The following is a 72,089-nucleotide window of genomic DNA, read 5'->3' as shown; positions in this document are numbered from 1 at the left end:
AAAAAGGCACAGAACTGGGAGATGGGATGTTGTATACGAGGAACAGTAAGTGGAATCACTTTAGGAATATAGTTTGGGGGCAGCTAGGTAGCGCAGTGAATAGAGCACCAGCCCTGGAGTCAGGAGGACCTAAATTCAAATCTGGCCTCAGACACTTAACACTCACTAGCTGTGTGACTCTGGGCAAGTCACTTAACCCCATTGTCTAGCAATTAAAAAAAAAAAACCAGGAAGGAATATAGTTTGGAACCAGACAATGAACTTGAAATGTTAAATGGAGGAATTTACATTTTAGTCTAAAGGCCATAGAGAGCCACTGAATTTTTTTGAGTAGGAGAGTGACATGATTTAGACCCATTCCATAGAAATATCAATTGGGCATGTGTGTGCTCAATCCCAATTGGATTGGATGGGATTTTTGGTTAAGATGATGACATGATAGGTCGTAGAGGAGCTCAATTCTCTCATAGCTGCCTGAGCAAATACCTAAAAGGGTATAAGAAAAATCAATGATGAAAAAAATAAAAGGGAAATAGCAATATGTTCTTTCATCCAACTGAGCGAAAAGATAGCCAGAGGCTGTGGGTGCTTAGAGAGGAATTGCCAGCATGAACTCTGGGAAACGACCTGAAGTTTGTGGGGAGTCTGAACAGTAATTCCCAGGGAGGCCTGAACACAGCATGATCTCACAGGGCTGGAAGCCAGTGGATTTTCTGAGTGGGGAAGTTTCAAGGGAGCTGGAAGTCAGCATAGCATCCAGTCATCAGAGCCTGATGCTGGCCTACTGGAGAAGTAACTAGGCAAAGAACTAGACAAAGGGCCAGGCTGCCCAGGCTGGACTAGATGACCCCTGTGATTCCTCCAGCCTGAGGTCTACCATCCTCTGATTGTTCTTCATGAATGTGAGCTGTGGGTCAGGACCATCTGCCAGAGCAGGGCTTCGAAACTTCTTGGTGTGTGTTATGGACCCCTGTGAGTCCAGTGAAACCCTTCTCAGAATAACGTTTTTAAATGCATTCAACAAAATACATAGGATTACCAAGGACAACAAAAGTTAGTGAACATATGGATGTAAATTTTTTCCCCATCCAAGTTCACAGACTTCTTGAAATCTATGCATGGAGTCCATGGACCCAAAGTGAAGAGCCCCTAGAAGTAAAATGAGTAAGAAGAGCTTTAGCCCAGATTTTCATGATATAGTTTATTCCCCCAACCTGGCAATTACAGCACAGTTACATTTCCAGGTGCAACCTTCTGTCTGTGGTTTCTTTGATTACTTAGCATGGGACTGTTATCTACCCCTGCCTCCTGTGATTGAGTTTCCTGCCTTTATTTCCTCATTTTCTACTGTTGCTTGTCTCCTTATGGCATTACCTAATTTTCCTTTTGCTGCCTGATGACCAGGCCACACTAAGGTTCTTTTGGAAGCCAAAGACATACCAGGCAGCTCCCAGAAAGTTTAGCGGGTCAAACTAAAGACTGTATTAGAATTCAGTGTAATTCTAGCCCAATATGAGAGCCAGAGTGAAGTCATGGACTTGTTGAATGGGACAGAGACCAGCAAACGGAAAGTACGATGGACCTACTCCAGAAGGGTCTGATTTCCTCTCTTCTAAGAACCACCTACACACTTTCAGACACTTGAGTGAAGAAAGGTCTTTCCTCATCACCTGGGGTGTACAGCACAGCAGAAATTGTAACTAAGCAATTCTTCAGAGGCAGAGAAGTATAATGCCCACCGACTTGAATAATCTGAAAGGACTCAGGGTTGGGTGAATGGACTGGAGAAGGAGCCTCAATGGCTCAGGAGGCCCTATTAGTGTATTTGTAAAGCTGGAGGAGGAAGGGATAATTTTCAGTATAAATGAAATAGGGATAGGTACCAGACCTATGATTTTATTGATAAAATGAACTCCCAGATGAGGGAATTCCTTATGTACCAATGCAGGTTAGTATTTTCCCTGCGGTTTATAATCTTAGAGCATCTAGAGGGTAAGTGACTTGCCCAGGGTCATGAAGCGAGATGTCGTCAGGGGCAGGATTGAGCTGAGGTCTTCTTGGTTCTTATGCCACTTCTCTCTCCACTATGGCACAATGCCTCTCACATTACAAATGAACTATTATCATAATTTTAACTAACATTTGCATGTTGCTTTAACATTTACAAAGCACTTTTATGCATTACTTCATTTAAACCTCACAACAATCCTGTGAAGTCAGTACCACCATTATTATTTTTGTTGTTGTTGTTGTTCAGCTTTTCAGTCACATCTGACTCTTTGTGACCTTGTTTGTAGTTTTCTTGGCAAAGATAATGGAGTGGTTTGCCATTTCCTTTTCCAGCTCATTTTACAGTTGAAAAATTGAGGCAAACAGATGACTTGCCCAGGGCCACACAGCTAGTAAGTATCTGAGGCTAGATTTGAACTCAAGTCCTCTTGACTTCAGGGCTAGCACTCTGTCTGCTGCACCACAGAGCTGCCAACTGTTATTTTTACTTACATTTAATAGATGAGCACATTGAAGCTCAGATGGGCTGTGATTCACTCATAATCACACAGATGGCAACTATTGGAGGTAGGAGATAATTAACCATAATTCAGTCTACTAATTCTAGTAGCTAGTAGCTTTCACCACATTTATTTGGGCTAATTTTATTTGGTAGTCATATGAACAATTAATGACAATGGGACTGTGTCAACCATGAAGAGATGACTTATTTAGGTATTTATTTTTGTTTCAAAACACTAATTAGACAGAAATAGCTAATGCTGAACAGGAAGTGACATTCTATACTTATGAAAATACATTTTGGTGAGGAACAGGCTGGACACTGAGAACAGTAATTTCCCAAAATAAACTTTATCAGGCAAGTTTTTATTCAGATGGAGTCTCCTAATCTGCTTATCTAAAAAGTGCTTAATAGTAGATCCATTTTAAAAAATCAACATCCCAAAGGAAGAGTGGAAATCATCTTTTTACTACTAATTTTAGAAATTAGTGCAAATTTTCAGTTTCAAAATAAACAAAAAGATTTTGCCTTTTTTTGACAGAAAGCTTGCTCAAATGGAGAAAACTGGGTAAATTTGGCTTTTTTCTTTTGGAATCTCAAATCCCTTTCTAATGGAAGTGTGAGTGTGTGATTGTTTATATCAAAGGGAAAAAATAATAGAATGAATAAAAGAAAGCAAAAACTTTCACAACTATGGCTAAGTGCAGGGTTCTTAGCAAAGCAAGGGATAAAGATGGTCATTAAAGAAAAAAGTAAATTATTTTGAATATCTAAAATTGAAAAGCTTCTGACCAAGCAACATAAATGCAACTAAAATTAGAAGGAAAAGAATTAATTTGAAAAAAAATCTTCACTGCAATTTTCAACTGAAGAAATATTAGCTATCAACAACCTTATGAAAAAATGCCCCAAGATGTTAATAATGAGATAACTGCACATTAAAACACCACCGAGATTCTACTTCACAACCATGGATAAATGATTAAAGAGGAATACATTAATTGTTGGAGGGGCTATGGGTAGAGAGGTATATTAGTGTGCTTTTGGTGGGGTTGTAAATTGATTCAACTATTCTAGAAAACAATTTGAAGCTATACCCCAAAAGTTACTAACTGTATATACACATTGATCTGATTTACATGATGATAAGACAATAATGTGAGGGGAAACAAATCTAAAAGACTTTAGAACTGACCAAAGTATCAACCAAATATAACTCTAAAAGACTGAGAAAGAAATTTATCTTCCAACTCTTGGGAGAGAAGTAATGAACTAGAAGGGCCAAATCAGATGCATATGGCCAGTATGATGGTTTGCTTTGCCTGGCTGTGCATCATTGTTCTTAGAAAGCGTTGCTGCTGAAAGTGAGGGTAGGGGAAAAGATGGGTTGGTGGATAATAGACGTGGAAAAAATTATGGTATTCTATTCATTGAAATTCATTAACCTGTAAATGGTTATTGAACAAATATAAGTGATTGTGTTGATATTAAATGTTCAGTAAAACATTAAAAACCAAGAATAAAGAAAACATCAAAGCTTTATAATCAAGATGACTGATACGCAGTGCAATATTCTGAAGTCAGGACATGTATGTTTCTCACTTCTAAGGAAAATAAACCATTATGGTCGGACTCCAGGAACACATAGGAATGGGTTTTGATGGAGCTCAAAAGGTGAAATTCTTGTTTAGGATCTTTAATTGTGTGTTCTAGAATGATGACTCCTTGTTCCATTCGCTCCTTTTCCCAATTTATCCTTCATATAGCTGCTAAAATGATCCTCTGACCATTCTATTTCCCATGTCAAGAACTTTCAGTGGTTCTCTATTGGCTTTAGGATAAAATAGAAATTCCTTGGATTGGCACTTAAAAGTATTTCATAATCTGGCTCCAGTCTGTCTTTCTTTTTAATTAAACATTTTTTAAATTGATGTTATTCGTTACTGATTAAAATATTTTATTGGTGCTCTTTTAAAAACACTATTGTCACTTCCCAATGACTTCTTCCCTACATCTCCATATACCACTCTTTTGTACATTTAAACAAACTGGTGACTTGTGTAATATGACACAGGTGTCAGCTGTCTGGAGCTGGATTTGAATTCAAGTCTTCTGACTTCAGTGTCAGTAGTCTTTCCATTGTACTATGTTAGGTTTGGGGAAATTTCCACTACCCCCACAAGGTCTTTCTGATCCAGAATTGCAATTGTGGTCATTGTAGAGGCAGAGGGGAGAGCAGCATTTATTTTAATTAGTAATTGTATCTTTTTATGTCTCTTATTGTAAATAAGTTAATTTTATTTAATTATGTTGTCCATGAATGTTCATTGAATTCTAATCCTGACCCTGAGCTGTTGGACTGTGTAATCTAAGCCTGACCCAGAGTAGGTATTTTTCTCTTTATTTAATTTCTTTGGGACATATGCTTAGTGGTGGTATTTTGAGGTCAAAAGATATGAATACTTTAAAATACATTAAATTTAATAATAATAATTTAAAATTTAAATATATTAAATATTTTTAAAAAGTGATTTGTGAGATATATTTCCAGATTGCCTTCCAGTATCCGCTCCCCGTCCCCATCTCCTCTCTTATTATTAGTGATTTGAAACATTTTCCTCGATGTGATTGTTGATAGTTTACCTTTATTTTGAGATGTTTGTTTATATATCTTGACCATTTGTTTAGTGAAGAGTGGTTCTTGTAATTATGTTTTTGCATCAGTTTCCCATATATTTTTCGTATCAGATTTTTATTAAAGAAATTTGGTGCAATGGTTGTGTCCTGGTAAACTATTTCCCTTCGAATTTTAATAGAACTGTTTTTATTTTTACAATGACTTTTCTATTTTATGGACTCAAAATTGCCCATTTTATTTCCTGTTGTCATCTCTAACTCTTGTTTGATTAAGAACTCTTCATTTATGTGCAGTTGTGAAAAGTATCTTGCTCCATGGTCCTTTAATTTATTTACAATGTGATTTTTAATGTCTAAGTTCTGTATATTTGGATCTTATTGTAGTATATGGTGTGAGGTGTTAACTTAAATCTAATTTCTGCCAGGCTGCTTTCCAATTTTGTTAGCAGATTATGTCAAAAGATGAGTTCTTTCTATTTCTAATATCTGTCTTAAACTCTTCTCTCCATTTTCCCTGTCCCTGCCTGTTTCTGTGTTACTATGTTTCTACAGTATATTCTTTTATCTTTCCGTGTTTTCAATCCTCATTTATCTGCCTCAGATGAAAAATGAAGTTCATGAGAAACCCACTTCTCTCACCTCTTCTTCCATGTTTGTGTAAGAAATTCTGCCCTCTTCCTCATTTCTTCCATTGTGTATTGTTTTTTCTCCTCTCTTTTTTTTCCTCTCCTAAAATTAGTAAAAGAGAACAAAATCACCCCCATACCTTGTCTTTGTCTTACCTAACTCTGTGACTTTTGAAGTAATAGATCTGGAGGAACACATCTCTTTTTTCCGTATTAGAATACCAGGACTTCATCTTAATTTAACCCCAGTGAAATTTCTCAAAAGTATTTACCTGTTTAGGTTTCTCTTGATCTTATGTTTTAACATCTATGTTTCTTCTCAGCCCTGGTCTTTTCCTCAAGAATACTTGAAATTCTCCCATTTCTACATCATTCGCCTCCCACAATAAGAATATACTAATTTTTTCAGGTTATGCTATTCTTAGTTGTAAGTCTTTATATTTTCCCTTCTGGAATATTATAATCCAAGATTTTCTGTCCTTTATATAGTTGCAGCATAGTATTGTGTGATCCTAACCATGATCCCTTGGTATTTGAACTATTTGTTTTTGACTGCTTACATCATTTTTCTTTGAATTTAAAGCCCTAGTTTATGGCTATGATATTCTTGGGTATTTTCACTGGATTTTCTTTCAGTAGATAATCAGTGGGCATTTTCAATTTTCACTTTGCACTCTGGATTTAATAGATATGAGCAGTTTTCTTTTGTGATATTTCAAAATATGGTATCATATTTCATATTATATTGTTACTAATTATTAATATTATATATTATATTGTTTTTGTTTGCTTATGGTTTTCAGGGAGTCCTACTGCCCCTCTTTTTTTCTGGGTCAGTTGTTTGTGATAGTGTATACCTTATATTGTTTCTATTCAAAAAAGTCATTAGACTTTTTTCTACTATTCCTTGTTTTCCCTGGAATCATTGATTCCTATTTGATTCATTATATTTTTCAGGGAGCCACTAATTAGGTAAGGCTTTCTACTTCCTATTCTAAGTTACTTATTCTACTTCTAATTTTTTCCTCTAGAACTCTATTTTTATTTCTAATTTCATTTTTATGTCTTTATTTTTTCAGTCACGCTTATAGTCCTTGTAGCTAGCTTTTTCCCCCCCTCTGGGCTCTGCTTCTACTTCTTATGGAGCTATTTTATTTTCTCTTCTGGATTTATCTCTTGTGCTTCTCTTAACCCATAACATTTCTTCCTTGTATTCTGTATTTTCTTCTGCTTATTCTTATTTCAGCCTCCCTTCTTAGAATGAGATTTTGTGCTTGGGCTAATTCCCTTGAATGAATTGGGTACATCCTGTTTGGTCCTGCCTTCTCTGCAGTTTGGATGCCGCAGTCACAGCAATCCTGGACTAGGTAGTTTAGGACGAGGCCCCAGCCTTTGCCTCAATCTCTGGCTTTTTTTCTCAGCCTCCAGGTAATCCATTATGAGTTCCTTCGTCTTGCACAGTCCTCAGCAGGGAGTGGATCTGTCCTTTGTGTGCCCCTCATAAGCCCTGTTCAGATGTAGGAGATCCCTGTGGTCTCAGTCGTTCAGCAAGGCCTTCCGGTTCAGATACCTCGGAACTGAGTTGACCCTTTCTCCTGTTGCATTTCAGAAAAGCACTTGGCCAGAGACTGTCTCAGTGGCCCGTGTGGGCTGGCTCTCTATCTTGCTTCTACTCTGACAGGCCAGGTCTGGGATCTGGCTTCAGGCTTTTCAAGAGCTTGTGCTGGCTTGTGATCCCTCCTGTTCAGAGTGCCATCTGACTTTATTACAAGAGCTCATTCGGGTTTCCGGGAGTGTCCCCTCTCTTAGACTTCTGAGCTTCTAGCCCATCTACTAGGGTCTACACTGGCTTCCCTAGTATGATCTCTGATCTAGCCTCTGCTGGCTTCTGGCCATCTTTTTTGTGAAGTTTTAGGTTAGATAGAGGAGTTTACTTCTATTTCTCTTCTGTTTCTTTATTATTACTCTATCTGGGTCCTTTTCAGATATTTGCTGGAGTTTGTGTGGGAGAAGTGGGATCGTCTATTACTACTCAGATCTCATTCTCAGCAGGCAACCAATCAATCTACAAGTATTTATTAAGCACTTACTACATGCCAGACATTTTATTAAATTCTGAGAACAGAAAGAAAAAACACATTATTCATTCTCAAAGAGCTTATGGTCTTAAAATTTTTGAGGGTGCTTTTAAATTAAATTTAAAAATGGAGACTACATATACAGATCAATACATATAAAACAAATATAGGCTAGACTAAAGGTAGTTTTAGAAGAGAAAGTGCTAGTGGTATAGGGAAAGACCTCCTGGAGAAGGTGTCATTTGATCTGAGTCTTAAAAGAGTTGGAGGTGAGGAATTCTAGGCATGGGAGATAGCTAATACAAAGTTACTGATGTGGAGAATTGTGTGTGAGTAAGAGTAAATAGGCCAGTATGGCTGTACCATAGTATGCATCAAGGGGAAATGAATTTTAGAAGACCAGATTATGAGGAGCTTTAAATGCCAAAGAGGAATTTGTATTTAGTCTTAGAGGTAATAGGAAGCCATTGGAGTTTACTGAGTAGAGAGTAACATGGTCAAATTGCACTTTAGGAATTTAATTTGGTAACTGTGGGTTGAAGCGTAGTTGGAGAGGGTGAGTTGACTTGAGACAGGGAGTCCAATTAGGTGATTATTTCAATAGTTAGGAGGTGGTAAGGATTTGAACTAGAGTGCTGGTGATGTGAGCGGAGAGAAGGATGCATATATGAGAGTTCTAGAGAAAGAAATGTCAAGATGTGATAACTGATTAGATATGTCGGGTGAGAACAATTGAGGCTGATACAGAGCTTGCAAACCTGGGTGACCAGAAGGAAGCCAGTGCCCTTGTTAGCAACAGAGAAATATTGGAGAAGCATTAGTTTAGGATGAAAGACAAATTCTTGGATTATTTTTGTCATTCTATTCTGTACCTTCTCTAATTCGTCTTAGGGAAGCAAAGAAAATTATAATTGGCAACAATGAATGTAGCTTTGAGAAATGATCTTTGCTCATCACATTTGGTCTATTATAAAAAAAAACTCTACTCTTCCCAATACCTGTTTTAGGTAACAATAAGATATAAAATATGCAGTATCAAAGAGGCAACAAAGTTTAATAATATAACTAAAAGAAAGAAAAATGAAAAATTGAGTTTAAGATGGTGTCTGACTCATTGTATCATTTAGGCACTTAATTTGTCAGGGTCATACATGTTGAACAAATGACATTATCATAAAGTTTTAGAGTAAGAGATTTTAGAGATTACTGATCATTCCTGTTTCTCTCTTGCCTTGAATCTCTCCTTAATATCTATTGATTTTTCCCCACTGCCTACATGGTCAGATCTCGACTATATCTTTTCCTTCTTTACCTGCTAACCATCATGCAATCTGGATTCCAATTTCATCACTCCACTGAAATGGATCTCTATGAAGCTACCACTGACTTTAATTGCTAAATCCAATGGACTTTAAAATGTTTTGCTGATGCTTTTTAAAATGTTAAGTTGCATTTTCTTCCAAGTTAACTCTATCCCAATAGAATACTTTCTTGAAATAAAGATGTGCAGCTAGGGAAGACACAATGATACAGTGATCATGTCTAACATTGCCTTTCTAATATCAGAAGGCAGGTATGTTTTATCATCAGTTCTCTGTAGTCAAGATTGGTCGTTGGGTTCTGATGTCTTTGGGTATTGTTTTCCTTTAAATCATTGTAGCCAGCATGTATATTTTACATCTGGTTCCTTTTACTTTACTCTGCGTTGTTTCATATAAGTCTTCCTAAGTTTCTCTGAATTATTATTTGCCTTTTCTTAGTGCATAATAATATTCTAGTACGTATCCCACAATTTTCTAAGCCGTCCTTTTAGTTGATGAATACCCACTTTGTTTCAAGTTTATCATACAACCATAGAAATGTTGCTAAGAATATTTTGGTATGTAAGGGATCTTTCCCTACCATTTATGACCTTTTTTTCAGAGTATATACCCAGTTATGGTATCATTGGGTCAGTGGGTATAAATAGTTATTTTTTTCTGGCACAGGTCCAAAACACTTTCCAGAATGGTTGCACCAATTCACAGAGCTATCAACAATTTATAAGTTTGACTGTTTGCGTATAGTCTCACTAACATTGACTTCCCACTTTTTAGTTGTCAGTCAGTTTGCAGGGTATGAGGTAAAAATTCAGACTTTTAAAAATGTGCATTTCTCTTATATTTAGTGATTTGGAGCATCTTTTGTATCATTTTATAACTCTTCTCCCTGGATACTCATTCTTTTCTGCATTGATATCTGTGATACTCTTGGTTTTCCAAATATTTGACCCGAGTAGATGGTTTTGTGAGTTGCTACTCTGCCAAAAGGAAAAAAAAAGTCTCACCCAGTGACAAACCTAGTGCTGAGCCCTTCAAGTTTTGTTCTCAGATGTGTAAGGATTAGACTTATGATTTTATTGGTTTAGGGAGCTCCCTGGTGAGGACTCTTCCTCTACCAGTGCAGATCTATACCTTCTCTACAACTTAGAGTCTCAGTTGCCTATAACACTGAGATGTTAAATGACTTGTCCACAGTCACATAGCCAAGATATGTCACAATGGGGACATGCATCCAGATCTTCCTGGCTTTGAGGCCAGCTCTGTAGACACTCTTCCATTCTGCCTATGGATCTCAAACACATACTCTAGAAGTACACTTGAAGCCCTCAAGCAGCTTACACTCTATTAGGATAATAAGATCATATATATATATATATATACACACACACACACATATATATATATATATATATATACATATCTTGACTTGAGACAGGAAGTCCAATTAGGTGATTATTTCAATAGTTAGGAGTTTATATACATATATATAAACAATGAAAAAGCCAAGTGGACTGTGATAAGGCTGAAGGAAAGACCCAGTTGCCAAATCCTGTTTAACCTCTCTCCACCTTATCTTTCATAGCCATGCACCTTTTCCATCAGATGTTTTCCAGATTAGTTGAGGCGTCCAGCTCTTATTTCCTGAACTATAGCAATAGCTTCCAAGTAGATCTCCTTGCCCCTACTCTCTCCATTCTCTTTCTCATCCTTTACAGTCACCAAAATAATCTTCCTAATGCATGAGTCCCATCATGTCATCCTTCTGCTGAAAGATCTTCAGCGGCTCCTCATTGCCCACAGGATAAAAGAAAACCTCCTGCTCCTCCTACGGCCCACAACAATCTGTCTCTAAACTTCCTGTCCAGTTTATTTCACATTACCCCCTTTTGTTCACCTTATATTTTAACCAGACTAGACTATTAGTTGTTTCCTATGGTGGAATAGTCACCTATGCCATTTTTAGGAGTAACTATGTGGATGAAATCACTGATTTTGTTTTGGGAAATTCAAGTATGGAAAATTTAAATGAAAAAAAAATCTTAGTGAGTCAGTCATTTAGGACTAATAGTCTTTAAACAGACTCACAGCTATAATTGGTGCTGACTTCATTCTAGAAGAAGGTCTCTGGTTTGTAAATACCAGGAGAATTGAATTCAGTGACATGACACCTCCTCTATAAATTTCTGTGCATCTCTGCTCTTTTTTTGCAGGTGTCATCATCACACACTAGAAGAAATAGGATTTCTGCAAAGATTAAGTAAAATAATAGCTGAAAAGGCAATTTGAAGAAAAAAGAAACCCATTGCCCAAATGCAAGATCCTTATTATTAATTATTAGCATTATTGTTGAATGGAAGAGGGAAAAACTCTCCTTTCTGGTCAGGACGTGACAGTCAGGAGCAAATCCAGATGCATATCTAGGAGATAATTTCTTTGTTGGAGTGCTGACTATGTTTACAGAAGCAAATGTCAAGGTAAGGTTGGCAGAGAACAAAAGAGATGAGTCATATTGCTCCAACTGTGTTCCAGAGATGCTATCTTTTACCTTTCTGAGCATGCACAAATTTGACACTGGGTTTCTGCTTCTTTATGGCAAACAGTTTACAAGGGTTCCATAAAGCCAGGAAAGCCATTTTCCACATGCCCCTTGTTTTCATGGTCAGAACTGGGAAGTTCCCATAGATGCTGACATCAATGCATAATTACTCTGCTCGTAAAGTTTTTGCTTGCACTTAAGACTTCTTGGATGGGGAGTGAAAGCTCTGAATCAAAGTCTCTTTTTCCAGTGGATTGATTTACTGTAAAAATGCCAAACCAAACCAAACTCCGAGTTCATTTGGGAAGAACAGAACGCTGTGGGCAAGGCTGCATAGTCATATAGGCTTCTGAAGAACCAAATATATGGCAGTACTTAAGAGATTGGACCTGGGTTTGAAACTTGTCTGCCATAACCCTGGCAGCCAGCAGTAAGGGGTAAGAAAGGGTGCCAGCCCATTCTAGAAGACATCACCTTAAAGTGTGAAAATGCTGACTCACTAGGAGTTGTAAAATAGTGTTTGCTTTGTGGAGCTTAATGGTAGTTTATTGGTTAGTGTGAAGGAACCTTTGTTACACCATCCTATCTTTTACCACTGTCCTGTATATTTATTCACCAAAGGATTTTTTTAAAGTCGCTGCTATTTTCTCAGGACTCACACCATCTTTCAGCCTTATGATTTGGTTTCTGTGCCTGTACCATTGGAATTGAATTTTTAGACGATACCAGTGGCCCCTTATTACAAAGCAATACAAAGAACAGTTTTTAAAAATCATCATTCTCTTTGACCTAATACTGTTGATCACTCTTTTTATCTCGTAAAAATAGTTAATTATTTTTATTTTTTCAACTAATATGTTTTTAATTGATCTGTTTTTCCCCCATCCACCAATAAACAAAATAAAAATCAACAAATCCCCCAAAACAAATCCCTCATTACATACCTAAATAGTAGAGATAAACACATTTCCACACCATGTCTAACGATGTATATCTCTTTCTGCATTTTAATTTTTACCATTTTTCTGTCAGGAAGTGAGTATATCTTTAATCTTCATTCTTCTAGATTCCTGATTTATCATTGTATCAATCAGAGTGCTAGTCTATTAAAATATTATTTATTGCATTAAATATCCCCCAATTACATGTAAAAAAATTTAAACAACCATTTAACAAAAATTTAGACTTCAAATTTTCTCCCTTCCTCCTATCCCGCACCTCTCCTTGAGAAGGCAAGCACTTTGATTTCAATTATACATTGAATTATACATTGATAATGCTAAATATTTTGCCGTGTTGCAAAAGAAAGCTCAAAATTAAACAAGAAAAATAAAATAAAAGTAAGTATGCTTCAATCTGAATTCAGAATTCATTAGTTTTGTCTTTGGAGGTGGATGGCATTTTTCATCATGGGTCCTTTGGAATTGTTTTGAAATTGTCTTTGGATCATTGTTTTGATCAGAGTAGCTAAGTCTTTTACAGTTGTTCATCTTTACAATATTGCTCTTATTGTGTATAATGTTCTCCTGGTTCTGCTCATTTCACTTTTTATTAATTCATATAAATCTTCCCAGATTCTGAAACCTTCCTGCTTATCATTTCTTATAGCAGAATAGTATTCCATTACAATCATATAACACAACTTATTCAACTATTCCCCAATTGATGGGCATCCCCTTTATTTAAAATTCTTTGCCAACACAAAAAGAACTGCTATACATATCTTTGTACATATGGGTCCTTTTCCTTTTCCTTCTCCTTCGATATCTTTGGGATACAGACCTGAGTTAAAGGGAATGCATGGTTATATAGCCCTTTGAGCACAATTCTCCAGAACGGTTGGACCAGTTCACAATTCCACCAAGAATGCATGTGTCCCTATTTTTCCACATCCTCTTCAGTATTTGTCATTTTCCTTTTCTATCATGTTATCCAATTTGATAGGTGTGAAGTGGTACCTCAGAGCTGTTTTAATTTGCTTTTCACTAATCAGTGATTTAAAACATTCTTTCATGTGACTATTGAAAGCTTTCACTTCTTCTGAAAACTGCCTGTTCATATCCTTTAACTATTTATCAACTGTGGAATGGCTCTTATATTTATAAACTTGTCTCCATTCCTGTATATTTGAGAAATGAGGCCTGGGTTTGAAACTTGTCTGCCATAACCCTGGCAGCCAGCAGTAAGTAAGAAAGGATGTCAGCCCATTTTAGAAGACATCACATTAAAGTATGAAAATGCTGACTCACTAGAAGTTGTAAAATACTGTTTGATTTGTGAGCTTAATGGTAGTTTATTGGTTAGTGTGAAGAACACTGATTGAGAAATTGGTTTGCCAAATCACTCCACTGCACCGTTCTTGTTTTCCTTCTAATTTTGGCTGCGTTAGTTTTGTTTGTGCAAAATCTTTTTTTTTTTTAAAATTTCTTGTAATCAAAATTATCTATTTTACTTCCCATAATCTCTTCTATCTTTTGTTTGGTCTCTTCCAACTCTTCCTTTACCCATAGATCTAACAGGTACATTTTTCCATGCTGCCATAATTTATTTATGATGTCACCCTTTATGTCTAAATAATTTATCCATTTTAACCTTTTATTGGTATGCAGTGACATGTTGGTCTATGCCTAGTTTCTGCCAAACTGCTTTCTAGTTTTCTCAGCAATTTTTGTCAAATGTTGAGTTCTTACTTAAAACGCTTAGATTTTTGGGTTTGTCAAACACTAGATTATTATGTCACTTACTACTGTGTATTATGTACCTAATCTATTCTACTGATTCACCACTCTATTTCTTAGCAAGTACTAGATTGTTTTGATTACTACTTTATAATATAGTTTGAAATCTGGAATTGCAAGGCTGCCTTCTGTCACATTTTTTTCGCCATTGGTTGTCTTGATATTCTTGACATTTTGTTCTTCCAGACAAAATTTGTTACTATTTTTTTCTAGCTCTATAAAATATTTTTTGGTAGTTTGATTGATATGGTACTGAATAAGCAAATTAACTTAAGCAGAATTGTTATTTTTATTATATTAGCTTGGCTTACCCATGAACAATTAATATTTCCTCCAATTGTTTAAATTTTTCTTATTTTTTTGAAAAGTGATTTGTAATTGTGTTCATATAGTCCTTGAGTCTGTCTTGGCAGGTAGATTTATTAGCATTTTATATTGTCTGTAGTTATTTTAAATGGAATTTCTCTTTCTATTTCTTCCTGCTGAGTTTTGTTGGTAGTATATAAAAATGCCGATTTATATAGGTTTATTTTACATCCTGAAACTTTGCTGAAGTTGTTAATCGTTTCAACAAGTTTTTTAGTTGATTCTCTAGGGTTCTTTAAGTATACTATCATATCATCTGCAAAGACTGATATTTTTGTTTGTCATGGCCTATTTTTGTTCATTCAATTTTTTTTCTTGTCTTATTGCTATAGCTAGCATTTCTCGTACAGAATTTAATAACAGTCGTGATAATGGACATCCTTGCTTCACTCTTGATCTTATTAGGAAGGTTTCAAGTATATACCCATTATGGATAATGCTTGCTCTTGGTTTTAGATAGATACTACTTATCATTTTAAGAAAGGTTCCGTTGATTCCTATGCTTTCTGGTGTTTTTAATAGGAATGGGTGTTGTATTTTGTCAAAAGCATTTTCTGCGTCTATTGATATAATCATATGATTTTTGTTGTTAATTTTTATTAATCAATTGGTCAAAATGGTCAATTTTGTTGACTTTTTTCTTAATATTAAACCAGCCCTGCATTCCTAGTATAAGTCCCACCTGGTTATAGTATATGATCTTTGCAATAAATTGCCATAATCTCCTTACTTTTATTAAACATTTTTGCCTTGATATTCACTAAGGAAATTGGTCTATAGCTTTCTTTCTGTGTTTTTGCTCTGCCTGTTTAAGGCATCAAAACCACATTTGTGTCATAAAAGAAATTTGGTAGGACTTATCCTTTACCTATTAAAAACAGTTTACATACTATTGGGGTTAATTATACTTAAATGTTTGATAAAATTCACTTGTAAATCTATCTGGTCCTGGAGATTTCTTCTTAGGGAGCTCATTTATGGCTTGTTTTTTTCTAAGATAGGTTATTTAAATATTCTATTCCCTCATATGTTTGTCTGGGCAGTTTATATTTTTGTAAATATTTATCCATTTTACTTACATTGTAAGTTTTATTGGCATATAATTGGGCAAAATAACGCCTATTAATTGTTTTAATTTCATCTTCATTGGTGGTACATTCACCTTTTTCATTTTTGATACTAGTAATTCAGTTTTCTTCTTTCTTCTTCTGTTAAATCAAGTTAACCAGTGGTTAATCTATTTTATTGTTTTTTTTTCTATAAACCAGTCCCTAGTTTTATTTATTAGTTCAATTGTTTTTTTTTAACTTTCAAATTTTATTAATTTCTCCTTTGGTTTTCAGGATTTCTATATTGTTTTATTGGGGATTTATATTTTTTCTAGTTTTTTTTTAGTTGCATGCCCAATTCATTGATCTACCCTTTCTCTCTTTTATTGATATATGCATTTAGAGATATAAAATTTCCCCAAAGTATTGCTTTTGATGCATCCCATAAATTTTGGAATGTTGCCTCATTATTGTCATTCTCTTCAATTAAATTGTTGATTGTTTCTATTATTTGTTCTTTGATCCACTAATTCTTTTTTTTATTAATTTATTTTGATTTATCAATAATTACTTCCATATGCTTTTGAGTTTAAAGTTTTTCTACCCCTTCCTCCCCACCACCCTCTCCAAGACGCCGCACAATCTGATATAGGCTATACATTTACATTCCTATTAAACATATTTTCACTTTAGTGATGTTGTAAGTAAATGTTAAAACCAATAGGAGGAACCACCAGAAAGAGGAAACAAAACTCAACAGAAGAGAAAAAAAATTAGCAATTCAACTTTCATAGTTCTTTCTTTGGTTGTGGATAGCATTTTCTATCATGAGATCTCTGGAGGTGTCTTAGATCCTTGTATTGCTGGGAAGAGTTAAGTTTATCACTATTAGTCATTGCACAACATGGCTGTTAGTGTGTACAATGTTCTCTTGGTTCTGCTCACTTCACTCAGGTTCAGACCATACAAGTCTTTCCAGGTTTTTCTGAAGTCAGCCTGTTCATCATTTCTTATAGCACAATAGTATTCCATTACATTCATATATCACAACTTGCTCAGCCATTCCCCAATTGATGGGCTTCCTCTCAATTTTTAATTTTTTTGCCACCACAAAAAGAGCTGCTATGAATATTTTTGTACATGTGGGTCCTTTTCCCTTTTGTATGTTCTCTTTGGGATATAGCCCTAGAAGTGCTATTGCTGGGTCAAAGGATATGCACATTTTTATAGTTCTTTGGGCATAGTTCCAAATTGCTCTCCAAAATGGTTGGATCATTTCACAATTCCACCAACAATGGATTAGTGTTCCAATTTTCCCACATCTTCTCCAACATGTATCATTTTCCTGTTTTGTCATGTTGGCCAATCTGATAGGTGTGATTTGGTACCTCAGAGTTGTTTTGATTTGCATTTCTCTAATCAATAGTGATTTAGAACATTTTTTCGTATGACTGTAGATGGCTTTAATTTCTTCATCTGAGAACTGTCTGTTCATATTCTTTGACCATTTATCAATTGGGGATGATCCACTCATTCTTTAAGATTATATTATTTAGTTTCCAATTAACTTTTAATCTATGTTTCCATGACTCTTTATTAAATGTAACTTTTTTACAGTATGGTCTGAAATGGGTCCATTTAATATTTCTGCTTTTTTTTTTTGCATTTGGTTGTGAGGTTTTTATGCCCTAATACATGTTCTGTTTTTGAGAAGTTGCCATGTATAGCTGAGCAAAAGATATATTTCTTTCTATTCCCATTCCATTTCTCCAGAGGTATATCATATCTAACTTATCTAAGATTCTATTAATCTTTTTGACTTCTTTCTTATTTATTTTATGGTTAGATTAATCTAACTCTGAGAGGGAAAAGTTGCAGATTAGTATTAATTTAGTATAATTTTAGTATTTATTTAATTTAGTATTTAGTATTAATTAGTATAATTTTACTGCCTATTTCCTTCTGTAATTCATTTAACTTATCCTTTAGGAATTTGGATGCTATACCATTTGGTGTGTATATATAGTATTGATATTCATTATCTGTGGTTCCTTTTAGAAAGATGTAGTTTCTCTGCTTCCTTTTAATTAGGTTTACTTTTGCTTTTGCTTTGTCTAAGATTGTGATTGCTATCCCTCCTTTTTTAAACTTCAGCTTAAGCATAATAGATTCTGTTCCAGCCCCTCATTTCAATTCTCTGTGAGTCTCTGTTTGAAGTGTGTTTAAGTGCCATATTGTTGGATTCTGGATTGGAATCCATTCTGCTCTCTGCTTCTGTTTCATGACTTCATTACACTCACCTTCACAGTTATGATCACTAACTATGCATTCCTCTCCACCCTGTTCTCTTCTATTTAGCCTCTTCTCTCTCTCTCTTTCTACCCTGTCTCTCCTCTAAAGACTGTTTTGCTTCTGACCGCTTCCTTCTTTTTTCTGCCCTCCTTTTTATCATCTCCTCCCCACTCCCCTCATCTCTTGTTCCTTTCCCCTCCTACTTCCCTGTGGGTTGTGGTTTGTCCTTCAGTCTCGAAGAAGACCATAGCATCTGGGAGATGATGGCATGACTTACATTGAATTGGGTTTGAGTGAGGGAGGGCTGTGCAAAGTCACCAGCCTCACTTTCTCCTCCAGAGCCATCTGGGGTCAGTGGTCAGATGTAGATCGGGATGACTGCACATGGCCCAGGATGCAGTGGGAGACCTTGGCCTTTTCAAGCTAGGTCTTTCTGAGCTCTCCTCCCTTGACTCCTTTGATGTTTTCCCTTTTTGATACAATTTAAATGTGGGTGAGGTTCAAGTATTGCTCTCCCCCCACTCCATTTCTCCTCCACTATAAAAGCTCTTCCTTGCATGCCTCTTCTATGTGAAATAATTTCCCCCATTCTTTCTCTCCCTTTCCCCTTCTCTCAAGGTTCCCTCTTTCTCTCCTTTTCATTTTAACATCATCCTCACTCCTATACCCCCTTTTTGTGTAGAATCCTTTTAACTGCCTAACAATGATAAATTCTTTGAAGATACATGTAATATCGTCCTATATAGAAAGGTACATAGTTTAACCTTTTTGAGTCCCTTATGATTTTTCTTTCATGTTTACCTTTTTATGCTTCTTTTGAGTCTTGTATTTGAAGGTCAAATTTTCTATTTAGCTCTGATCTTTTTTATCAGGAATGCTTGAAAGTCCTGTATTTCATTAAACATTCATTTTTTTCCCTTGAAGGATTGTACTTCATTTTTCTGGGTAGGTTATTCTTGGTCATAGTCTCAGCTCTTTTGCCTTCTGGAATATCATATTCCAAGCCCTTCACTCCTTTATTGTGGTAGCTGCTAAATCATGTGTGATCCTGATTATGGCTCCACTGTATTTGAATGATTTCTTTCTAGCTGCTTATTTAGTCATGGATTCATCTCCTCTCCACAGATCTGAAAGGTAATTTCTTCTTTGTTCCTCTAATTTGTTTATGATGCAACTTCTTGTATCTAGACTATCTATCCATTTGGAGTTTATCTTGGTATGAGGTACCAGTCTAAACCTAATTTCTGCCAGACTGCTGTCTAGTTTCCCCAGGAATTTTTGTTAAATAGTAAACATTTCATCCAGTAAATGGGGTCTTTCAATTTGCCCAAAACTATACTATTGTTTGTTTATTTCTCTATCCTGTGCAGAAATCCATTTATCCTGTGGTTTGTATTTTATTTTTTTTAAGGCAATTGGGGTTAAGTGACTTGTCCAGGGTCACACAGCTAGTTAAGTGTTATGTGTCTGAGGTTGGATTTGAACTCAGGTCCTCCTGAATCCAGGGCCGATGCTCTATCCAATGTGCCATCTAGCTGCCCACTATCCTGTGGTTTTTAATGACACAAAATTCCCTCAGTTCTCTTCTTACCTTTATTTCTGAGGTTTCCTCTGGCTCTTTTGTTGTTTCTACTTCTGTCCTCATCTCTTAAGGACTTTTCTATTTTATTTTTCAGTAGGTATATGAGCCAACTTGTCCTAGTGAATAGAGTGCCATCTTTAAAGCCAGGAAGACCTGGATTTAGGTCTCACCTCTGACATATATTGGCTGTGTGACCCTGATCAAGTCACTTAACAGTGTTCTAGGCCAGTGGTGTCAAACTCAAATAGAAAGGAGGACCATTAAACTGCAGATAGCATCCCTGAGGGCTCATAGTGAAAATTTTAAAATGTAATATTATCTATCTTTTATTGATTTTTTTTATTTTGCTAAATGTTTTCCAGTTACACTTTAATCTGGTTTGGGCCACACTTGGGAGTGTTGTTAGCCACGTGTTTGACATTAGGCAACTCCCTAAGACTATCAATTGCAAAGAAGGTATTTACCTGTTTTGGTGGAGGCAGTTTCCTTACTTGAGAGTTGCCTAATACAATGGAATCATGGGTCTATTTATATGATTCAGGAATGACTTAATAAGTATTTCATTCATCTCTATTTATTACCTCTCTTTTATGAGATTTTTAATGAAAGAACACTTGTCTTTCATTTGGCATGCATATTTTATGCTGATGATAATAGGAAGGATGCTATTAAATTTGCTCATTTTAAATTGCCATTTTGAGGTTTTTGTTGCTTTACATGAGAGCTGGATTGTAAATTGACTGACATCAGTGCTCCTACTACTGATTGGCTTACTTGTAGAACACCATTTATACTGCTTTTATTATTTTTGCCAGGAGTTGCAGAAACTAGATTTTATTAATTCAAAAATTTTTCAAATGAAAAAATTTCCTGTGGGATATGGCACACTAATTAAAAAATTAACATCTGGAAATATTTGACCTTTCAACTTGATCATATTGTCAGCTATAGCTGTCGCTAATACCTCAGTGAGTACTTAGATGAAATGTCAGTAATCAATACAATTTCCTACCAAAAAGCATGTTGGATATAGCAACAGATAATTCTAAATATGGAACGGAGATTTATGATTTTCCTGAAAGTGTAGTTCTCCCTTAAATAGTTCTCTGTTATTCACTGTGACGTAGTTTGGCACTGTGCTGGACTTGGAAACAGGAAAATATGTTCAAATCCTATTCGTGACAATGAATGAGTAGAGGCAACAGTACTTATTAAAGGCATACTGTGTTCCAGCCCTGTGCTAGGAATGAAAATACAGAAATGATACTATTCCTGCTCTCTCAAGAAGTTCACATCCTAATGGGAAGTCTGGGTTGGAACAGGTTTACAGAGATCATAAGGGATCTAATTTTAAAGAGCATTCAGTTGACATTCCCTTTTCAGAAGTAATGTTAGTATTGATTTGATTTCTGTACACAGAGCAAGAGGTAGAAAGGAAATACGCACCCTGTTCAGAGAATATGATAAAATAAACCACTGGAAAGCTGGATGAGATATGAAGCATGGTCTCATCTGCCATTGGCTATATCTATTGGGCTAAGTCCTTTCACCTTTATTTTCCAGTCAAGACAGCATAGCTCCAGATGAGAATTCTGGCACTGATAGGTAGTTACTGGCCAAATAACCATTACCTGCTTTATCGTCTGTAGTCTTCAGAAATTAAAATTGAGAGGTATCTGGAAGGAGTTAGAGTGGGATTGCTTATGGAGTCCCCAAGTTTACACCCAGGAAGTCTAATAAAAAGAAAAATAAGCCTGAGAGCATTAGTTGGCCAGGGCATTGCTCTTTGTTCTAAAGACCTGGGTGCTTGAAAATCTTGTCCTGGGTAGATGAGCGGCTCCTTCACCAAGATTCTGAGGGAAGAAGAGAGAAGAACTCATGGGAAGACTCTTTGTTGACCTCAGGAAAGAGTTTTTACCTAAAAGAAAAAATAAAATCTAATGGGTTTTAGCTAAAAGAGTATGACAACACGTGCTCTTCTATTTAGGAAGAAATAGCCAAGGATTTCAGCTAAACCAGAAACTGGAGACATTGGGGAAATATCCAGTTATGACTAGGCATCCATTGAAGCAAAATCCTGCTAAGCAGCATTCAATGGAGCAGTGCCTTTTTGTGAAGACTGCATGTCAGGATGAGTAGTGTCCAGCAGAGACTACATTAAGCAGCATCCCATGAATAGTGTCCAGAGCAGCATGTATCTGACCACTGTAGAGGAGATTACACAGCCAGCGAAACAGTACCTAAAGGAGCACCGTCCATCTGAGTAGCGTCAGGAGGAGACTATGAGACCAGTAGGAGAAAATGTGGAGGGAACTGTATGATGATAACATAGAATACATTAGTGGTCTTACATTATCAGACGCATTAACTATTCCTTCATGTGTGTGCTCTGGCCATATGTACTCCTTTTAAATGTGTCTTACCACTGTGTAGCCTGTCTACATGTATCCTTTAGTTGTGTACCTTTTCATGTGTTCCCTTCATGTGTATACTCTTCCCACTTATGCATTTGTAGGACTGTGGGCTCCAAGTTTATGAAGAAAATGTTTTATTGCCATTTTTCTTACTGTGCTATTCCACCTAATAACTTTACTTCTAAGTAATTGTGTCATATTGCTGATTATTGAAGGTGAACACATCACTAGGGGCTCTTGAGCTATGATTTTAGAGAATTCAGACCCACAAAGTACCTTGCACCTGGAGTAGTTATTCTCCAGGAGAGCCTTGTGATTTGGAGGGCATTACCAGGTACCACAAATATAAATACTAAAAAATAAATATAAGTGTCAGTTGTTTTGTTGTTTCTCAGTCATGTCCAACTCTTCTTGATCCAATTTGGAGTTTTCTTGGCAAAGATACTGGAGTGGTTTGCCATTTTCTTCTCCAGCTCATTTTACAGATGAGGAAACTGAGGTCAATAAGGTTAAGTGACTTGCCCAGAATTACATAGCAAGTAAATGTCTGAGGACAGATTTGAACTCAGGAAGATGAGTCTTGCTGACTCCCAGCCTGGCACTCTATCCACTGCCCCACCAAGCTGCCCAAATGTCAGTTCCAATGACATAATTAAATTTAGCAAACACATATTAAAATACCTACTATGTATGTGCAAGGCACCATTCTAGGCATTGGGAAAACAAAGATAAAAAGAACACATAGTCCCTGCTCTCAAAGGGCTTAAAGTTTTAGTAGAAAGTATGTAACATATACACAAGTGGTTATTCACTAGTCAAGAAGCACAGTTCCAAATTAGAATTCCGGTAGTTGCTGGTCAAATAATCATTACCTGTTTTACAGTCTTCAGAGATTAAAATTTAGAGGTATCTGGAATGGGTTAGAATGGGGCTGCTTATAGAAGGCAAAGTTTACTCCAAAGAAATCTCGTTAAAAAAAGTCTGAGAGCATTAATTGGCCGGGATATGGCTCTTCATGCTAAAGACCTAGTTGCTTGGGGCTGAGGAATTGTCCGGTGACAGAAGGTATAAAACTCACAGCCCATTAACAAAGCCCTAGGATCACATGGACTGGGTTTAATTGGAGACTTCAGAATAAAACTCAGTAATGTCTTGTGTCCCTACCCAGTGTTTCTTCCTAGAACATCAAAATTTGTATTGTGTCTAGGTTTCCCATAAAAAGGGAAAGGACCTTCAGCTCCCATGCAATTAAAGCAGTTAGGTGGTACAGTGGACAGCATGCTGGGCCAGAGTCAGGAAGACCTAAGTTTAAATCCAGTCTCAGACATTTACTAGATGTGTGACCCTGGACAAGTCATGTAACATGTTTGCCTCAGTTTTCTTAGCTGTAAAATGGGGATAATAATAGTATCTTCTTCCCTGGGTTGTTCAGAAGATCAAACAAGAAAAAAAATATGTAAAACTCTTAGCACAATATCTGGTACATAATAGGTGCTTAATAAATGTTTATTTCCTCTTTTCCTTCCTTCTTCCTTCCTCAAGCCACTATCTGCCTCCCCTGTGTCCTCTCTTTCTGATCTGCTGGTTCCTTCCTGAACTTTCATTTGAGGAGTATCCATGTCTAGCCATGTCTTCATATCTCCCTAGGCTACAATCCTGACTCTCTCAGACTTTCTCTCCAATCCCCCATGCCCATTTTTCTTGAGGGAAGGGACCATCTTTCTTTCTGCTTGTATTCATATTCCCGGCACTTAACATAGTCAAGCTAACAAGACATGGAATTTACATAGTGATGTGCAAAATACGTGGGACAAAGTAAAAGAATTAAATGTATTGACTTATATAATAAACCTTAAAATTTGTATATCTTAAAATTTTTTTAAAATATGCAATTTGCCCTTATTTTGCTCACTTAGTTGTTTTATACCATTTGTCATTGAATTGACCAGATTTTGACATATTCTTTAATTCTTCATCATGAAAACATGCAATGTGTATTAAATGTGTTTTTGATGAAGTCTATTTTTTTTCAGATGTACATGTCTCTCTTCATAGAACTGAATCTGTCCTATACCTGGGTTCCTTTCTTTCAACCCCTCTCTTTCCATGTAAAATTTTGTTGGTACCTTTTGTTTTTTGACACTGACCATTTTCCAATATATTCCCAACTTCATCTTGTAGAATTTTCCCTTGTAACTCAGAAAAATATTTAAGCAAAACTGTCCAGCGCATGTGACCAGATCTCTTGCTTAAAGTCTCAATCTAAAGGTGTAGCTTAGGGATGAACTTCGCCAGCAGTTAGAGGTCAGCTTGTTAATTCTCATTACTTCTGTAACCCCAAGGAAAGGAGCTTGTATCTGCCAGAAAGAAGAACCAGTCAAGGCACAATGCCCCAGAACATTGTGACTTCACACCTTGTAAAAGAACTCACAGCCTGCCAAAGACACAGGAGGGTTAGGATTGGAGGTAAGATTAAGGTTAGGGTAGAGAGACATGCTTGGGTATACCCACATGATCAGACCAAGGGTAAATTCATATGAAATACCATAAGAAGACTGGAAGATAAAGACATTACTTTTAGCTAGCCTTAGAAGAAGAGAAGGATTTTAAGAAATAGGAGTGATGACAAAATTCATTTAAGGTGTGAAGAATGGCTTACATGCATCCTTAGAGCTATGGTTTTAGGGAATGCAGATGTACAGTGTACCTTTAACCTGCTGGAGTGGGCAGAAGCAGCTTCATGCAGTGAAAAGTGCTAGCTTCAGAATTAGAGAATCCAAGTTTGAATTTTGGTTCTGTCATTTGATAATTATATGACCTTGGACAAGTCTCTTAACTCACTCTGGGTTTCAGATACTTGAAATATAAAGTGAGAGGCTTGATCCAGATGGCCCAAGATCATCTTCAGTCTCTAAATTCATGATCTTAAGATGGAGCAGAGTAGAAGAAGGCTAGAAATCTACATTGGTGTTAGCTTGGGAAATGTGTGGTACTCACCGTCCATAAAGTAAGAGAGGAACCTGAGTCTATATGATTAAAGAGGTTAGAGCATTTTGTTTCCATTGCTAAGTGAGTTACTACTCTTTTCCTTTTCAGTTACCCTAAAATGAGAATGAGAGCTGTGGTGCGGTGGACAGAGTGCTGTGTGTGGAGTCAGAAAGATATGAGTCAAAATCTGGCCTCAGACACTTGCTACTTGTGTGACTCTGGGCAAGTCACTTAACCCTGTTTGCCTTAGTTTCCTCATCTGTCAAATGAACTGGAGAAGGAAATGGCAAACCACTCCAGGATCTTTGCCAAGAAAACCCTAAATGGGGCCACAAAATGTCAGAAACAACTGAAACAAATGAACAACCAAAAATGAGAACATTTTACTGTCTACCACTGCATACTGTGTGTTGTACTTACATAGCCAATCATTTTTCAAATGAACAGTGGAATGTTCTTAGCTCATGGCAGGGCCTCTCAGAGTCATCAGAGAATATTCTTACTTCCATTTTGTACCACTGTACACTGTGGTTCTTTTTAAAAAACAAAAAACCCAACAACCTCAGTTACAACCCAAGGTTTAAAAGCACTAACTAAATTAACAGAGGGATTCTGCCTTTGGAAGACATAGAAACTGCCTTATTTTCCATTGTAAAGTGCTTAAAGAAAGAAACTGAGGTTAATTAAACTTTTTAAAAACTTTTAATTAATTTATTTTTAGAGTTCAACATTCACCTCCATAAGCTTTTGAGTTCCCAATTTTCTCCTCCTCCCTTCCCTCCCCCCTCCCCAAGACAGCAAACAATCTGAAGTAGACTCTACATATACATGCCTGTTAAACATAGTTTGACATTAGTCATCCTGTAAAGAAGAATTAGAACTTAGAGGAGGAACCACAAGAAAGGAGAAACAAAACAAAACAGAAGAAAAAAAAAGAGCAAATAGTATATGCTTCGATCTGTGTCCAGACTCCATAGTTCCCTCTCTGGATATGGATGACACTTTCCACCGTGAGTCCCATGGAGATGTCTTAGATCCTTGCATTGCTGAGGAGAGCTAAGTCTATCAAAGTCAGTCATCACACAACGTGTCTATTACTGTGTACAGCGTTCTCCTGGTTCTGCTCACTTCACTCAGCATCAGTTCATACAAGTCTTTCCAGGTTTTTCTAAAGTCTGTCTGCACATCGTTTCTTATAGCACAATAGTATTCCATTACATTCATATACCACGGCTTGTTCAGCCATTTCCCAATTGATGGGCATCCTCTCAATTTCCAATTCTTTGCCACCACAGAAAGAGCTGCTATGAATATTTTTGCACATGTGGGTCCTTTTCCCATTTGTGTGATCTCTTTGGGATACAGCCCTAGAAGTGCTACTGCTGGGTCAAAGGGTATACACATTTTTATAGTTCTTTGGGCATAGTTCCAAATTGCTCTCCAAAATGATTGGATCAATTCACAACTCCACCAACAATGCATTAGTATTCCAATAATTAAACTTTTAATAACAAGAACCAGGATATATTGTTTTTTGTTTTTTTTACAACATAGCATTCAACTCTAGCTATTTACGCTGAAGATAAATTGACATGTTATATAATGTCATTACTTATATTTGAATAGCCTTTAGCAATCACTGGGAAACATTACCTCAGGACTTGGAAGGACCCCTTTAATGGACCCCGTCAGAGCTGTAACTAGGGTGGGATCACTAGGGATATTCTCTAGGTCTCAGAGATTCAGAAGGCTCTGATTACATTTTGTTCAGCACATAGTTGGCAAGAATAAATAGTTAAAATAGGATGCCATCAGATGGCACCTTCATCCCCTAACATTCCAGGTGAGCTCCTTGCCACCCCTGCCCAGTTCTTCCTCCTTTCCCTGATGCCACCAACAGCTGCCTCCCTTCAGAGGTCAAATCATGACCCTACCCACAGTGTCCAGGGCTCTGGAGTCTCTCCTTCACCCCAAGACAAACTGAATTTTTCTTGATTGAGTGCATACTTTGTACTTCTCATGCCACAGGTGCCCAAATGACTAGTTATAGCTCTGTGCCTAACCTGTATTTTTTTTGGAGGGGCAACTTGGTAGAAATAGAGCTGACTACAAATTCTTGCCAGGTTGACATAACATCTCCCCACCTCAATTTCTTCATTTGCAAAATGGAGATAAAAGCTATTTGAATGGTCTATTTTTCAAGGTGACTGTAAACCTTTGAAAACCTAAAAGAGGAATATCAATGAATTTTTGTCATTAAAGTGCTTAGCATGGTGTCTGGTTCAGAATAAATGCTTAAGAAATGTTTTCATTCATTATATACCACCCAGGGCAAGCCAGAACATGGATTTTGATGACTTATAATGAGATTTAGCACTTGTATCTTAACTATGTTTTAAAACACTAATGCTTGGGGCAGCTAAGTGGCACAGTGGATAGAGCACCAACCCTAGAGTCAGGAGGACCTGAGTTCAAATCTGGCCTCAGATCAAACACTTGACACTTCCTAGCTGTGTGACCCTGGACAATTCACTTAACCCCATTGCCTAGTCAAAAAAAAAAGAAAACAACCCTAATGCTAACCACATTTCAGGAATGCATTTTTAATCTCTGTTTTACAGATGAAGCAGCAAGAAGAAAACAAATAAATAACTTGCTGAAAGTTTTATTACAAATCAATGGCAGAGTTAGACACTGATTTCAGGAATTACTGTTTTAGTAGACCATCATCATCATAATCTAGTGCTTGGACTGTTATGAACTGGAAAGAACAGCCACGCCAGGTGAGTAGCATAAACGAAGTTGACATCTCTAACAATCGATGAGTCTTTCGAGGTACTCAGTCATGTCAGAAATTTTGTGCTGAGTATAAGCTGGACGGGGATAGGGTGATGTATCCAAATTCTGGGCATTTGGTAGATGCTCAATAAATGCTTGTTGATTAATCTATAAGGGAAATTCGAAAGCATAAAACCAGAAAATGGTACCAAGGTGGTTCAGGCATGGTAGAGATTGAGTTGGTCTGTAATCATAGAATTTGTTTTGTCTATTTGCTACATGAGTTTTGTTTTTCCTTGGGAGAAATGGAAGAGAAAAATAAATACATATTAATTAAAATAAAGATATAATTAAATCACATTTTTAAAAGAATTATGGGATTAGGTTAAAATATCCTGTCTGATGGATCCAGAGAACAGAAGAACAAGAGACACATTTAGACATCAAGCACAGAGGAGTAACTAACAGAGAGTCTAGGGCATGTGTTCTGATACTTGGATTAGCCAACATACATGCCCAGTATCTCACAGAGATAGCTAAGTGGCTCACTAGATGGAATGCTGCTTCTGGAGTCAGGAAGACTTGAGTTCAAATCCAGCCTCAGATACTTGCTAACATTTAACCTCTGGTTTCCTTAACTTTAAATGTAAAATCATAATATTCCCTATCTCCCAGGGGTGTTATGAGGATCAGATGAGATGATATTAATAAAGCATTTAGCACAGTGCCTATTACAAAAGAGATGTTTAGTAAATTCTTATTTCCTCTCCTCTCTCATCGAATCATAGGATCTTAACTTTGGAAGGAACTTTAGAGGTTATATGGAACAACCTTAGGACAATTCTTTTGCCACTTCAGCCCAGAATATTATTCTGACTCATGTGTCTCTACAGACCTCAGTCCCTACTAATGTTGTCCTTACCCTTGTTCTCTCAAAGTATAAATTACATCAGAGTGCAGCAGTATGACTCCATTAGCTGTATGCCAGCCAGGTCATTTTTATTGATGAAGTCAGAAGGTTTTCTCTCAAGTCCCAGGCTGAGCTAAAGAACATGCCACCCATAGGATAAATCAGCTGTTTATTAAAGGAACATTGTGCCCTCTCTGCCCACATGATCACTCCTTCGTCCCTACAGTCTCTGGGACACAAAGTACACACACATTGTAGTTTCCTCCAACTAGGAGAAGCTCAATCACCATTAAGGACGAGCCCTGGATGGGATGATCCAACAGCAAATGGGGACGCAAGCTTTTTCTATAATAATTAGCACAATTCATCATACACATGTAACCTATGACCTAGAGACAACCTTGCTCTTAAATGAGTTTGCCTAAGAACTGGAAATCCATTCTCCTGTACAAAGGAGGCTCAGGAGCATTGTCTATGAGCTCTCCTTGGGCTGAGTAGGCATGAATGTGCATGCCTATGTCACATGCTTCTTTGGGGATCTATCTATGACCTAGCTGTTGACTTCTCTTGGACTGGGCAGTCTATGGTTAGGCCATGTGGAAGCACATGTCTACCACTGCCATATTTTTATACCACAGAAACTGCTCTTGGGTGGGTGAGGAAAAGGGAAAAGGAATTCTTCTCCCTTCATCTCAGAACTCTACTGGAAGGAGAGGGAAAGGGAAAAGTGAAATGATAGAATAGAAAATGCTGTGTCCAGTTGAGAGTAGGCTGTTGTTCTCCTTTATAGGCTGGTTCAAAAGAGGTGGCTCCTATCATAAGAATGAATATCAGCCACCTAGTCATCTAGGGGAATGGGACAGGTAACACCCCATGGAACCCACTCAGGTATTGAATATTGACTTTTTAATAAGATCCCAATACACAAGTCAATAATCTATGGGGAAGAGATTTGCTCAAATTAATAGGGGAATCCCTTGATCAATCCCCTATTGAGCACATATTTATCAATTACAGAATCAGAATGGTCCAATAAGGATGAAGGATTGCAGATGCCAAGGTTAATATCAGGTCTTGCCCAGTCTCAGAAAAGTAATTTGGTAATTTAACACCTTTATTGTATGAACTCCGTGGAGATACAAGGTGGGGCCAGACACTTAATAATTTGAAGTTGGGAAACAGTTCAAATGTATCCCTATAAGTTGTGCTAATGAAATCTCCTGGATCATAACGCAAGGTAAAGATATTAAAAGAGCAAAAATAATCACAAAAAGGAGAGCTCTAATGAAAAAGTTATCTGTTATTGAGCTCTAAATTTTGAAAGAGGGTTCCCTTTATGAGCCAGCACTTTATGAACTGTTAGTTTGAGGTAGTTTTTACCTTTCAGCAGGCCAGGCCTCTCTTAGACAAGCACAGAACCAACATCGCTCATAGGCCCTATAAAATGAGCTTAATACTTGCAAATTACTGTCACATTTGCCAATGATTATGTCCCTAGGTTTGGGATCAGGGGCAAAGAAGGAATATCTTCAAGGGTTTCTCCCACTCTCATTGCTCTTTAATCCATTATTTTTTTTCATCTAAAGACCATTTTTAAAATTTTTTGAATTATCAACAATCACTTCCATAAGCTTTTGAGTTTTAAATTTTTCTCCCCCTCCCTCCCCAAGATGGCACCAATCTGATATAGGCTATTCATATACATTCCTATTAAACATATTTTCATTTTTTAAAATTTTTTGGCACTTGGGGTTAAGTGACTTGCCCAGGGTCACACAGCTAGTGTCAAGTGTTCGATCTGAGGCTGGATTTGAACTTAGGTCCTCCTGATTTCAGGGCAGGTGCTCTATCCACTGTGCCACCTAGCTGCCCCCCATTAAACATATTTTCACATTAATGATGTTGTAAGAAAGAATTAGAACCTATAGGAGGAACCACCAGAAAGAGGAAACAAAACACAACAGAAGAAAGAAATAGAAAATAGTATGCTTCGATCTGCTTTCAAACTCCATAGTTCTTTCTTCTTTGTGGATAGTATTTCCATCACAAGGCCTTTGGAGATGTCTTAGATCTTTGTATTGCTGAGAAAGGTTAAGTTTATCAATATTAGTCATTGCATAACATGGCTGTTATTGTGTACAATATTCTCCTGTTTCTGCTCACTTCACTCAGCATCAGACCATACAAGTCTTTCCAGGTATTTCTGAAGTCTGCCTGTTCATCATTTCTCATAGCACAGTAGTATTCCATTACATTCATATACCACAACTTGCTCAGCCATTCCCCAATTGAAGGGCATCCTCTCAATTTCCAATTCTTTGCCACTACAAAAAGAGCTGCTATAAATATTTTTGTACATGTGGGTCCTTTTCCCATTTCTTTACATTGTTCATGTTACTATAAGACTAGTTATCCTTGTACACAGATCTACTCATGTTGTTGCACTGCTAGAAAAAAAAATCTTATGTGGCTTCCTATTGCCAGCTGAATTAAGTTCACATTCTCTACAGATTCTGATACTGCATGACCTTTCTAGTCATCTCCCCTTCCCCTTCCCCTACGTTTCTATGCTGTTACAGAGCTCAGATCACAGTGTTCTCTGTTCAGTGGGGAAGATGGGTTCTGCCAGAGTCAATTAGGGGAGGCAAAGGTGACCATAGAATTGTAGATCTGAAGCTAGGAGGTCATTGAGTCCAACCACCTCATTTTGCAGATGAGCGAACCAAGGTTCAGTGAGTTTAAGTGACTCATCATAAAGGTCACTCGAGTAGTAAGTATCAAAGATGGGAATCAAGCCTAATTTTTTTTGTGACGCCATCCAGTACTGTACCCATTACACCACATTGCCTCTCTCAAGCATTCCAAGTAAATCTGCCTCCAAATTTGGTTTGCAGGATGTGGGGCTCTTGGTGATATTTATACTTCATGTATTAAACAAATACCAAACTCTGAAAATTTTCCAAAGTAAAAATAGCAGCTTAAAAAAACTCCTTAAAATTATTAAACTATAATGCAAATATGTGCTTCCTAAACATGTGATTATTGTGTAGTCCTGAACTGTGAAGAGAGAGCACTGTATTAGCAGAGTAGGGAATTATAGACATACAGACTGTAATAGTTATTTATATGTATGTATGTTTGTATATATATGTAATAGTTATTTAGTGAATCTATCAAATTTATGGAATAAATGACCCCTCTTTATGGAGCAGTTTTTAATGCTAGCTTACTTACTGTACCTCTCTTCAGGATGTAGAAAATATGAGCAATAAAATGAGAAGCTTCTTGAGAGCAGGGATTGTATATATGTGAATGTGTGTATCCCCAGTGACTTACATTCAGTTAATAATAATAGCTAAAATTAATTTAGGATTGTAATGTTAGCCAACTGATATATATATATATATATATGTATGTACACATATTTATGGATACACATATATCATGTAGTCCTTAATTATAAAGATATATATCTTATATACTATATATTATGTTATATATATCAATATTATATGATATCATGTCCCCCCAATGTCTCTCCTAATTCCTGACAGTCTCTGTCTCCCTCATTAAGAATCCCTTGCAGGGGGCAGGTAGGTTGTGTGGTGGATGTAACACCGGCCCTGAAGTCAGGAGGATCTGAGTTCAAATCCAGACTCAGACCAAACATTTGACACTTAATAGCTGGGTGACCCTGGGCAAGTCACTTAACCCCAATTGCCTAAAAACAAAAAAAAAAACAAAAAAAGACTCCTTTCCTCATCCTCAGTGAGGTTCATTCCTATCTTTATACTGGTGCTTCAGTAACATTAAGGCATACCTGTGCAACTTTGCCCTAGCCAGGTGAAACCTTTCCTTGTCCTCTCCAAAGGTTTCTCCCACTGAGGTTGCTTTCCACTTAACACAATATAGATCTTATATGTAATTTTTGGGTAAAAAGTTTATATGTAAAACTATATGTGTGTATATATGTATGTATATATATATAAAAGTATATATGCTTAATAAATACATATATATACATACACTCATACACACACATTCTCCTTTGATCCTCAGAAAAGCCTTGTGAAGTAGGTACTATTATACCAATCTGTAGATGGAGAAAGGGAGGTTAAGACCCATTCAGTATCTTGCTTTAGTCACCCATTTAGGATCAAAGGCAAAGTATGAATTTAGGTCTTCCTAACTCAAGGGCTAGAACTTTATTCTACCAACTACCTTACTCAAGAAATAAGTGCTTAACAAATGTCCTTTGAATGATTGGATTAATCACTAATTGTTTGCTACTCAGGAACTCTACCTGGGGCACACCCTTCCTCCTCATCTCTGACTTCTAGCTTTCCTGGCTTCCTTCATGTCTCAGCTAAAGTCCTACCTTTTGCAAGAAGCCCTTCCCGGTTCTCCTTAATCTTTGTGCTTTCCCTCTGAGACTATCCTCAGTTTATTCTGTATGTGTTACTTGTGTGCATGTAGGTTTTTTTTTTTCTTGCATGACTCCTTCTTTAGACTTTGAACTCTCTGAGAATAGGGACCATGCTTTTGCCTTTTCTTGTATTGTATTCCTGTATTCCCAGGTCTTAGCATGGTGCCCGCACACCATTAGATCTTTTTTTTTTTGTTGTTGTTGGTGAGGCAGTTGGGGTTAAGTGACTTCCCAGAGTCACACAGCTAGTGAGTGTTGTGTGTCTGAGGCCGGATTTGAGCTCAGGTCCTCCTGACTGCAGGGCCGGTACTCTAGCCACTGCGCCACCTAGCTGCTCCTACACTGTTAGATCTTAATCAATGCTGGTTGACTGACTAATCACATATTTTGCAGCTGTTGCTGATTTGTGATCTTTGTTGCTCCATTTTTCCCCAAAGGAAGAGGAATGTAATTGTACTTTGTCACACAGAGTAGGTAGGGGATGAATTCAGTAGAGGAGAGGCAAAAATCATCAGTGACTGTAGAAGCCAGGAACAGGCCCTTCCAGTTCATATCCATGATCCTGAGACTTCAGATGATTGCCCCTTTCCCTTTTAGCTTAATTTCTGAATTGGTCACTACTATAGAATCATTTCCTCATTTCCCCACTCTGATAAAAGTGAGGATATCTATAGCATTTACTCTCTCGACTTCTGGTTTGTAATTCAGTTGTATTCAATTAGACATCATATTATATATTGTCTCACATTTTTTTTTTAATCGAGTTATTGATGTGTTTTATTTCCCCAACAAAACTGTAAGGTCCTTAAAGGCTATGACCTCCTCTTATACTTTTTGTGGGTGTCTCCTATGGAACCTAGCACAGCACTGGGCAGATTGGTAGGGACTTAATTAAACTAAGAAGTATAACTAAGTTTTTTAAAGCATAAAATGTACAATAACCCATTGTTGCCCATGGAATGCAGAGAAATTGAAATACAGAGCTACATGCCCCTGAATTCAGTGATTTTCCTTCCTATTTTTCAGGGATGGAAGGAAGAGATGTTTTTTCTTAGCTGGTATGAGTTGACTGTTAAGATACAGCTCATGCTTTGCAACAGAAAGCATGATTGAGAAATTAGGAAGAATCATGCTTGATTGGTACAAATTACTAGTGGAGGAGAGTACTTTGTTTTCTATAATTCAAGGATGAATTTCTGATAATTTAGGGGTATTTGGCAGTTCTCAGCCTTTTTTGGTCTCAGGACCCTTTTACACTCTTAAAAGCCTTTGAAGACTCTCTCCCCTCAACCCCTCCCCTCCCAAAGAGTTTTTGCTCATGTGGGCTATGTCTACTGATATTTATTGTATTAGAAAGAGGATAAATGACTCGACCATGATTACACAGCTAATTAAGTGTCAGAAACCCAAGTTTCTTTGACTCCGAGTCAAGTATACTATGCATTTTGCCAAAGGCATGGAAGAGGAGTTCCGTCAGAGAAATCTGAAGTCGACAGGGAAAAAATGAGAAAGAACAGAGCTGAGGCAACTGAACAGTCAGAGGCCTCCAATCCGCTGGACCAGGGGATCACAGAGCACTTGGGATCAGCTGATCAGTCCACAAGCATTTATTAAGTGCCTCCTATCGAGTAGAGCAGGCACTTTGCTAAGTGCTAGAGAGACAAAGAAAGGTAAAGACAAAGTTCCTGCCCTCAAGGAGCTCACATTCTAATGGGGGAGACAACATACAAAAAATGTTACATGTAAGAACTGTACAGTGTTAAGGAGCAGGTTTCTCAGCTTCACCCGACTAGGGCAAAGCTGTACAGGCATGCCCTAAATACGACTGCAGCCCCAGTATAAAGATGGGAATGAACCTCACTGAGGATGAGGAAAGCAGTCCTGATGAGGGAGACAGACTGTCAGAAATTAAGAGAGGAATCTGGAGAACATGATAGTATGTGATCCAAGGAAAAGAGTGCTAACTACAGAGTCCAAGTGCCTGTGCTCAAATTCTGCCTGTGACACTACATGTATGATCTTGGGCAAGTAATTTAACCTCTCTGGGCCTCAGTTTCCTCATCTGAAAATAAGGGAGTTGGACTGCATGACCTCTGAGGTCCCTTCTCGACTTAGATCTATGCTCTTACGAATTTCCCAGCCACATTTACCATCTCAGTGAAAATAATGTGAACCCCAGTGTTCTTACAGACTCCAGGACCTCACAGGGTTATGTGACTGAAGTTTGGTGCAAATAATACAGAGCAGGTCTCCAGAAAGACACCTGAGCATGTGCTGGCTGCAGAAGGCAGACTTTTGGAAGGAGAGCTCGTGTGGTGGAAAACCATTCCCCTCCGCCGGCAGTCTAGAGAGGACAAACAATTCTGACGGGCAACGATACGGAGGGTGTTGGTGGTGCTGTTTGGGTTGCCATGGTTACAACAGCACAGTTTCCATTTTGAATGGGGTGGGAGAGGTGTCTATGTAGTTTTCTTAAACAGGGACCCTCTTGCCTGGAATGAGAGACATTCCAGTAATGTGGTTTTCTCCTCCCCCATACACCTTTGGCTGCTCTACAGACCTCCTTCCTGGGACATTAACACCTGAAAAGCTGATTTGTATTTTTACTGAACAAGAGAAGAAAACCCTGGGGTAATACATTTAATAAAAAACTAGCTATAACAATAGGTGGCATTCATAAAAGTGCTTTGTTTACAAAATGCTTTCTACATTTTACCTAGTTTGACTTAGAAAAAATATGATGAAAGGGTTTATCCGACTGTATCTATTGCCAACAGGGATGGCTCCTTTCTTTGTCTCTAAGGTAGGAAAACGATAGTCTTATGTTGACTATAGAAGGCTCGACAACAGCAATAGCATTTGTATAATACTCTGAAAAGTTCTTGAAATGTTATTTCATGTTTTCCTATCACAATTCTGGGAGGTTAGTGCTATTATCATCCCCATTTTACAAATGGGGAAACTGAGGTATAGAGTACTGTAAACTAGAGGTCAGAAAAACTATTAGAGATTATCCAATTGGATGAACATTGGAGACTCAGTGGGAGCTATGAAGCACTGCAGAGACACTTGTTTCTTTCTCTGAGAAAACCAGAGGAAAAGGGTCTCTTGGCATAATTTCTACCTGGTGGCACTTGCACTGGCATGATGCCCCTTGATACCACTTCCACCTGAGAGTGCTAACATGAGCGTCATCTAGATGCCACGGAGGAGAGGAGCTGTTTCCATCTTTATTCTTCCCTGGTCTTCCTTGGGCTCCACCATCCAAATTCATAACCCATTTTGCCCCCCAGTTTGAGATTCCAGTTCTTCCAAGCTGGGTGTGCTGAAAGCTGTTAACCTCATGCAAAGGCTTGTGGGAGATGGAATTTCCAAAAAGAACACAGGGTAGACATTCCTCTTCCCTCTACCTTCCCTGACCCTCACTCTGACATTCTGGAGCATGGGATCTCAGATGTAGGGCTGGAAGGTATTTCAAAGGTCCTTTAGTCTAACTCCTTCCTTCTGCAGATGAAATAAGCCTCAGAGGTGAGAATTTAGCTCAGGTCTTCAGATTGCTGGGCTAGTGTTCTTTTGTACCATGATGCTATGTATTATGATGAGTGGATATTTTCTTGGGATTAAAATACTTCTGATTCTGATAAGCTCCATGAGGATAGAAATGATTTTATTTTTGTATTTGTATCCTGGTGTTCAGACAGCTGGGTGACTCAGTGGATAGAGTGCCAGGCCTGGAGTCAAGAAGACTCATCTTCATGAGTTCAAATCTGGCCTCAAACACTTACTAGCTGTGTGACCCTAAGCAAGTCACTTAACCCTATTTGCCTTACTTCCTTATCTGTAAAATGAACTGGAGAAGGAAATGGCACAGCACTCCAGTATCTTTGCCAAGAAAACCTCAAATGGGGTCACAAAGGATCAAACACCACTGAAAAACAACTGCACAACAATAATCCCTAGTGCTTAGCACAATGCCTAACACATACGGGGCACTTAATAAATGCTTATGGGTTGATTGACTAATTGAATGTCATTCTTATAAAGGAAGAGTTAATCCTATTTAATACTCTGTATTGTACTTTGGTACCTCTCGAATTTGTGATTTCATCACTCTACTACTCAAGATTTGCAGTCCTCCTGTATCTTAATAGATGTTCTTGAAGAGTACTGGGACCAAATACTTTAATACCAGGTGTGATCCAGCTGTGATGAGCCTCACTAAATAGAGTTGGTCTTGTCATTGGGCCACAGGAACAGCCCATCACTGGCCTCTACTTGACGGATTTCTGGCTTGGCCTGACTGATTGGAGATCACATTCCCCAGGGTCATCTCCATGGCACTTTGGTGCAGGAACTGTACTGCAATTCACAGAGATGAACCTTTAATCAGCTTTAGGTAGTTTTCTTGGGATTAATTTTAGGAGCAGACAAATTGCAAATGGATCTGGAATGTGTGTGAGCTCAATGACATGGTACAGTACCTGCCATGAAGACTTTACAGTACTTCCTTGGAATTACAAATTTGCACTGGTAGTTTATACTGGGCTTTTCATGGTGGATGAAGTTCTCGACTTTTACAAAAGGGGGATGATTTCACTGAAGATGAACAAGAAAGAACTTTTTAGAACTTGAAGAAAGCATTTATGAAGTTTCTATTGTTAATGGAACCTTTGATCTACCCATAGAGAAGATAACATTTATTACAAATGCTGCCCTAAGAGTTATCCCAAGCTAACCCTTTGGGGGTGGGAGGCAGCACTTACATAAATACTTAAAAGAGGAGGACCTAAAACCATATGACTATTTGCACCAATTAAACTTCATTAAGACCAACTAGACAATAATATCATTGAAAGGATTTTTAAAAAAATTTTTTGGGGGGCTAGGCAATGGGGTTAAGTGACTTGCCCAGGGTCACACAGCTAGTGAGTGTTATGTGTCTGAGGCCAGATTTGACCTCAGGTCCTCCTAACTCCAGTGCTGGTGCTCTATCCACTTTGCCATCCAGCTGCCCCTGAAAGGATTCTTAGGAATGAGGAAACATCTTGTAGTATAGATTTGATGTTTAATGACAGTTTTCCTTAATCTTAAAATTTTGCTGTATTTGATGTAAGCCACTATTCTGTCTGGGTATCTTGTACAATGTGCACATCTGTCTTCCCATTTTTGCTCCCTGGGAATTCAGTCAGTCAATAAATATTTATTAAGTCCTATGAAGTTCAACAACTAGTTGAGTGCCTTCTGTGTGCCAGGAGCTAGGCCAAGTGCTGGGGATACAAAGAAAGAGACAACTCATTGTCAAGGTATTCCCAGTCTGGAGAAAGTCATGTGGGTTAGTGGAAAGAAAACTGAAACTGGAGTCAGAGGACCTAGGTTCAAATTCTGACTCTGTTACTCACTACTTGTGTGACCTTAGGAGTGTACTTAATTAACCTCTTTGAGCCTCAGTTTTATCATCTGTAAAATGAAAGATTCCATCAAGCTTAAGGTCCTATGGTCTTGTTTTTAAACTAAGCATCTTTAAAATAAGTTTTTATTGACATTTTTTTGTTTTTTAATCACCAAAATTTCTCCAGTATTCTCTTTCTTCCCCTCACCCTGAAAGCTATCCTATACAACAAATAATATTTGGAAAAAAGAGAAAAAAAAATCAGCAAAATTGATCAATACATGAAAAAAGTCTGTAACAACCATAACCCACCTTTCTAGGGAGTTGGGTTGGGGATGTCTTCTCATATTTCTTCTTTGGGGTCATGCTCATTCTTTGTAATTTTGCAACATTCACTTTTGATTATTTTCTGGTTGTTCTTTCTAATTACATTGTTGTAGTTATTGTGGATATTGTTTTCTTGGGTCTGTTTACTTCATGCTGATTCTGATTGTGTATATTTTTCCATACTTTTCTGTATTCATCACATTCATCATTCCTTACAGCACCATAATATTCTATTACATTCATGTACCACAATTTGATTAGCCATTCCCCAATGAATGGGCATTTAATAAATATTTTTATTTTAGTCATCAAATTAGAATTTTTGGTACATGTGCATGAGAAACCAAAACTTATCTCCCTCTTTTGCCAAGTAAGGTTCCCTCTGGTTGCATAGATCCTTGTTTAGCTCCAGACACACACTCTTCAAGATCCCCACCTGCAGCAGTTGAACATAACCTGGTGGTTGGAAAAAGTCATTATTCGGAAGAAAGATGCACCTGCCTGACAAATCTAAGGAGCCCATTCTTTACTTAGCAGGGCCAAAGCCACTAAGTTATAAATAGAACAGTGGCAGATTCATAACCTGAAGATGCCTGCCTCCCAAGCTGTCTTTTGCATTCCTTTTTGGGTGACTAATAGATGATCAGTCAAAACTTGGGGCCCCTAAGCACAGCTCCTTGATTATGATCTAAACTTTTGGGGGAGGAATGGAGCCTCTATTCCAGATATTCTTAACCAGAGGTCCATAGATCGATTTCTGGGGTTCCACGAATCTGAGAACACCTGCTCTAGTCAGTTCCATGTCCTGTTATATTGCTACGATCTCAGTGGGTTGTCCTACACTCCCCTATAGTTAAGAATCCGTGCAGAGAAACTCACTCATGTCTTGACTTTTCCTCTGGATTTCTCCTTCTCCTCAATAACTTCCTTCTTACAGTGGAGAAAGCTCAGCCCTGAGACAGCCCCACTCCTCTCCTGATTTGGTACTTCAGGAAGGACCCCAGGCAAGCTTCACCTCTTCACGCTCACAGCTCAAGTCACCCCCTGAGCTGCTCCTGGATGGCCACCTTCCTGTGCTTTCTCCCCTTCCCCAAACTGATTCCTAGCTTTTCTTTGTGTGTGGCCTTCTCCCATCAGACATAAACTCCTTGAGGGCAGTGAAAGAAGGAAGGAAGCAAGGAAAAGAGGAAGGAAGAAAGGAATGAAACAAGCATGTATTAAGTACTTACTATGTGCCAGGCACCGTGCTAAGTGCTTTACAAATATTGTAGCATTTGATCCTGATAATAACCTTGGGAGGTAGGTACTATTATCATCCCCATTTGATGGTTGAGGAAACTGTTAAAAACTAAGGTTAACTACATATCTAGTAAGAGTCTGAGGTCTAATTTGAACTTGGGTCTTCCTGACTCCAGGCCCAGTGTTAGCTGCCTAGGGTAGGGACTGTTTGTTTTTTGTATTTGTATTCTTAGGGTACTTAGCCCAGTGCCTGCCACATAACAAGGGCTTAATAAATGCTTTCTCCTGCTGTCTGTCTGTCTGTCTCGTCTTTTTCCACCCTCACTTCCTCCATTTATCTCTCTATCTATCTTAGGGCTTCTTAACCTGGAGGCTGTGGACCCCTAAGGAAATACTTGGATAGATTTCAGGGGATCCATGAACTTGGATTGAAAAAAAGAATTACATCTTTGTTTTCACCAACCTTTGGTTTTCTTTGTAAAGTTATGCATTTTATTTAATGATTAAAAACATTGTTCTGAGAAGGCATCCATCCATGGGCTTCACCAGATACCCGAAAGGTCCATGACACAAAAAAAGTTAAGATCCCCTTATCTATCCAGAGGAGACATATATTATGATGGGGAGAGTTGCACAAAGAAAGGGCATTCTGTTAGGAAAAGGAGGGAAAGCAGGTGTCTGAGGCTGGTGCAGATATGTGATCTGCCTGTTATCAGGGTTAATCTTATGTATAGGCAGAATAAGCAATGAAATAATCTGATAATTGTGCATGTGTGTGTGTGTGTGTGCATGCACGTGCGGGTGTGTGCATGTGTATAAGAGGAGTAAAGGGGGAGTGTCAGGGGAAACTCCTGCACCAAAGTTCCTTGGCCCCATTGTACTTGAAAATGTTCCCTTACTTTTGTTTTCTTGACTTGGAACAGATTCTGTCCTTGCAGGTCACAAAACAAGAATTGGCCAAAAGAGGATTTGAACCCAGGTCCTCTGACTCTGCAGGATCATAGATGGAGAAATGGCAAGAGCTTTAGAAGGCCCTAAATTCAACTCATTTTTCAGATGAGAAAAAGGAGGCCCAATGAAGTTAAATGAATTGCCCTAGGTCACATGGCTATTAATGTCTGAGGAAAAAATTTGAACCCATTTCTTTCTTACTGGAGTTTCAGTATTCTTTCCATAGCCATTCCATGAGTCTCTTTTCCTTCCAATATGGTATCTTTTGCTTGCTCTATGCATTGAGCTAGTGACCAAAGGTAAACTGTACCCTATAAATCTTTCCTGCATATCTTTTGTGTTTATCCTTGTGTGCCAAACTTCTTTCAAGAATCTATCTCTCTCCTATGTGATATTTATTTTTAATATGCTATTTTCCCTATGCAGCTGGGGCAGAATAATGTGTTCCCTGTTGTACAGAATGTGGAGTAATTCCTTGTCCAATAAAAGTTAAAAAATTCATCTGTTCTAAAGTAATTCCCGAATCATTCTGCCAAAGGAAGCCACCGAGGAGCATTTTAGCAATAACCTGGAGATCAAGGGCCATGTTCCGAATTAACTGACCATGCGTTTCTCTCCCATTTGGGCAGTGTGTAATATTCCCCAGAAAGAGAGTTTTTACCTTTTCTACAGCCCAGAACAAGTACTCTAGTCACTTACATTTTGGGAATGGATAAAAAGGAGACAAAAACATGTATCCAAGGTTCTTAATATGCATAAAACAGGCATCAAACAGGCATCAAACAGGCATAAAACAGAATTGCTTATGAATTATGGTATAAATGGGTAAATATGATATATATGTATGCAGTATAGATAATGAAGAAAAAAGAGACTATTGGCTGAATTCTTCATTCACAGGTTTTTTAAAAATTGTGTTCTGTTGAGACTTCAAGGGACTTCTTTGCTGGTGAAATAACAACAATCATTTATATTAATAATATTATATTAACTAAATATTACATATCTAATATTAGCTATGTTATCTTAATAATATAATGTTAATATTATATACTATATGAAGATATAGTATTCCAGAAATATTAATGTAATCTATTATTAACAATGATGAATATACTAATTATTATTATTAAAATAAAATTATATTTTGATTATTTCCATATCAGAACTATTAAAATTTATGCTTCTTTTCTTTTATTTCTTTCTTTCATTGTCTTTCTTTCTTTCCTTTTTTTTTTAAACAATGCTTTCTTGAAACAAAGAAGTAATTAAGCAAAAACCCTCAATACATTGGCCAGGTCTGATGATGTATGCCTCATTCTACGTCTATGGTACACCACCACTCTGCTAAGAGGAGAGAGCTATGTTTTACTCTCTAGTTTCTGTAGGATGATCCCAACATAAATATGTTTTGCATTCTGGTGACAGAGAAAAGCAAACAAAACAAAAACCATGAGGTTACTTAATTTTTGAAAAGGGAATGACAACAAAATGTATGCATTAGTTGGAAGAAAAAAAAAAACCAGTGAAATCACCAGTCATTTCCTATACTATTTTTATCTCTATTTTTGAAGTAGCCAAGATAAGCATTATTATAACCATTTTTCAGGTGAAGAAACTGAGTATCCGATACATTAAGTGACTTGTTGATGGTCGTGTAGTTTGAGGCAGAACTCAGCTCTCCTCACTCCGTGTTCAATGCTCTTTCTCATATACCAAATTATTTCATATATTCCAGTTCTTCAAGGATCTTTGATTTTGTTGTTGTGGCTACTCCCTCCACTAATGTAGATTGAACCCCCTCGGTGACTTGGTAGATGGTCTTTAAAATGAGAGTGGTTGGACTTACTGACCGTGATGTTCTCTTCCATCTCTGAATCTGTGATTCCATGATCTTCAGCTAGAGTAGCCATTAGGGAAAAGTTATGCAATGCATCACCCATAATTGAAGCCATTCCTATTTGTTAGGGTCTGCCAGAATTTGTACTCTGCTGAGTCACCTACATGTCAGAATAAAGCAATGGAACATGACACGAGTAGAATGTCTTCTCTTTTGCTGTCATGCATGAAGCATGGGAGATCAGCATGGGGTCTTTTTTTTTTCAAGCTACATAGAGCTTACAAACCTTGCCCTGAGTATCGACACTTTAAATGTAAATTCTTTTAAAAGACTGATTTCCACCATGGCAGGAGAGGCACTAGGCAATTTGGGGTCTATCCCGTAAAAGGCGTGGTGGAAGGTAGAGGAGAAATATGTTTTTTGCTTCCCAGTTTTGCCTAAGGTGGGTTCTTTGTGAAACCATCATTAGCTACAAAAAAACAGAAAAAAAAAACCAAAAAAACCTTTTATAGATGATGAGATAGCTCAGAGGCTAAATCAATTCCTTCCTTCAGCCTTTATTAAGAATGCAGTTAGAGAGATTCCCTCTCCCAAAATGGTTTTGGAAACTTGAAGGTCAAGTGGATTAGAACAAATAGGGATGAAGGCACAGCGTGTTCTAGACCTAATTGACAGGCTTGATGTAAATAAATCACTGATCCTAGGTGGCATTTGTCCAAGAGCTCTGAAGGACCATAAGGTGAAACTCCTAGCCAAATGTAACATAGTCAAGAGGATATGAGAATGTGCCAAGTAATTGAGGGCAGGTAACAGGGTCCATCCCCTGTCATACAGATCATGTCTTTGCCATCATTTTGCTTGTCACTTCTATTTCTGGTTTTTTATCTCCTTTATTACTTTACATCAGAAGAACTCAAATAGTTCCAGAGAATTAGCAGAAGCTGACTCATGTAGAATCGTAGGTACATTCAAGGCTTAAAAAATACATGTGCTTGAAAGGCAACATAGCATAGTGCTAGACTTGGAATCAAGTCCAGATCCTGCTCTGACACTAATTATAGGCAGGTGGCATAGTGGATACAGTGCTGGAGCTGGATGTCAAGAAGTCCTGAGTTCAAATCCATCCTCGGACACTTCCTAGCTATGTGACCCTGGGCAAGTCATTTAACTTTTGTTTCGGTCTCCTCATCTGTAAAATGGGGATAATAATAGCACCTACCTTCCAGAGCTATTGTGAGGATAAAATATTTGTAAAGTGTTTTGCAAACCTTAAAGTTATGTAGAATGCTGGCACTGTTATTGCTATTGTTCTTATTAATATTCTTAATTGTGTGAATATCCCCATATCACTTATCCCCTTCCAGACTCATGTAAACTCTCTAAGACATACTTACCATGACAGAGATCACAGAAGTCACAACATTTCAGTATTATTCAGAAAAAGATGTTGGCGGATACGTGGTACAACCCATATTTCCATGAGAATCATTGTTACAACACACTGGTCAAGTAGTGACCCATCCTTTGCATTACAAAGGATTTCTTGACCTTATCTTTGTGTCGTGGTCCCCTTTGGAAGTCTGGTGAAGTCTATGGACTCCTTTTTAGAAATATGTTTTAAGTCCATAAAAGAAAATACTTAGAATTTCAAAGGAAGCCAATCGTATTGAAATAGTTATCAAAATACTTTTTAAACGTTTAAAGACTTCGATTTGCTTCTATTCTGTCCAGTCCAAAGATCATTGGACAAAGAAAACCAAAACAAAACAACAGTCAAGTAGTTCTGCCTTCCCTCTGTTGTCAGTTATCATCATCCCATCTACTCCAAGGAGCAGTCATACATATCCCTACTTTGACTTTCTTGCTATCTGTTCCCTCGAATTCTCATCTATTGCCTTGATTTTTTTTCCTTTACAGGTGATCTGCAGCATATGCTGATAAAAAATCATTTATGTTTCTTCCTCCCTTAATTGTCACTTAAGTAACCTCTGCCATGCTTGTCGTTTCTGGTTGCTGGATTTTCCCAGCTGAATTTACCTTATTAATATTCAGTTCTATGCTAGCCTCACATTATAATTCTCCTTTTTCTTTAGAATAATTTATGAATAATTTATCCATATTCCAATCTAGACTTTATATATACACTTTAAGGTTTGCAAAATGCTTTAGATATGTTGTTTTATGTGATCCTCACAATAGCTAAGTGAAGTAGTTGCTATTATTTTCTCTGTTTTACAGATGAGGAAACTAAGGCTGAGGGAGGCTTAGTGACTTTCATAAGTCACATATCTAAGCGAGTGTCTGAGGCAGAATTTGAACTCAGCTCTTCCTGTCTTTGAGTCCAGCACTCAATGGATGACACCACCTTGCTGCCCAGTCACTCTTCTCCTGCCAAGTTTTTATATCCCTGACTCCTAATCCAGCATCCTTTCCACTCTTTTATGATGCCTCTACTAGAATTCTGGTGCTATTGCATGTTAAACCTTGTCTCACAGTACTTACTTCTATGTGTTTTACCCAAAAGTCAAAATGGACAGCTTGTGGTTCACCAGTATCAGTGCCCTTCACTTAAATGGCTTCCATGCTTTTACTTTTTCTGTTCTCTGTGCCTAGAATGTCTCTTTTGTCCTGACCTCTGTCTGCTGAATTCCTATCCATAATAATAAAACATAATAAGCATCTGATATGGCAAAATATAGCCCTGACCTCTGTTGTGAAGTTGGAAGATGGAAGAGTGTGACATAGATTTAAGGAAAGAAAGACCATAGGACACTCTGAGTCAGAGCAATGAGGATCTTTCCATAGTGGAAGGAGCTTTGAAGAGGAAGCAACAGCTTGTGTCCCAAAGGATGATAAAGGGAGTCTAGAATTGCTGCCACATGAAGGATTAGCCAGGATCGGTCAGAAGAAGAAGAGATGACTGTTGGCGGTTAGCGTTCCTCATGTTGCGATTGAAAAAGTTTGAGAGATAGTTTCTGAGTAAATGAATCATTATTAATAAGGTCAGCATGTTATTAATAAGAGGATTATTAATAATATTAATAAAAATCGTTTGACCATCTCTCTTAGACTAAAGACATTCATGGGGGTGAGCTCCGGTTTACATGAGTCTGGAAGGGGATAAGTGATATGGGGATATTCACACAATTAAGAATATTAATAAGAACAATAACATTGAGTCATTTCAGTAATGTCCTACTCCCAAGTCTTTAAACGTTTAAAAAGTTAACCAATCCACTGATTGGCTAACACAGTGGAAGGGGAGCTATATTAAAATGTGGGGCTGAGAATGACATCATGTTACCTTTGGACAGAGAAACTATCTCTATAGCCAGGGTAGCCCCAGCCTTGGGCAATCCATTCAAAGAATTTATGTTCCAGCTAAGCCTTAGCAGAACCCAATGGCTACTCCACCAGGGTGGGGTCTTGAACAAGAAAGTTAGTCCAATCTCATTACCAGCAATGTCCTTGAAGAGACTGAACTTATTAAAATCAGCACTTTAGAAGAAGGAGAGAACTCTGGATCTCCTCAAATTATTGGTTATTACTAATCATTTCTCTCACTCACGAGAAGCTAATGATCAGTCTGGCTAAAAATAGCCAGATATGCTGTCTTCCTTATGCATACATCTAGGATGTAAGTCTTAAAGCTTGTCACATCTGATGACAACTACCCATTTCTGGTGATCTGCATGAGGACAAAGGGTGTTGCCAAAAGAAAACTGGAAAGCACTGCTAAAGATTATGAAGACCTGAGCAAGACAATGAAGACCATAGTGGGTACAGGTGGTGTTTTAATGTGATTTTGTGGTGCCATGAAGACAAATATCATCTCTTTCATGAAGTCTTCTTTGATCCTTCCAGTTGGTCATGATTTTTTTTTCTTAGGACTTCACAAAGCACTGTTTGAACTTCTCTTATGCTTTTATCACGTATTAATTCACATTCTATTTATCTGAGTATATGTTAGTTTTACTACATTGTAAACTCCAGGAAAGTAGAAATTGTTTTTTAAAAACTTTTATATCGCCTCCAGTGGCTAGGCTCCAATATGGTCTGTCCAGGGCCCAGTATAGGTGGGCTATAACCTCTCTGTTCCTAGCTACTGTCTTTCTTTTATGCTGCCTAAGATTGTGTTGACATTTTTTTGGTAGCCATAACACACTGTTGACTGTTTGATGGGCTTGCAGTCCACTGAGACCTTCAGATCTTTTTCAGAAAAATGCTGCCTGATCTTATAATAGCATAGTTGATTTTTTTTTTAATCCAAGTGTAAGACTGCATTTATCTCTCTTGAACTTCATTCTGCTGGAGGAAATTGAGATCTTTTTGGATCCTCTAGATGACAGAAGGAATCAGAAAGGGTAAAAAAATTGAGGGAAAATCTCTAAGAAAACAGATATGTGGGAAAAGATTTTTAAAAAAACCTCACTCTTTTCAGATACTTTTAATATCAACTGAATCATACAGTGAAAGTGTTCCTTATAAAACTGGTTTGGGAACAGGACTGATATACTCCCTAACAGTAAACCAAGTCATTTAAAAATTTCATTATCTTTGCTTTCTCATTTTCAGTGCACAAGCTATAACTATAAAATTGTTGTGGGATCCTTGAAATAATGTGTGGAACAGTGAGGGTCTTCTGTTCTGCAAGTATGACCCAGTCTTGGCTGGCTCTCAGGGATCCGGCTTCCTCATCGTCCTCTGACTCTGATTTTGTTGGCAAGAGCAGGAGAAGGAAACTGAAGTGCTTAAAGGGAAATTGCATGACCTTCCCAGGTGCTGCTCTCAGAAACCAGTAGATTGTTTCTTTTTATAGGCAGGAAGTTAAATGGAGATTTTTCTTACAGATGCATATAAATCAATGTTGGCCTGTCAGCCAGGAAGCAAGATGCTCCTTAGCAGCTGCTGCTGCCTCTCTGGCAACTCTCATTATGCAGAATCAGACTTTGAATGTTAAGCCTAATTGTGATATTAAGACTACAGCAATGGCTATGTGGGGTATCCCAAACGTCTTAGCATAGTTTTGATCTACTAAAATTAGGGCAGCTAGGTGGCGCTGTAGTGCATAGAGCTCCAGACCTGGAGTCAGGAAGACTCATCTTCAAGGGTTCAAATCTGGCCTCAGACACTTATTAACTGACACTGGGCAAGTCACTTACATCTGTTTGCCTCAGTTTCCTTGTCTGTAAAACGGCCTGTGGAAGGAAATGGAAAACCACTCCTATATCTTTGCCAAGAAAATCCCAAATGGGGTTACCAAGAGTGGGAGATGACTGAACTATAACAACAACAACAGAACTTAACAGTGCACCAAGACTTTTAGGAACACCCTTATTCTAAATTAAAATGACTACTAAACATTTTAAATTAAAATGACTACTGAACAGTGGAAGGTCAATAGTTATTATTATTATTATTATCGGGGTGGTGACTATAATATTGGTTTCAACTAGTTCCTTTAAAATCATCTCTGGTTGAGGTTTTGTTTTGTTTTGTTTTGTTTTTTGGTCTGGACCTTTGTTGTTGTTATTGAGTCATTTCAGTAATGTCCTACTCTTTGTGACCCCATTTGGAGTTTTCTTGGCAGAGGTACTGGAAGGGTTTGCCATTTCCTTCTACAGCTCATTTTACAGATGCAGAAATTGAGGCAAGCAGGATTAAGTGACTTGTCCACATCAGGCTGGTTTTGAACTCAGGTCTTCCTGATTCCAGGTCCATTGCTGTATCCACAGCACCACCTTTTGCTCATGTAGGTATTTCCTTGTGTGCAAATTCCTAGACCATGACATCCTTGTCCTAATCTCTGCTGAATGCTAGTCCCATTTTACCAGTTGCCTTGTGGGTATTCCAATTTGAATGTCTTATGTGCATTTCAAATTCAACATGCCCAAAACAAAACTCATTCTCTTTCACCCCAAAGCCTTTTCCTTTCTGGACTTCCCTATTATTGTTGAGGGCATTACTGTCCTTCCAGTCACCCGGGCTTGCAACCTGTCATCATTGCCTCAATTCACCAATTGCGTCAACTGCTAATCTTTTGCCAAATTTTGTCATTTTTGCCTTCGCAACATTTCTAGCATCCATCCTGTTCTCTCTATTCACGTAACCACTGCCCTAATTGAGACCCACGCCACTTCCTGCCTGGACTATTGCATTAGCCTTCTACCTAGTCTTCCTGGAAAATAAGAGAGAAAATAAGGCCTCTAAGTCCCTTCCTTTATGGTTCCTGAGCTCTAAATGTAATTCTCAAGTTTTTCTTCTCTTCAATCCGTTCTCTACACAACTGCTAAAGAGATTCTCCTGAAGAGAAGGTCTGACCATGTTATACCCCTACTCAGTAACATCATGGCTTCCTATGACCTCTGGGATCAAATATAAATTCCACTGCCATTTAAAGTTCTGCTCACCATTTGGCCCCAGCCCAACTTTCCAATCTTATTACATATTGCCCTCCTTCACATGATTAATAGTTTAGCCAAACTGGCCTTCTTACGATTTCTTATATACACTATGCCATCTCCCTTCAATAACTTCTGGACTGGCTATCCTCTACACCTGGATTGGACTCCCTCCCCCCTAGTATCCCTAGTTCCAAGCACCACTTTCTGCAGGAAATCTTTCCTGATTCACCCCAAGTGCAAGTGCCTCTCCTCTCAAAATTACCTTGTATCTCTTGGTATTTATGTCTAGATAAGCATCCATATGTTCTCTATCTCAACAGAATGTATGATCCTTTAAAGGAGGGATTATTTCACTTTTGTCTTTGAATTCTCAGTGTTTGGCACAGAAGCTTAATATGTATTTGTTGACTGATTGATTGACTCAGATCTAATTGTGTGATTTGCCCTAGTGACATCTTTTCCCAGTATGTGTTCCTTGGCTTCTCATGGCATGGAAATCTGTGTTCCTATAGATGAGGGTACTTTTTCTTTTCTTTTTAAAATCTTGTTCAGGTGCTTACTTATTTTTTTTTAAATTAATGTATACTTGATCTTGTTATAACTCACAAATGTTCCATCTCCGCTGACTATAACCCCCTGTCTTCCAGCTCTACCTGTGCCTCGTCCACCTCATTTTATTTTTTCTCCTTATCGCAATCTACAATCAGTGTGCCACCCCACCCCCACTTTTCTGGTCATCTCTGCTGCTCTGACCTCACTTTTTTCCTTTTAAAATCTCTACCTTTTAGTTAAGTATTTCCACCTTGTACTCTCATCAACCTTTAAATCTCTTGCCCCTATGGCCTATTGCCACTCACCCTTTTCCAGACCCATAGCTCTCTGATTATTCCCATCATCCCACTCATATGCTGCTTGAACACTGCTGGAGGAAATCACGCAACCCTAGTGACTGTGTTTACAACAGATTTGTGTTACTCTATGTCCTTCACTGTGGTAAAGCTATATTTTTACTCCTCCCTGATTTCTGTTCTACTTGTCATAGCAACTATTCCAGGCCTTCCCTTCCCTTCTCAAGTTTCCTACATTAACATCTCTTGCCCCACTCTCAGCAGAAAACCTTGCCCAATACTTCACTTAAAAAAATGAAGTCATTTGTTATGAGCTTTCTATCTTCTCTGATTCCACTTTATTTACATTAACATTGTCTTCCATTTTTTTTCTCTTTTGCTCCTCTGTTGGAGCATGAAATGGTCCTTTTTGTTGCCAAGAGCAGTACTACCTAATTGTCAGTTTCTTTCCTATGGCTTTGAAACAGGCCCAGATCTCCTGCATTAAAAAAAGACAAAACAAATAAAAAAAACCTTTTGCTTTATCCTACCATACCTTTAAGCACTTGGCACTAGGTCTGGCACATAGTAGGCACTTAATAAGTAGTCGGTGATTTGTGGACTTTAGTCTTATCTTTTAGTCTTCACCCTTTCACAGTCAAACTCCTAGAAAAATCCATCTATATATACTTTTTTTTGCCTCTATTTTCTCACTTCTCATTCATTTCTCACTTCCTTGTGATCTGGCTTCTCTCTGTACCACTTGATGGGTACAGAGTCACCTCTCTGAGGTCACCAGTGATCTCTTTATTATGAAATCCAATGACCTTTTTTCAGTCTTCACCCTCTTTGTTCTCTATGCAGTGTTTGACACTATTGCCAACAGGTTCCTTCTGTATATTTCCCCTCCTTGAGTTTTTGTGATATCATTTTCTTCTTTCTATCCATCACCCTCCTTTGTAGGATGAGCAACCCGTTCCCCAGGTATGATTGTATTGCAGGGCACTATCCTGTGCCCCTTTTTCTCTCTATGCACTCTCTAATCTAATCTCATCAGCTCTCATGGGTACAACTATCATATTTATGCTGATGGCTCCATATCCATAGATCCAACTCTCATCTCTTTTCTAAGGATCTAAGTTCTACATCTCCAAATGCTTGCTTGGCTACTTGGATATCCCTTAGGCATATCACACTCAACAAATCCAATATAGAACTCATTATTTTTTTCTATCTATACCCATCCCTATTCAGAATTTCCTTTGTTAATTTCTGTTGATGGCACCACTAAATTTCCTACTACTCAGCTTCACAACCCAGAAGTCATCCTTGGCTCTTTACTCTCATTTAACACCCCCCCCCCCCCACTTTACATGTAGTATGTTGTAAAATCACATTGGTTTCACTTTCTCAACATCTATCTATCCCTTTCTCTAGACTATACAAATCACAAGTACCTTAGTCTAGGCTTGCATCTGTTCTCATTTGAAATGTTGCAAAAGCCTTTTAACTAATCTCCTTGCATCCAGTCTGTCTTCCTTTCAGCTCATCTTCCACACAAATGCAAATCTGTATTCCTAAAGGGTAACTCAGACTTTATCACCATTCTGCTCAACAAACTTCAGTTTTCTGTTGCCTTTAGGATAGAATATAATGTCTATTATTTTTCATTCAAAACACTCCACCATCTAGTTGCAGCCCATCTTTTTTTAAAAATTAAATTGTATTTTTTTCAAGTAAAATCTATTTCTCTCTCTCTTAACCCTCATCCCATTAAAAAAAGAAAGAAAAAAAAATAGAACCCTAGTGACAAATATTCATAGTGAAACAAAAGAAATATCAGCATCGGCCATGTCCAAAAAATGTATCTTATCCACCACCCTAAATCCATCACCTCTCTGTCAGGAGGAAAATTTTGTCTTCTGGAATGCAAGTTGGTTATTATGTCAACCAGAGTTCCTAAATTTTTCAAAGTTGTTTGTTTTTACAGTGCTGTTATTGTATTTTTTTCCCCTAGTTTCCCTCACTTCAGTCTTCATCAGTTCATATGAGTTTTCTCAAGTTTTTACTATTTTCCAATTTCATTTCTTATGGTACAGTACTATTATATTACATTCATATACTGTAATTTGTTTAACCATCTTCCAATTGATGGGCACTTCTTTGTTTCCAGTTCTTTGCTGCTACAAAAAGAGTTGCTAGAAATATTTTTGTACAAATGAGTCCTTTTTCTCTCTTTGTAAGAACTTTCTTTGGTGTACAGGCCTAGTAGTATAATTACTGGGTAAAAGAATAAGTACAGTCTGGACAGAGTTCCAAATTGTTTTCCAGAATAGACTAAACTACCCTTTGAGACAATTTACCTAACACTTCCCTTCAGGCACATTATATTCCATCAAAATAGACTTACTCAATATTACTTATAAGTAACCTTTTATTTCCCAGCTCTATTTTGCACTTTGTTCCAGGTACTTGGAATGACTTTTCATTGCCTCTATGTCTTGAAATCCATAGCTTTCTTCGAGGTTCCACTCAGATGCTCTCCCCTTTAAGAGACCTTTCCTGATCCCTACGTAGTTTAGTGCCTTCTACCCCTAATCACTGTGGCTTATTTCGTATTTATCCTATATTTACCATTCTGTGAACATGTTACATCCTCCAGTGGAATGTAAGCTTCTCGAAGGTCAGGATTGTCTCAATTTTGTATCTGCCTGATGCCTAACTTAGTGCATAGTATGCGCTTCATACATGTTGTCAATTGATCAATCACCTCTGGTTTAGTTGGGCAAGAGAATCATCAGTGGGGGCTCTTGAGCTCTAGTTTTTCAAAGATACTGCACCAAATGTGCTTTCAACTTGAAACTGCTTTTAGGGGCCCACCTTTGAGGGAAACTCAGGCTATAGTGATAAAAACATTATTTTTGCCTCCTATCCTCACAGCCATATCAGAACAACAGGTACCCAATTCGACCTGACCTCAGAACTTATACAGCAAGGAATAAGACTTGGTTGTCGGGATGCTCCGGGTTTTTTTTTCCACTCCCTTTTGTCAGTTTTTTATTTGAAATTGACAGCAAGCATGGTAAAGCAGGGAGAGAGAATGATGTTATGTGTGAGATGACTTAATTTTAGAGAATTGTCCTAAATCAACCAGACACACCTATATTTACAAATAAGCAAAAGAATGCTGTTCAAATGAAAATAAATCCCTGTCAATGGTGGGAGCGTCAGTGTGGCATAGAAGACCAATGCTTGAATTCTAGCTCTGCTGCCTTCTTAGGCCTCAATTTCCTCACCCATAAAATTAGGATTTTGAACTAGATAATACCTAAGGATCCTTCCAGCTCAATATCCTGTGATTAGTGCTAGTAGGACAGACTCCTGATGTCTTCTCTTTAAGGAGGTGGTAGTGGTACTAAGGACTTGTAACATAATGAAGCCCACTCCATAGGAGTGATTCAGGAGAGGTAGACACCTATGGAGATATCAGAAGAGAATCCGGCTACTTGTTTGGACAAACTTGTGGAAGACTCTCTTGTTGAAAACAAAAAAGGCACAGGAGAAATATTGTGGGACTTTGTGGGACATGCAGGCCTTGATAATTGTCTTGTAGAAAATATAACTTTCTTTGGGTCTTCCTCTTAAATGATAAAGCTTCCTTTTGCCATGTTATAACCCAATGAAATTAGTGCCAGGCTACTGAGCTGCCCAGGGGAGAGATTTCTCAAAGTTTCTGAGGGAAGGTTTGAGTCAACTAGAAGTATTCCAGATCCCCTCCAAAGTAACCCAGATCCTTCATGTCATGTGGATCTCTGTTATAAGGTTTAGACCACGTGTCCTTAATCTTCTTTTGTGTCATTGACCTGTTTGGCAGTCAGTTGAAATTGATGAACTCCTTCTAAGGACAGTTGTTTTAAAGGCATAAAATAAATACATAGGATTACAAAGGAAATAAATGATATTGAAATGCAATTATCAAAATAGAAAAAAAAAGAGGCCTGTGCCTGTAATGGCTGCTTCAAGGGAGGTTAGGATTGATGGATTGCCTAAACTCAAGAGTTCTGAGCTACAGTAGGCTAAAAGAGTCAGGCATCTACATTGTCTGGCAATGTTCTTATGAATGCTGTAAACGTGGGGGCGGGTACCAGGCTGCTTAAGAAGATATGAATTGATTCAGGTTGGAAATGGAACCCATAAAGGTTCCTGTGGGGATCAGCAGTGGGGTAGGGCCACTGTACTTCTGGCCTGACTAAAATAGGGAGATCCAATCTCCAAGAAAACCAAATCAAATAACAAAACAAGCAAACAAAAATAAGTTTGTGTACCCCAGTTTAAGAACCTCTGAAAAAGTTTCAATGATAAATCTTTTATTTTTATTCAATGATAACTCCAATAAACACACAATCAGTTATTTCATGTCCTTGACTTCTAGAGTCTTCGGAATTATGACCCTGCAATTGACATTAACATTCTTATCTGCTAAAAATAATTTAAAAAACCAAACACAGCTATCCTGGTCCTTCCTAAAATGCTAGTCACAAAACCACAGCAGTATTGTCAGTCCCAACATGGACAACTGGAACTGCAGTGTCATGGAAACAGAGAAGTTCTTGAAATAGAACAGAAACTGGGTCCTGTTTGTGTGTAAACAAGCTGTTAAAGTCAAAGAGTTTTTAAAAATTTTATTCTTTAAATAATAATCTTGATTCTCCATTTAGTAAGGAGGAAACTGGTTTTTGTTGAAGTAAAAAAAAAAAAAAAAGAAAAACCCTAGACCTCCTTAATGCAGCAGATGAGAGGAAGATTTTCTTTCTCCCACCTGCTACGCCAGAGATAGTATTTGAATTCAGGTCATCTGTTTACCTCTTCATCCTTCTGGACCGTGGGTTGGCTGCAGATATCTCTTTCAAAGGGAAAAAGTTAAAAATTACTTGATTATATTATATCCATTTTCCCCCTATTGAGGCAAATTAGCATTTAAAATTAAGACATTATCCCTTTGAGAGTAGAACCTAAATTAATTGAATAAAAAGCAATAATGGAACAAAATAATTTTTACCTGTGGGAAATTTTCTGGAATTTACTGGAAATTTCTCAGCAACACCTAATTAATTCATTTTAATTTACCCCAAAAGGGTTTTTAGCAGAATGAATATGTATGTATGTATATGTATATACATGTATATGTATATGTTCATGTTTTCAACAAAGAACTAACATATAGAACAGTTTCTTTGAGTAAGTTGTATACAATTGACTTCAATTAAAATTTGTTTATAAATCTAAACTCATTAACCATCCAAAAAATTTAAATATACCAAGATAGAATCATTTTTTCTAATTCTGTTCTCTCAACTCACCATCATTTTATGTCTTCCCATATCACATGTCTTTGAATTCTTTCTATCTACCATTTTTGATACTGTCATTTTCATTCATATATTAGCATTTCTTCAGCCATTCCTCAATTGCTAAGCACATGTTTTGTTTCCAGTTCTTTGCTCTTACAAGTACATATAGGTCTTCTTTCCTCTTTTTTTTTTTTTTAGGAGCAGATAGCAAGTTTATTTGGTGAAAGCAGAGAGCGAATAAGCCAAAGAGGATATATGGTGGGGGTTGGAAATAAGGATATTGGTAACCCTGAAAATGTAGTTAGTTGCTTCAGGGGTAAGAGGATGATTTTCACACTAAGAAAGTTAGGGGGTTCTTTGTGAAAAGGGGAGTTGTTCTCAGCCATTCAGCACCATCCAGACTAGCTCTTCATAGTTGATACAACCGTTGTTGACCTCATGCTCTGCCACCAACACTTCCACTTCTTCCTCTGTCATCTTCTCACCCAGGGTGATGAGGACATGTCATACTTCAGCCCCCATGACTGGGCCATTACATACTCTTTATATTTTTGGTCCTTATTCTCTGCAGCATTGGCAGAAAGTGTTCCAAGTCTAGCTCCTTCACATACATCTCCTCATTCTTGGGATTCCCTAAGACCTTGAGCACCTCAGCATTGGTAGGGGTCTGGCCCAGGGCTCACATTGCATCCTCACACTGACTGTATGAGATCTTTCCATCCCCTGTTTGGTCAAACAGCTGAATGGCTTCCTTGAACTCTGGTCTCTGATCCTCCGTGAAATCACACATCTTGGCAATGCAGCTTGCTCATATCGCTGCTGCTGCTGTGTGGAAGCCTCCTTTTTCAATGACATCTTTACATTCTGAGCAGACTGGCTCAGAGGATGTGAACTGCTTTATAACTCTTAATATACAATGTCATTTCTTTCCAAAGAGGTTGCAACAATTCACAACTTCATTAGCAGTATAATAGTATGTGTTTCTCCACATTATCGCCATCATTGAATGTTATCATTTATAAATATTTTTGCCATCTAATGAATATAATAGGATAGTTCAAAGTTATTTTAATTTGGATTTCTCTGACTCTTGGAGTATTTAAACATTTTTTGGTGCCTAATGATAACTTATATGAATTCTTTCAGTATTACTTGTTCATATCCTTTACCACTTTCTTACTGGAGAATAGATAATTATGTTATACATTTATATCTTTTCATTATAGATTTTAATCAGAAATATTTAAAGTAAGTATTTCCCCCCAGCTATTCTCCCCCAGCCCTCTGTATATTCTGGATACATTGCTTCCTGTGTTACAGAAATTCTCAATTTTATAGAATTATATCTACCAAAATAGGTTGACTCATAATTTCTTCTATTTGTTGAACAGCTAAAAATTTTCCTCTTTTACACAGTTTTACTAGATATATCACAGAATATAAAAGTTGGAAATTGGAAGAGGTCTCAATTTTCATCTAGTCCAATTCATATATTTGAAAGGAATACCCACCATAACATTCTGTTTTTCTCTAATTTTGCATTATATTTTCACATTTTAATCCATTTGGAATGTATTGTTGCAATAGGTGAGATAATAATATTTTTTCCTTTTGGTCATACTGCTTTCTGATTTATCCAATAATTATTATTGAGTAATATTTGCCTCCACCATTGATTTCTTATCTTGGATTTATTAAGTATTACTCTGTTGTATGCATTTGCTTTTAATTGTGGATTATTTATACTGTTCAGATCTATATTCCTATTCATAACCCAATATCAGATATTTTTTGGTAACTGCTACTTTATGATATAAATTTAGATATGGTGGTGAACATGGTGATATGAATCCTGGCTCTCCCTTTTTTATCATAACTTCTTTGGATATTCTTGTCTATTTTTTTTTTTGATTTAACTAATCACTTTCTCTAATAATAAGGAGTAGTTTGGTATTGAATTAAAACAATTATTAAGTCATGGTGCCATCTTTACTGTGTAAAATTGACCTAATCAAATACATTGTATCTCTTCATATATCCAATTCTTTCATTATATCTATCAAAATTATTATGTAGCTGCCATAGGAGGCAGTGTGGGATCGTGGTTAGAAAACTAGCTTTGGAATCAGAAGACCTAGGTTCAGTCTGCCCTGATCTATGCTGTATGTGACCCTTAGCAAGCCACATTAGCATCCTAGCGCTCCCTAGAGCTCTCTAAGGGACAGGTAGGTGGCACAGTGGATAGTATCCTGCTTCTGGAGTCAGGAGGACCTGAGTTCAAATTGGGTCTCAGACACTTACTAACTGTGTGACTCTGGGTGAGTCATTTAATCCCAACTGGCTACAAAAACTCCCTAAAACTATTCTCTAAATAGCTCTCTCTATGTTTTACAGAAGATGCTGATTTTTACGAAGTGTGTTCCAAACAAACAAATAAATAAATGAGTTTATATAGGCTTTGTACAAATCTTGTTAGGTTAACTCTCAAGTCATTGACATATTTTGTAAATGATATTTTTCTATTTCTTTTGTATTTTGTTAGTGACACAGAAATGTTGATGATTTTTCAGGTTTATTTTATATACTGTTATCTCGTTAAATCCACTTTTTATATTGGTTAATTTTTGTTGAATCATTTGGGTTTCTATGTTTAAAAGAACAAAGATAGGGAAAGCCTCTGGACTAGGGCAAATGTACATTCAGCAGATCTGTGCTGGAGGTGAAACAATTAGGGATAATTAGGGATGCATTGAGGTGTTAATTAAAAAAGTTTCTGAAGGAGAAGATATCAAAAGCACGGAAAAAACCTTGCACCTTATTACTACTAAAAAAAAAGGTGATTGAGAAAACATCAATTACTAAGCTTTATTTCTAATTTGCCATTTGCATAAAAAGTGAGTGAGAATAATATGCACATAATCAAGAGCATCTTTGCTCTTGACAATTTCAGTAGGAAACAAGCAAGCTTTCATAAGCAGTATTTCAAGCAGACCCTATCTTTTATTCTCTATTTTATTGATTTCTCCTTTTATTTCACAATTTCCTTCTTTGTGCCTGCTTTTTGTATATTAATTCAATAATTTTTGAAATTCATTAACTAAAAATCCAACTCTGATTTTTTCTCATTAATCTGTATTTAGGGACATAAGCTTGTTTTTAATTACTGCTTTGGCTACATCCCATAAATTGTGACATGTTGAATTATTGTCATTATTCCCAGTTTAATCTTAAGTTTCTATAATTTGTTCTTCAGGCCAGACATTATTTAGCAAGTAATTTTTTGGATTTCCGTATAGGCCTACAATTGTTGATACTATTTTTCTTATTGATTATTATTTGGTTGCATTATCATCTTTTTAAAAATAATTTCTACCTTTATTTGTAACTTTTACACATCACAGATTATCTTTTTAAAAAAATTCAGGTGTATTTGAAACATTAACTTTTGATACTGTAATTGAAAGATACTTGATCAGTAACGAAATACTTTACATATTCCTGAAGAAACGAAACTACAATATTGAAATTTTCACTATTAATGAAATCTACCCTTTATTCAGCTCTAGTTATCTGTCAAATCCTATTTCTTCAGCATTTTATTTTAAATGCATAACTTTTTTTCTAGCTTATATTTTTATCTGATTTATCATACTTCACTAATGAAGTATTAAAGTCTACAAATACTATTATTTTTGTACCTAATTCCTTCTGCAACTCAATCAACTTTTCCTTTATAAATTTAGTTGCTATCCAATTAGGACAATAGATTTCTTTTTTAAAAAAGTCTTTTTTTTTATTTTTGGCTTGAACACTAAAACTTAAATACGTAATAAGAAAAGAAAATGAAACATATTATAAACTTAAATATTAAAATTTAAATATAAAATAAGAAAAGAAAAAACATGTCATGTGCACAGTAGAATGTGAGGGGATTAAAAATATATAGCAATGGGGCAGCTAGGTGGTGCAATGGATAGAGCACTGGCCCTGGAGTCAAGAGGACCTGAGTTCAAATCTGACCTCAGACACAAAACACTTACTAGATGTGTGACTCTGGGCAAATCACTTAACCCCAATTGCCATATACATACACACACACACACACACACACACACACACACACACATATATATATATATATATTTGCTTCCTTGTAGTTTTTCTTTTGTTCTCCATTGTATACTTTTTACTTTGTTTTTTTTTTTCCCCCTTCCTCCACTCTCACTCGTCCCCCAGGCTGCAATTAAGCATGGATATATTTATATATAAATATTGATATGTACATATACATATACATATACATATACATATATGCATACTCTCCCCAAGAGATTTTATTCCTAATCTTTGTTTTTTTTCTGTTTGTGCCTATCTCTTATTTCCTATCCTTCCTGTCTCCTCTACTTTATTTCTACCTGCTACCTTGCCCTCCTATTATTTAACCTACACCCCTCCAACAATCCCTCCTTGTCCTCCCATTCCCATGAATCTAAACACCCTTTTATGTCCCCTTTTAACCTATTCCATCACCCTCCTTTCCAAAGATCCCTCCCTTATCTTCTCCTCCCCCCTCTCTATCCCCTTAGTGTTTTATTTCTTTCTAAATTTAGAAGACTTCTAAATGTATATGTATTGTTCCCTCTTAAGCCCATACCTGATGAAAGTAGGTTTCCAGAACTACCAGCCCTTCTCCCTCTAATTCCCCTGTATTTATTCTTTCTCTCACACCTCATTTGTATAAAATAACTACTCTTTTTAGCTGTTCCTGAACAGTTTTACTTTTTGAAGTAACATCATGGTCAGGTCTACCCCAATTTTTCTTACAAACCACCCAATTTACTAATAACAATCTTAGACACACGTTTTACATTTTGCATACATAAAAAGTAAACAGTCTGTCCTTTTTGAGGTCCTTGTAGTCAGTCTTTGGTATGTACCTCTTGGCTCTTGTATGTCAAAACTTCTGTTAAGTTCATTTTTTTAAACAAAGTCCTGAAAGTCTGACAATTTGTTAAATGTCCATTTTTTTTTTCCCATTCAGGATTATGCTTAGCTTTGCTGGATATGAGACTTTTGGCCCCAAGCCCAGTTCTTTTGCTCTTCGATATATAGTGTTCCAAGACTTGCAGTCTTTTAGTGTTGACACTGCTAGGTCTTGTGTGATTTTAATTGTGGCACTGCCATATGTAAATTGTTTTTTTTTTTTTTCTTGTTGCTTGTAATGCTTTATCCTTGAGCTGGGGGTTTTGGAGTTTGACTATGATATTTCTGTGGGTTTTTCTCATAGAATCTCTTTCAAGTGGTGATTGGTGAATTTTTTTCTATTTCTATTTTCCCCTCATGTTCTAATGCTTCAAGACAAATTTATTTAATTACTTCTTGTATTATTGTATCAAGATTCCTTTTTTAATCATAGCTTTCAGGTAGTCCAATTATTCTTATGTTTTTCTTCTTGATCTGTTCTCCAAATCAGTTGTTTTTCTTATGAGATGTTTCACATTCTTTTCTATTTTTTCATCCTTTATATTTTGTTTTATTATTTCTTGGTCTCTTATGACTTCACTGGCTTCCCCTTGCCCAGTTCTGATTTTCAAGGAGTCATTTTCTTCCTTAAGATTCTGGATCTTCTTTTCCAATTGATTGACTTTCTTTTCATAATCTCCTTGTTTTTCTCAGATTTTTTTTTTAGTTTTTCCTCTATCTCTCTCATTTGATTTTTAAAGCATTTTTTAAGTTCTTCTGTGAGTTCTTTTTGGTCAGGTGACCATTTAACATTACTCTTTGGGGCAGAAGAGAATTTCTTTGCATCACTATTCTCCTCTGAGGACAAACCCTGGTCTTCTCTATTCCTGGTTGAGTTCTTTCTCCTTTGCCTGTGCATTTTTTTTTGTAATCACCTCTAGTTCTGGGGCATGGGGGATGGTGCCTCTGGCCTTAGATCCTCCTTCAGTTCTCCTCTCTGACCTAGATCCCAAACCAAGAACTCCAGCCTCCTATAAGTGTCCACAGCCAGCGGCATCCCTGCCCCGCTGCTTCTGCACTCACTGGGCTTCTGCTGGTTCCTTTTCATTTGGCCAAGTCTCTGCAGCACAGCTGGGTCTGGGTTTCCTTGTCAGCAGAGGTTCCCTTGTTGTTTCTGGGCTCAGACGCCCAACTCCCCTGCCTGTCCCGGGGAGGGTGGGGGTGGGGGACAAAAGTTCAGGTGGCTGAGGTTGAGTCAGGGGCTTGCTGGTTAAGTGTTCCTTAGCCTGGAGTTTTTACCCAGGATTTTTCTTCAGATCTTCTCCAATTGTCCTAGGAGGACCCCTGTTCTGACCCTTCTCTTATTTATTTTTAGCACTCTAAGTTTGCCCTGAGGCGCTGTTTTATCTCTTTTGTGGAGGAAAATCTTGGAATTTTCTGACCTACTCTGCCATCTTCCCAGAATCCTCTCCCAACAATAGATTCTAAAATTATATTCTCTCTTTAATGGTACTGTTAAGCAGGATGAGAGTTCCTTGTTTATTTTTCTTAGTAGTATGCTTTTGGTCACAGACTGTGACTACTGAGGCAATCGGTGGCCCAGTAGAGAAAGCTTCTGGGCACGGAATCAGGAAGACCTAAGTACAAATTTGGCCTTGGACACTTACTAGCTGTGTGACCCTGGGCAAGTCAGTTAACCTCTGATTTCCTTAGTTTACTCCTCCATGACACCTGGCCCTCAAAGGATAGTTGTGAGGATATAATAGGATAAGTACTTAAAAACCTGACCCATCGCAGTAACTATATACATGCTTATTCCATTCCCTACTATTTGAGGACTAATCAAATGCAGAGAGGACCATTATCTAGAAACTGGTTGCTACATATAAAATTCCTCTCAGTTCTGTGTAGTCCCTTTTGCTTCTCCTTTGGGCGGATAGTTGGCTCAGTGGATAAAACACTGGGTTTGGCATCCAGAAAACCTGAGTTCAAATCCCGCCTGTGACCCTATGTGATTCAGGCAAGTCCCTTAAGTTCTCTCAGCCTTAGTTTCCTCATTTGTAAATGAGGGAGTTGGAGCTGACAGATTCTAAGGTATCTATATAGATAACAATATAGATAAATAATTTATTAAGTACTTTCTATGTGGCAGACATTGTACTAAACACAGGAATAGGAACAAAGTCAGCTCTGCTATAGCACTTATTTTGAAAACATGAATCTGTTCCAATGGGATTGATATATTAGGGAATAATTTTAATATAACTCAAATTCTTTGTTTGCTTATTCAGGGAGAAACATGAAGAGAAGTGAGATAACTGCCCTACTTTACAATGATACTAGCAGCAATCTTCCAACACCCACTGTCAGCTCTTTGTCAAGGTAAACCACCCTATTTCATACGTACCTTAAGGTACAGTAGAAGTCACAGGCAGAAGGAGGCAGGGCCGCCCCTTTCCCATTCCCCACTTTTCACTAGGCCCAGACCTTAGGCCAGCGGTTGTGGTCCGCTAAGATTCCACCCTTCAGATCAGGCTCAGTCCGTGAGAACCTGGAGCAGGTCCAGGAGTAGCCCAAGGTTGTGGATACTGCTGCCATTATTTATTCTAATATTTCTGTGTTTTTGAATCATTTGACATGCATAAAACTGTGCTATAACTTTTTATTAGGTTTGTATGTGTCACTGACAAAGTTTTTGAGTGTTTTTCCCTAACCCTATTTCCCCTATGATTTTGTGTAGTGCAGTGATATTTAGGAAGATGTACATCTTGTTTACAAGCAAGCAAGTGCTTGGCATCTAGAAGCTTACATTCTATTTAATAGGGAAAGACAACATTTTAAAAGAGGTGTGGGGTTGGAGGGAATGATGTATACACACACATTCACTTATCAGAGCTGAAGGATGTAGGGACACAGGCCCTTGCCAGTGGGAAAGAGGTGAACGTGATGGGCTGAGTAGAGAGGGCTGGGTGGGAAGTAATAGGGGAAATGGTGCAGAGGCCTGGGCCCCAGGAGGATTGAGGGATAGGGTGTGTGCTATATGGGTACCTGAGATAGTCTGGAAAGAACCAGAGAAAGATCTGGTAGGGTTGGAGGCTTCCTTTTAAAGTGCTGAACCTGGGTTCTAGGAAGGTTGAGATTTGATTGTACTATGCTCTTCTCCCACTATTTAAATCATTGTCATAGTTCCCCCTGCTCTTCTCAATAGTGTAATAGTCTAATTGTAATCTTAGTGACATAATTTTTGTAAAGGAACCACCCACCTCATATTAGGTCATTCTATAACTCATACAATAGATGGTAGTCATGACCTTTCTTCTGTTGAAGCATATGTTTTGCTGGCTTTTTGGTAGCCTATATATTTTACTATAAATATGTATATATATAAAATATGTATAAACATAATTTTTCACTCATGAGATTTAATTTTTAAAGATAAAAGTTTTATTTTATTAGTAATTTTGTTGTTTTGTTCTTTTATTAATTATTTTATTATTAACAAATATAAATATTTAAATATATTGAATTTGATTCAGTAAACTGTAGGGAGATTTTAGTTGCTTTTCAAGCCCGCTCCCAAATTGATTTGCATAGCAGCCAGGGACATTCTGGGGATTGAGAAAAATCTCCTGATCCCAGCTCTACCCAACTCCTTTGGAATTTTGTATGTGGAAGATGATTTTTTAAAAAGAGATGTCATTTTTCTCCCCTGTGATACTACTTTCCAATATACTGATTAGCAAAGGAAATATGGCTTAATGACTAATGCCAAGCAGGAAGATCTAAATTCAAATTCTCCCTCAGACACTAGCTGTGTGACCCTGGGCAAATTGCTTAACTTCTGTGTGTCCCAGGCAATTCCAGAGAGTTTATCTACAGTTATAAATGGGTTATCTATGCATTCCTGGAGTGAGTACCCTATACTGATGATAGCAGTAATTATCTTCTTATTGCCTGTTGCTTACCAATTTTGTATTTTTTATCCATTTTTATAAAAAAAAATTAGGTATGACCCTTGTGTAGCAAGTAAGACAAAGGCCTTTACTACCGTTAGCAATTGTTTTACATCATCTGTACTTAGAGTTCCATCTATCAAAAGCCAAAGGTTTGGCTAGGGCTGGGGAGAAAAGAATGTGGCGGCCTGTCAGGCATAGAACGTTCCCAAAAGCTAATCGTGTTAGTAGTTATGACTCTTTCATACCTCACATTTTCTAATACTTTTGTTTATCCTATCCTGGGTGATAGATAGGTTTGGAGCCAGAAGGGACGTTAAAGATAATTTAGCCCAGGCCTCTTTCATTTGTCAGAGGAGAGAGCCAAGGCCATAAGTGGACTTGGGCATCCGCTCAGGAATCAGGTGAATCCAGTCTTCTTTCTGGTACATCACGTTTCTTCCCGAATCTTCTCTCAGGGAAGAAATGTGTTTCTACTTTCAATTATAAGAAAATGTTACCTTGCTACTTCTAACTTGTACTTTATAAACCTAATTACCCACAAACATAGTCAAGTAATGTAGGATCATGGCTCTGGAGCTGGAAGGGCCCTCAGACGCCCTCAAGTCTAATCTTCACATTTTAAAGGTGAGAAAATTGAGGCCCAGGGGCTTAAGTGACTTGCCCAAGATCTCACGTGCAAAACAAGACATCATATCACACATGAAATCCTAACCCTCTCATGTCACGCATTTTGTTTGATTCTTATTGTAATTGCTATTATTTTAACACTTATTACTTGTATCTGTATGGTACTTTATTTCTTTTAAAAAGGTTTTATGATAGCATTTTGTTTTTATACAAGTTATTTCCCTGTAAACCTTGTCTGTCGTCCTCCCTTAAATCCTTCTTTGTAACAAAGGAAAACATTAAAGCTAAGCTAATAACACATATTTTACTTTAATAGCTAAGTAGATCCAAACATTATTTTGTTGTCGTTCAGTCATGTCCAGCTCTTCATGACCCTATGGACCATAGCACACCAGGCCTTTCTATCCTCCAGTATCTTTTGAAGTCTGTCCGAGTTCATGTTCATTGTTTCTACGACTCTACCCATCCTTCCCCTTTTCCTTTTCCCTTCAATCCTTCCCAGTATCCGGGTCTTTTATAATGAGTCCCATCTTCTCATTATATGGCCAAAGTATTTAAGCTTCAGCTTCAGTGTTTGACCTTCTAGTGAAAAGCCTGAATTAATTTCATTAAGTATTGACTGATTTGATCTTCTAGCTGTCCAAGGGACTCTCAAAAACACATTAACCAACAAACAAAAATGATTTCTTGGTCGCCTGCCAAGTCTATCTGAAGTTGTTATTGTTGTTATTAATATTATTATTATTTTGAACCAGACCAGCAACTAGATGATTCTGTGGATAGAGAGCTGGGCCTGGAGTCAGGAAGACCTGAACTCAAATCCAACTTCAGACACTTACTAGCTGTGACCCTGGGCAAGTCACTTAATCTTTTTTTGCCTCAGTTTTTCCTCGCACCTGCCTCCCAGGGTTGTTGTGAAGATCAGATGAGAAATTAATTGTAAAGCCCTTAGCACAGTGCCTGGCACACAATAAGCACTAAATAAATGTTAGCTACTGCTATTATTGTGATTTTTATTTTATTTGATAGTGAATTCCTGATGAAGAACCTGGCCTTGCAAATTTCGGTTTTAGCACTGAAAGTTGAATCAACTTGTCCAGGGCCACAGACAGAGACGATGTGTAACCAGAGACAGTATTTGAACCCAGATCTTCCTGACTCAGAGACTGCCTCTCTATTCATTGCTCCACCTGCCTCTTTCATATCATATTGTCTTTTAAATTAACATTTCCCCCCTCTAGGTCATTATTATTTGTAGCCTTTGGCCAAAAAAAATTGAAAGTATTAGTGCTGAGATAAAGCCCCGCCTTTCAGGGTATTTACTTGTTTAGAAAGGAGCCCCCGGAAGACCGTTGGGGCATTACTTGAAACCTCTCCCACTTTCTGCCTTATCTGGCCAAAGCTGTTTTCCTGTTTCTCTGCAGCTCCCAGCAGGAAACCACGCTCGCCCCTGCTTAGCATCTCCCTGGGAGGGAGTGACGCCAGCAGAATACTAACAGTACGTAACAAGCTACAGTCCCTGAAAATGACCACAGGATATTCCGAGGACTCCGTTTTCATGTCCAACAGAGCCTCTTTTCAACCCTAATAAGGTGAAACAAGCAAACACCATAGAAGCAGAGGGCACGTTCAGCTCTATTTTCTCCATTTTGTTGACTTAGCAACAACCTCTGAGTCGAGAAAGCTATTTTAGGATCAAAACTGTTATTAATCTATAAGCAGTTAGCCAGAAGGCTGCAGCACATTGGATTTACATGGTGATATATTCTTCTGCAACAAAATACGGCCATAAGCAGGTCAGTTGAGGGCCATTCTGGGTCTCATTACTTCAATGGTGCTCCTCCTTAAGAGTTCTCCATGTAATTATACTGAGTCCTAAACAAAGGTCAGTAGATGAAGACATCTGTGTTCCCATTCCACTCACATTTTCTTCCTGTGTGAGAGGCAGATGTAGTAAAAAGACTGAAGCTAAAAGGAATGGGGGGGGGCAGTTAGGTGGCACAGTAGGACCTGAGTTTCCTGAGTTCCAATCCAGCTTCAGACACTTACTAGCTATGTGACCCTGAGCAAGTCACTTAACCCTGTTGGCCTCAGTTTTCTCATTTGTAAAATGAGCCGAAGAAGGAAATGGCAAACCATTCCAGTATCTTTGCCAAGAGAAACCCAAGTGGGGTCACAAAGAGTCGCGCATGACAGAATAACAAAAAGAAATGGACCCAGGGTTGTATGTGTTTGCCCTGTAAAGATGTGAATTATTTGGAGAGGTGATTGGTAACTTTGACTTTGACAATGACTACTGGCAAAACCCAGCATTTATCTTTGAATAGCAGCTCTGGAGTGTCCTCCTACTAGAATTCCTTCAGGGTGATTTTTTAATCCCAAACTCTACACATTGATAGTTTTAAGAGCTATCTCCCTGCTGTGAAAACAAAATGGGGGGGTCATAGCTTATCTTTAGTGAAAGAAGGCGAAATTACATCCTGCAAACATTTAGAAGAAGTTTAGGACATGCAGACAGGGAAGCAGGGGAAACAGGAGTGGATTGGGTCAGTCAGGTAAACAGAACAGCGCCTTATGGGGAGTGGGGGTAGAAAGGGGCACAGATTAGGCTTTTTGTAGATGATGGGAAATTCTCATGGGATGCTCATAGGACAGGATGGAACATCTGGATAGATCTGGAAACTTCCAATTGCCTTGCTGATTAACAGCTTCTCTGTCTGATCTTAGGGGTGAGGAAACTATCAGAGCCACCTGGGCAGGATCCCAACCTGTTTGTAACATACCCGCACTACTCTGACCCCCAGAATGCCCTCAACTTGTATCTACCCTGACCTCGGTATTGCCTAAATTTCCCTGATGCAAGAATTTGAGATAGACCCAAGATTTCCAGTGAGAGCTCAATGTAACCATTTGCTAAGTTGTGGCAGCACTGTTTCTTGTAAGACCATAATGAATTCCCTCTTCTGACCATTGCCTGAGGGTCACAGATTTGGAGGTTCCCTGGTGACATTCCTGATTTTCTCTTCTTAGTGCTCCTCCCAGCAGTAATTCTGGAATCAGAGAGGACTCAATTTAAAATCCCACCTTTGATGCTTATTAACTAGGCGACCTTGCTCCAGAAGCAGGCAAGTCACTGAATTTCCTTGGGCCCTCAGTTTTCTTTTCTGTAAAATGAGGGGTTTGGCCTAGGTGGCCTTTGAGCTCCCTTCTCTAGCTATATTTATCTCTTTCCAGTCCTGCATCAGCTGTAGTAGCCCTAGCGTGGGGTCAACAGGTTCATTGGATAACCAACCCCTTCATTTTATGGATGAAGAAACTGAGGTCCATATTGATATTGCTCTAATGCCTTTACCTTGCTGTCTTCATATTTGCCTTCCTACTCACTAAGGTGTACCCAGTTAAGCAATGTGGTCTTCCCTCAAATAAACCTAGGAAAAACGGACTACTATTCATAGCCCTGGCTGCCTCATCTGATTCATCTTCTGAAATGCCTCCTACCAAGGGACCTCAACAGCTTCACATATCTTCCATTCCATATCATTTCTATAGTCATATTGTAAGGCTTTCATGACCCTACTTACTGGACCCAGCATCACCCCCAAGCCATGATAAGGCATTAAGATTTATCTTGATCTCAAGAAATAAGAAAGCAGAGAATCTTTATCTCAAAAAACAAAACAAACAAACAAAAACCCCAATCCAAATCTGAGAATGGTCTATATACCATCCAGTGTATTCAGGAAATCTTGAGGAAAATCTAAGATGTGCTTTAGGAATGTGTTTGCAGATGAGCTTTTACAGTATACTGAATCTTTACAGTTACATAGTCATAACTCTTTTGTCTACCTTGCAATTACATATATATGTGTATATATACATATATGCACACGTATGTATACTATATATTATATACACAAATACAGATATATATGTACATACACATACATATACACACATACACTTATATATGTATATCCACACATATTGTGTCCCCTCAGCAGAATGCAAGCTCCTTTCAGGACAAGATGTGCTTTGTTTTTCTCCTTATATCCCCAAAGGCTAGTACAGTGCTTGGCATGTAGTAGATGCTTGAAATTTTGTTGGATGTGGGTCAGTGACAGATATAGAGAACATGACATCCCGTTGTATTTGGTTGTTGATTTTTAAAAATTGACTAGGCAGAGCACAATGTAACCTCCTCAAATAAAATGTCTCTTATGTTAAGATCATAGAAGGAAGGAATACAAATGAAACATTTTTAAATGATACATGTTGTTTGTACTTCGTTTTCAAAGAGGATTAATGGCATCATGGGTGATGTCTTGACTGCTGTGTGAATTGGATTTAAGTGAGGCAGAGTTGCACAAAGTCATCAGCCTCATTCTCTCTTCCTGAGTCATTGAAGTTCAGTGAAAAGACAGTGGCCCAGGATACAGAGGATGACCATGGTGTCTTTGATGTCTGACCAAGTTCTAAGTGCTTCACAGCTCCTGCTTCAGCCACCTTCATGGTCATTGTTCTTATCTGCCCATTCTGCAAGGGTGGATGTCCTTACATGTTTAGAATAAACACCCCCTAACTCACCAATGGGTTTGAGGCCTGTTGGTTACCCTCAACCTGGTTTAGCCCATCTGTTGAGATGGTTTACTGGGTGTGGCCGCTGCACATGCTACAGGTTCTTTGAACCACAGGTGAAAGTTGAGTACCAGGTAGACACCAAAGCAGGCCTGGATGAGGAGGCCTGAAAAGGGCTCGGCAAGCCCTCATACAGGACAACACAGAAGGAAGTTGAGGACAATACAGATGAGCCAAGCCATTTTGTTATTATTGTATTAAATTTTATATACACTTAAAAAACACAAATCATATGTAAATTGTTTCATATGTAATCAACATTTCTGCTCTTTGTGTATTGAAATATTCATTTTTGTTGATGTTTAAGTTCATAATCAAAAATAACGTTTTTAAAAATGGAGTTATACAAGATTTCCTGATAGATATGATCGTGATGAAAACTCTTCAACAATCTGCTTGAATGCCAATACAAAAATGTTTTAAAAAGACGAGGAAAAGTATGCTCACTAAAGGTCTTTACTTTCAGTATTAAGCAGGGTCTAAATAGTAGAGGAATTCTCTATCCTCAGAGAGGTCCTCTAGATCAGGGCGTCTTAAACTTTTTCCACACACTACCCCTTACGCAACCCACAGTTTAAGAAGCGCTGCAGATCCTCCGCCTTGTGAATTATATCATACTAATTATATCAAATAGAGTCTTTTTTTATAAGATCCACTGTTACTCAAAGAGATCAGCAAGTTCATATAAAATAAAAATAAAAAAACAATAAAGGTGATTGTTCCTATTATTTCATGTAGGTGGTTTGGCTGCCACTTGAGTTGTCCGTCATTGAACATATCTTGGGCAGACCTACAGACGGACAATAATCTAACCCCAGAACTGAATAGGAACTCAGGCTCAGTTAAATTTGGAAAAAAAATTTAATTAATCAATAAGTACTTCTTAGATACTTGCTATGTGCCAGGCACTGTGCTAAGTACTGAGAATGTAAAGACAAAAGTGAAAGAGTCCTTTTCCCTCAAGGAGCTTACATTCTAACAGAACACTATTGCTTTCAGTAATCCCAAGTATCTGTCTTGTAGTGGGACCAGGTCTGACTCAGGCTTCTCTGGTGGCTAAGGTTCAGGACTGGAATGAAATGAGGCACTTACAGAGTATTTAACAGTTAACAAAATGGGGTCTACTCAGCATGGAAAAGACATTCAGCAAAGTCCACCACTGATTCAGTTAAGCATAATTTTCTTGTGTCTGTTAGTCATGTTGGCAGGTCAGGTGAGCCTAAGGTAGTTGCCCCTGACTCCATGTGTTGTGGGCTGGCTTCTTTAGTTAGGCCATCAAGGTGCTGCTTCAGTGTCTCTGACCTCAATGCCATCAACCAATCCATTACTACTAGACAAGCCTATGTGGCCAGGACTGTTATGCCTATTCCTTCATTGGATCAAAAATCCATCTTTTTTTTGAATCATGGCTACGAATCATGGAATATTATAATCTGAGATGAATTCCATTGGACGTGACCCGAAAGGCTTGAGAAAGACATATGGTGGATATTAGTGGGGAGTAATATATTAGCAAACTTGCACACAAGAAATGATGCAAAACTAAAATACGTCAGGGACAAATATTATAGGAAAAGTAAGTGGGCTGTTCATGTTGCAGGATTAGCTAGTCAGGTGCTACTCTAGTATCTCTTAAATAAAGGACCACAGCAAGCTTTCCCATGTATTTGGAAGCTCTATGAAGGACTTAAGGGAGAGTATAGACAAGCTTACACAGGATGAGGAGGTCTGGATGGGTTGTGAAGGCAAAAGTCACATGGCTGAAATCACAAATCTGTGGAAGTAGTGAAGAATGCTGTTGGTCACGTCACCCACTCTTTAAATATAAAATGCCCTGACCTACCCAAATACTAGCCATCCTTCAAGGCTTAGTTTAAATGTCACCTACTCCATGAAGCCTTCCCTTAAATAACCAGCAGGAAATTATCCATCCGTCCTTGAGGCATCCACTGAAGTTTGTTGGTACCTCTTTCTAACACATTACAGTCTGCCTTGTATTATGCTTTTTTATTTGTGAGTTCCTATACTCTCCATTGAGCCTCAGAGCACTGTAAGGACTCCTGGGAAAAATCTTCAAGACTTCCAGAATAACTGGACTAATTCTCCACCTTTACAAAACAAAATGGATGAAAAATACCTGTAGTTTAAAGGACACATCATCAAGTCAGTTCATCACTGTGTATATCTAGAATAATCAGTGTAGATAGACGATTGACTGTGCTCAGAATTAACTAGGAGAGAGAAATAGGGCCAGATAACATTAATGGCTGTCAAGATTTTTAAGGTTTGTTAAATGCTTTAAATATGTTTTACATTGGCTTCTCTCA

At 37.8% G+C, this 72,089-nt stretch overlaps 1 pseudogene; it reads right to left on the bottom strand.

Moving 5' to 3' along the window:
• Nucleotides 1–55,901: 55,901 nt before the first annotated feature.
• On the bottom strand, nt 55,902–56,372 carry LOC114028293 (annotated as a pseudogene).
• Between the last annotated feature and the right edge of the window lie 15,717 nt (nt 56,373–72,089).

The sequence above is a fragment of the Vombatus ursinus genome, unplaced genomic scaffold (assembly GCF_900497805.2).
Source record: "Vombatus ursinus unplaced genomic scaffold, bare-nosed wombat genome assembly UNPS02014874.1, whole genome shotgun sequence".
NCBI lineage: Eukaryota > Metazoa > Chordata > Mammalia > Diprotodontia > Vombatidae > Vombatus > Vombatus ursinus.
Note: the sequence above shows the minus strand (reverse complement) of the source record. Positions and strands in the feature narration are given on the sequence as shown.